This window comes from Oncorhynchus nerka, linkage group LG25 (assembly GCF_034236695.1).
Source record: "Oncorhynchus nerka isolate Pitt River linkage group LG25, Oner_Uvic_2.0, whole genome shotgun sequence".
Lineage (NCBI taxonomy): Eukaryota > Metazoa > Chordata > Actinopteri > Salmoniformes > Salmonidae > Oncorhynchus > Oncorhynchus nerka.
Window position 1 is genome coordinate 28,471,942 of NC_088420.1, and position 71,662 is coordinate 28,543,603.

General features: G+C 43.4%; 3 protein-coding genes and 1 long non-coding RNA gene across 6 annotated transcripts; 2 read left to right on the forward strand and 2 right to left on the reverse strand.

The window, feature by feature from the left end:
- The first annotated feature begins 15,757 nt into the window (after positions 1-15,757).
- LOC115108898 (hyaluronan synthase 3-like) lies at positions 15,758-22,729 on the forward strand. Its single transcript, XM_029633460.2, has 4 exons — positions 15,758-15,778; positions 16,187-16,831; positions 17,614-17,715; positions 17,843-22,729. The coding sequence occupies exons 2-4, from the start codon at positions 16,187-16,189 to the stop codon at positions 18,770-18,772; spliced, it is 1,677 nt and encodes a 558-aa protein (XP_029489320.1). The 5' UTR covers positions 15,758-15,778; the 3' UTR covers positions 18,773-22,729.
- Positions 22,527-24,145, reverse strand: LOC115109346 (uncharacterized). Its single transcript, XR_003860510.2, has 2 exons — positions 24,059-24,145; positions 22,527-23,672 (listed from the first exon to the last, which is right to left on the reverse strand). It is a non-coding gene; the product is annotated as an uncharacterized LOC115109346 (long non-coding RNA).
- A 58-nt stretch (positions 24,146-24,203) lies between these two features.
- On the forward strand, positions 24,204-32,852 carry LOC115109344 (U3 small nucleolar RNA-associated protein 4 homolog). 2 transcript variants are annotated; one of them, XM_029634146.2, is made up of 17 exons: positions 24,204-24,306; positions 24,696-24,864; positions 25,080-25,268; positions 25,376-25,460; positions 25,609-25,698; positions 25,822-26,033; positions 26,264-26,435; positions 26,541-26,632; positions 26,799-26,895; positions 27,067-27,131; positions 27,328-27,450; positions 27,872-28,028; positions 28,190-28,296; positions 28,412-28,507; positions 28,675-28,860; positions 29,095-29,205; positions 32,511-32,852. In XM_029634146.2, the coding sequence occupies exons 2-17, from the start codon at positions 24,706-24,708 to the stop codon at positions 32,625-32,627; spliced, it is 2,058 nt and encodes a 685-aa protein (XP_029490006.1). In that variant the 5' UTR covers positions 24,204-24,306; positions 24,696-24,705; the 3' UTR covers positions 32,628-32,852. The 2 variants fall into 2 exon arrangements, with proteins under 2 accessions (XP_029490006.1, XP_029490007.1); XM_029634147.2 differs by having other exon boundaries at positions 26,339-26,435.
- Positions 32,853-32,957: 105 nt separating this feature from the next.
- LOC115109345 (WAP four-disulfide core domain protein 1) lies at positions 32,958-44,361 on the reverse strand. 2 transcript variants are annotated; one of them, XM_029634151.2, is made up of 8 exons: positions 43,832-43,917; positions 39,941-40,115; positions 34,861-35,059; positions 34,632-34,715; positions 34,391-34,531; positions 34,258-34,308; positions 34,101-34,166; positions 32,958-33,981 (listed from the first exon to the last, which is right to left on the reverse strand). In XM_029634151.2, exons 2-7 carry the CDS (start codon positions 40,022-40,024, stop codon positions 34,102-34,104), a joined length of 624 nt encoding a protein of 207 aa, XP_029490011.1. In that variant the 5' UTR covers positions 40,025-40,115; positions 43,832-43,917; the 3' UTR covers positions 32,958-33,981; position 34,101. The 2 variants fall into 2 exon arrangements, with proteins under 2 accessions (XP_029490011.1, XP_029490010.1); XM_029634150.2 differs by lacking the exon at positions 39,941-40,115 and having other exon boundaries at positions 43,832-44,361.
- Positions 44,362-71,662: the final 27,301 nt, after the last annotated feature.

Consider the following 71,662-nt stretch of genomic DNA (forward strand, 5'->3'; position numbering starts at 1 on the left):
GTTATCTGGGGAAATTCCATGTTCAACTTGGATAACATGCTCTGTCCAAACAGATAGTAAAAGAGCAGAATACAAAGATCAGCTAACTGTTGTGGCTGTCTAGGACCTGGACTGGACACAGATGTGTTGCTAAGGGTCAACACAGTCTGGACCGAGGGCCAGTTAACTTTCACCCTCTTGATTGATAGATTGGTCATTGATTGGGATTGGATTTAGCAACCCCAGTTGGTTTTCTTCAAACAATGTCATGGTCATTCAAGAATGGGTCATGGTCCTTGCAGTGTAACCTATAGGTGGAAGAACGTTTACACTTAACCTTCTAATCTGCAATTGCTTTTTTCAACACAACGTTTCCCATTGTTACAGCCCCAGTGCAGTCATAAACATGAGGTTTCTGAGTTTTATTTACATTTCTACACTGTGGTTGGAATAATACTGTGAACTTGTGAAAATTATGATAAGTCCCTTTTAGTGTAAGAGCTGTTTGAAAAGACCACCTGAAAATTCTGCCTGTTTTGGTGGGATGGAGTTTTGGCCTGCCTTGTGACATCCCCAGGTGGTAAATTACTTAGGATGTGTTCATAAATTCACTCTGGAGTGCCAGAGTGCGCACAAAGTGTGCTCTGGGCGTTCGCACATTCAGAGTGTTGTCAGATTGTCCATTGGTAAAATGTTTCACTCTCGGAGAGTTCAGAGAGCACACAATGGATGCTCTGGCAGAGGAATAGGGTTGATCTGCTAGCTACTTCCAGATTCACTGTAAAACTCACACTGGCAGAGGTGGTTAGGCTGTTTTCATATTATCTAGACTAGAGTGTTGGTGACTAACTGTGCTGCTCGAAATAATGGAAAAAAAATTGGCAAAGTTTATGGACACCAGTCATATTGAACGGGTGTTGCGCGTTTGTAAATGTATCAATTATTCTGTGCTCTGGCACACTCAGACGAGAGTGCTCTGAAATCGGAGTAGATACCAAGACTGAATTTATGAACGCACCCTTAATAGACTTTTAAGAGTTTCAAACCTCTCTGCCAATCACAACTAGTTCAGTTTCACCTCCCCACTCAGACCCCTCCCAGAGAGTCTTGGCAAAATTATTTCTTAAAAAATTGCTCTTTGCTAACAAACATTTTTTGTGTCTTTTTGACCATTTTAATTGACAACAATCACATTAAGGTACTTAATTGTTACCCAGAAATTATTTGATTTAAAAAAAATGTAAACGGCTGTATTGGACCTTTTTAAGTTTCTCAGGCTTTTCTCAAGATCCTGTCATTTTGTTCATTGCTGTAGCTGTGTGCAGCTGCTGTGATGGTAATGACACACAGAGTCCATGTGAAATGTCAGGTAGGTAGACCAGACATGACCTCAAACCTGGTGTTAGAGGAGAAACGGCTGATGGCTGAAGACCTGTGTCTTCCTTCTGCTCCCAGGAGCAGTGGTCACCTACCTACACCACTCATTATGGTTCTATGAGATTACTCCTGTTCAGTTTTGCATACATCCCTCTAATATGTCTCTCTCGTGCCTTTCTCTCTCTCCTTATTTGTCTCTCTTTCCCCTATCGTTCTCCCTTGTTTCTCTTCTGTCTTTCCCAGGTCCTGAGGGATGTTCTGCTGGACCTGTACCGGGCCTTGAAGTGGGTGGTGCGGTCAGACACTGTCACAGTTCTCCATGCTCAGCTGGCTCTGGAGGAACTCGATGATGTCATGGGGAGGTTCATCTTCCCTGCGCAGAAGCTGGAAAAGAGGGTGGTTTTACAATGAGATTTCATGAACATGAACACAGCACACACACCAACCAACTAGTATTAGATCATCAAGGGGACCTTGGAAGTGTCTAGGAGTAAGGGATTGTTCAAACTGGGCACGACATTCCAGCTTTTGTTCAGCTATTATTTGATAGCTGAACTGTGAGTGAAACATGACATTCTCAGCAAATTGGGCTCATCTCTTTCACCGTCTGTCTGAAGTGGTGACTGTTCACTTGGTCATTTTGTCAGTGTTTGCAGTACATGGAATTACCCCCAGCCAGCCTGTGTCATACTGTCTTTGTGACCAGAGGGGAAATTAAGAGTATTTTCAAACAATGACAGATCTAGGCCTTCGGCAGAGGCACCAAACTTTCCTTCTGGAAACAATACCTGCTTGTGCCTAGGAATCTTATAAACAGCATATTATTAGAGGTCAAAATGAGGTCAAAATGATTAGCTGATAACATGTGTGCCTCTGAATAAAATCCCATCACAGTGAAATAACATGAAGGGATATGAGTTTATTTTTGGTATGAACTAATGCATGTTCTGTTGTTTTTAGCAGTGTTCTTTGCAGTGACCTCAGGCTATTGTAGTTTGTTTTCTAGGCAGATATCCAATGGAGTCCCAGCTAGGGCTGTTGCGATGACCGTATTACCTCCACACCGGGGGTCACGACTCCACACCGGGGGTCACGAGTCATGAAGGCAGTTAAATTCCACGTGGCAGTTTAGTCACTGCTCTGATGCTGCTTCTGGTCTTTAGTAGCCTACCAAACTTGCTAACTGCCTGGTACTCAGCACTCTATTGTCCCTCTAATCACTCTGACATCAATGCAAATGTATTCGAAAACCTTATCAAAGACTTTATTAGAGCCCATGAGCTCATGTTGCGCAACATTTCTATAGGCTATGAAATTGCGGGAGAAAAACAAAGTGATGGCCGCTAATAAAAAGATGAAGATCCCATCAGCTTTCTACAGGCCTATGATATTTATTTCTCAACTTTCCTTATATTAAGCACATTGCTTATATTTACAGCAGGAGTATAGCCTACGTGGTTGGCATGAAAATAAACCACAGGCCTTAGAGTCCATTCACTATTTAAGTGCATAGATGACATGTATTTTTTTCCGCTGCACCTGTTTCGATACAGGTTGCTAGGTACTATATAAACAGAGTAAAAACCCACAGACCATTATAAACTCAAACCAAGTTTATTCACCCACTGGTTCACACAGCTGCATAAGACAGAACTGACCTCGGCCCAAATTGCTCACTTCTCCCCAACTCACAGCTGTTCTATTGACTTGTACCAGACTATACATTTTCTTGTTATTATTTTTTGCTAAAAATGTGGGGCTCAATGAGGGGCTCTGCCCCACCTGCCCTGAATGACGGGTCAACACTGGCCATTTGGCATAGCCATATCAGGACCTAACATAAGGACAACTCAGAGTATCAGAGTATTTTATTATTTTCTTCTGAAATAGACGTTTTCTTCATATCATGATTCTTTAGACCTATATAAAATAAATAATGGATTTATTGTGAAGATGTAGAGGCTATATTACATGGATTTATTAGACTTTTTAAAATGGCTAGTAGGCTATGTATGGAAACCAGGTGATGCTAAATGTGTTAATGTTAAGTAATTACAGTGAAACCGACAGTTATTTGCTTGACAATCACCGGCTGACAAAATTTTGTGATCGCCGCAGCCCTAGTCCCAGCTGAAAATAGCTCTGAAGCAGGGATTCAGAGCCACAAGGGACTAACCATGAATTCACCAGCACAGCACTTTTAGCTTCCAGAAACTATCGCATAGGGAAGTAAAGTCACAATGTACTAACACTTTCATGATCATACTCAATGTCAGTTATTGTTGAACAATTTGCTAGTCATGCAATGCTTGCAGTTGTAAGTTCATTAAATTGAGGGCTAAACAGCAAATACTTTGGATATTGGCATGACATGGAGATTAATGTTTTTTTAATCTTTCATGTTTACACTTACAGTCATATTGTCGTGAGGAATTTCATCAAAGGGCAAAGTTGATCAAAATCAGATTTAGAAACCATAAAAATATACCTTATGGAACTGCGGGGATTGTGAAGAAAAAAAACACAGGCACAGACACACATGCACACAGTCACTCACACAGGCACAGACACACAGACACACAGTCACTCACACAGACACAGACACACATGCACACAGTCACTCACACAGACACAGACACAGACACACATGCACACAGTCACTCACACAGACACAGACACACAGTCACTCACACAGACACAGGCACAGACACACATGCACACAGTCACTCACACAGACACAGACACACATGCACACAGTCACTCACACAGACACAGGCACAGACACACATGCACATAAGACATAAACTCTACACACACGTACATGTGTTTGCATTGTAAATATGTGATAGTGGAGTAGTGGCCTAAGGGAACAAACTAAATGTTTTGGGTAAAGTGTAATGAAATGTATTGTCATGTAATGTTTGAAATGGTACAGTTGGAAATTTACATACACCTTAGCCAAATACATTTAAACTCAGTTTATCACAATTCCTGACATTTAATCCTAGTAAAAAATCCCTGTTTTAGGTCAGTTAGGATCACCACTTTATTTTAAGAATGTGAAATGTCAGAATAATAGTAGAGACAATGATTTCTTTCAGCTTTTATTTATTTCATCACGTTCCCAATGGGTTAGAGGTTTACATACACTCAATTAGTATTTGGTAGCATTGCCTTTAAATTGTTTAACTTGGGTCAAACGTTTTTGGTAGCCTTCCACAAGCTTCCCACAATAAGTTGGGTGAATTTTGGCCCATTCCTCCTGACAGAGCTGGTGTAACGGAGTCAGGTTTGAAGGCCTCCTTGCTCGCACACACTTTTTCAGTTCTTCAAATTTTCTATGGGATTGAGGTTAGGGCTTTGTGATGGCCACTCCAATACCTTGACTTTGTTGTCCTTAAGCCATTTTGCCACAAGTTTGGAAGTATGCTTGGGGTCATTGTCCATTTGGAAGACCCATTTGCGACCAAGCTTTAACTTCCTGACTGATGTCTTGAGATGTTGCTTCAATATATCCACATAATTTTCCTCCCTCCTCATGATGCCATCTATTTTGTGAAGTGCACCAGTCCCTCCTGCAGCAAAGCACCCCCACAACATGATGCTCCCACCCCCGTGCTTCATGGTTGGGATGGTGTTCTTCGGCTTGCAAGCCTCCCCCATTTTCCTTCAAACATAACGATGGTCATTATGTCCAAACAGTTCTATTTTTGTTTCATCAGACCAGAGGACATTTCTCCAAAAAGTATGGTCTTTGTCCTCATGTGCAGTTGCAAACCATAGTCTGGCTTTTTTATGGCAGTTTTGGAGCAGTGGCTTCTTCCTTGCTGAGCAGCCTTTCAGGTTATGTCAATATAGGACTCGTTTTACTGTGGATATAGATACATTTGTAACTCTGTCCTCCAGCATCTTCACAAGGTCCTTTGCTGTTGTTCTGGGATTGATTTGCACTTTTCGCACCAAAGTATTTTATTCTCTAGGAGACAGAACGCGTCTCCTTCCTGAGCGGTATGACGGCTGCGTGGTCCCAAGGTGTTTATATTTGCGTACTATTGTTTGTACAGATGAACGTGGTACCTTCAGGCGTTTGGAAATTGCTCCGAAGGAGGAACCAATTTTTTTCTGAGGTCTTGGCTGATTTCTTTTGATTTTCCCATGATGTCAAGCAGAGGCACTGAGTTTGAAGGTAGGCCTTGAAATACATCCACAGGTACACCTCCAATTGACTCAAATTATGTCAATTAGCCTATCAGAAGCTTCTAAAGCCATGACATCATTTTCGGGAATTTTCAAAGCTGTTTAAAGGCACAGTCAACTTACTGTCGGTAAACATCTGACCTACTGGAATTGTGATACAGTGAATTATAAATTAAATAATCTGTCTGTAAACAATTGTTGGAAAAATTACTTGCGTCATGCACAAAGTATATGTCCTAACCGACTTGCCAAAACTATAGTTTGTTAACAAGAAATTTGTGGAGTGGTTGAAAAATGAGTTTTAATGACTTCAACCTAAGTGTATGTAAACTTCCGACTTCAACTGTATATAACTGCCTTAATGTTGCTGGACTGCAGGAAGCTGCCTTAGCAGCAGCTAATGGGGATTCTTAATATATACAAATTCAAAATTGGAGAATTAGTACTATAATGAATTTGCATAACAGGGGATACAGTACCTTTATAAGAAACGTGAGGTTCAGGTGAGTTACATTAGTGAACCCGGACACAGAAATTGCGGAAATGGTGTGTGTGCCAGCCTGCCAGGAACTGTGTCTCCTCAGCTTGACTGCCAAGGACATTCTTACAGTGAGAGAGCTGCTCGGATACTGTGATGCTATGCTCTGTTTCATCTTGGCTCACCACGTGACAGTTACCAACAATAACTGAAACCCACAGCCAGCAAAGTAGATGTCCTAACCGACTTGCCAACACTATAGTTTGCTATCCATGAAATTGCTATCCATGAAATGGCTATTAATGTGTATGCTTGTGTGTGTATATATGTGTGTATATTCAGTGCATTCGGAAAGTATTCAGACCCCTTCCCTTTTCCCACATTTTATTACGTTACAGCCTTATTCTAAAATTGATTAAATCCATTTTTCCCTCATCAATCTACACACAATACCCAGTAGTGACAAAGCGATAACAGGTTTCTAGAAAATACACGCTAATTTATACTTTCATAAGTATCCAGACATTTTGCTATGATACTCAAAATTGAGCTTGGGTGCATTCTGTTTCCATTTATCATCCTTGAGATGTTTTTACAACTTGATTGGAGTCCACCTTTGATAAATTCAATTAATTGGATATGCGTTTGGAAAGGTACACATCTGTCTATATAAGGTCCCACAGTTGTCAGCGCAAATACCAAGCCATGAGGTCGAAGGAATTGTCCATAGAGCTCTGGGACAGAATTATGTTGAGGCAAATATCTGGGGAAAGGTACCAAAACATTTCTGCAGTATTGAAGGTCCCCAAGAACACAGTGGCCTCCATCATTCTTGGAATCAATTTGGAACCATCAAGCGTAAAGGGTCTGAATAGTTACATGTATGTAAATGTGATATTAGCTAACATTTCTAAAATCTGCTTTTGCTTTGTCATGATGTAATATTGTGTGTAGATTGATGAGGGGGAAAACGATGTAATCCATTTTAGAATAAGGCTGTAATGTAACAAAATGTGGAAAAAGTGAAGGGGTCTGAATGTTACAAATGTACTGTATGTATATATACAGTACCAGTCAAAAGTTTGGACACACCTACTCATTCTAGTTAATTTTTTATTTTTACTCTTTACTGCGTTGTAGAATAATAGTGCAGACATCAAAAGTAGCCACCCACAGCTTTGCACACGCTTGACATTCTCTCAACCGGCTTCACTTGGAATGCTTTTCCAACTGTCTTGAAGGAGTTCCCACATATGCTGAGCACTTGTTGGCTGCTTTTTCTTCCCTCTGCAGTCCAACTCATCCCAAACCATCTCAATTGGGTTGAGGTTGGGTGATTGTGGAGGCCAGGTCATCTGATGCAGTACTCCATCACTCTCCTTCTTGATCAAATAGCCCTTACACAGCCTGGAGGTGTGTTGGGTCATTGTCCTGTTGAAAAACAAATGATAGTCCCACTAAGCTCAAACCAAATGGGATGGTGTATCGTTGCAGAATGCTGTGATAGCCATGCTGGTTAAGTGTTCCTTGAATTCTAAATTAATCACTGACAGTGTCACCAGCAAAGCACCACCACATCATCACACCTCCTCCTCCACGCTTCAAGGTGGGAGCCACACATAGCGGAGATCATTCGTTCACCTACTCTGCGTCTTGGCCCAATCAAGTCTCTTCTTCTTATTGGTGTCCTTTAGTGGTGGTTTCTTTGCAGCAATTCAACCATGAAGGCCTGATTCACACAGCCTCCTCTGAACAGTTGATGTTGAGATGTGTCTGTTACTGTGTTATTTCATAGTTTTGATGTCTACATTATTATTCTACAATGTAGAAAATAGTAAAAATAAAGAAATGCCCTCGAATTAGTAGGTGTGTCCAAACCTTTGAGTAATACTGTTTATAAATATATAAATTATATGTGTGTATTATATGGTAATTGGTAACTTGTTGTTCAGGGTATGACTTGAGTAGTGTATTTGATTACAGCATGTATTGATTGTGTGTCAGAGCTTGCTGCAGTTTCTTTCTTTCCCGACACTCTACCAGCCTGTGTTGGACCTGAAGGCTGTCGGCAGCACCGGGAGAGGAGGGGTGGGTAAGTAAATAAGCCCATAAAGGATGCTTTGAGCCAGGCAGTGTGGAGGAGAGAAGAGGGGGTCTGTCTGAACAGTCCTGAGTCTTGTTGGAAGCTGGCTGCACTGCAGTGAGCTGGGACAGGGAGGGGGAGAGGACAGGAGAGGAGGGTGAGCTAGTGAGAGGGTAGAGGGGTCTTGAAGAGGAAAAGCAACGTCAGTCTGGGCAGCTATGCACCGAGCCAGGACAGTGTGACAGAGGAGAGGGGAGCAGGGATTTGGGCTGTGCTGCAGAGGGATGCAGAGAGGAGCTGCCACTGCAGTAGGAGAGAGAGACTGAGACAGAGAGGGGGACTGAAGGACGGGCACCAGCCAGGAGGCTACAGAGATCCATTCTTAGACATCCAACCTCTACCACATCGTGGCCTGGCTGCTTGCCCATGGGAGAAACCTGTGAGCAGGCATGGACTCCAGACCAGATGGGCAAGATTCTGCCAGGACCAGGGATGGGATCAGATCATCTGCTATCCTCCTGTACATTTCTCCCTGCCTAACACCCTCAACTGCTGGCTGAGATACTGGGATCTGAGGGCCTTCATGCCCCAGGACAGTCCGGGTAGATAGAGGAGAGGGAGAGGAGGTGGATCAGGGGAGACAGAGGATAAGGAGGAGTCGGTAGCTGTAGTTTTTTGATGAGGGACTCCTAAATTAAGTGAGTTGGAATAAAGATGTAGTGTGAGTGGGAAGCAGAACAAGGAGTGAGCTGTGCTGCAGAGTGTGGTGGAGTGGAGTGGGGCAGACCGGGAGCTGGGTGGACTGACGGACACACTGCCTGAGCTGCAAGGGTAACTCCAGAGGGGAGACGGAGCCCGAGTTGTACTCTGGGTCAGGAAGGTACGGGACAATATATACTGTGTTTTATATGTGTATGTGTGCGAGAGAACATAAAATCATTCTAAAGCATGTCTTGTGTGTAGTGTTATGTGGAGCAAATTCGTTTCCTCTCTGTGCCAATGGCCAAAACAGGATATTGGTAGTAACATTTGGCTAAAACAAACCTTCTCAGAATATATTCATGGTTATTGTATGTGAGTAGTAGAAATAGAGGGAGTATGTGGTGGGGTGAGAGTAAATCACATTCTGTTCATGGATAGATGAATGTGTCTATGTGAGTGTTGTGTGTCGGCTTGTGTCAGGTTAGTACGTTAAGTGTGTGGTATAGGCTTCTGTATTTCATGGCAGAGCACAGTGGTTGGTTCCCTGAGGCTAGTGCAATGTTAGAAAGACAGACCGACAGGAACTAACGCCTCAGAATTCCATTTGAAAATGTGACCTGTGCAAGGAAAACGTTGCCTGTTTGACATTCCATGGGATCACTGGTTGACTCCAAATTTGAAGGCCCTGTTGGGTTTTGTCAGCAGACTAAAACAGGCCTTAGGGGAAGTGGTGCTACTCTAGCTGCTCATACATTCTATTTGACTAACAGTCAGCCCCAGAGTGTACAGTTACCAGCAACCTCAGTCTGCCAGAGAAGGGCTTTAGCTCTGCAACCACACACCTCTTTGTATTGGGGAATGAGAAAGATGGTCGGGGCTGTTTTTCATGATACGAGCTAGGCCCCTTTGTTCCAGTGAAGATACGTTTTTTTATTTTACCCCTTTTTTCTTCCTAATTTCGTGATATCTAATTGGTAGTTACAGTCTTGTCCTATCGCTGCAACTCCCGTACGGACTCGGGAGAGGTGAAGGTCGAGACCCATGCGTCCTCTGAAACACAACCTCGCCAAGCCGCACTGCTTCTTGACACAATGCTCACTTAACCTGGAAGCCAGCCGCACCAATGTGTCAGAGGATACAACGTACAACTGGCGACCGTGTCAGCGTGAATGCGCCCGGTCCGGAGGAGTCGCTAGAGCGCCATGGGAAAAGGACGACCCGGCCGGCCAAACCCTCTCCTAACCCGGACGTCACTGGGCCAATTGTGCGCCACCTCATGGGTCTCCCAGTCGCGGCCGACTGCGACACAGCCTGTGATTGAACCAGAATTTGTTGTGACGCAGTTAGCACCGAGATGCAGTGCCTTAGACCGATACGCCACTCGGGAGGCCCGTGAAGAGAAAGCTTAACGCTACAGCATACAATGACATTCTAGACGATTCTGTGCTTCCAACTTTGTGGCAACAGTTTGGGGAAGGCCCTTTCCTGTTTCAGCATGACAATGTCCCCGTGCACAAAGCCCACACAGAAGGTCCACACAGAATATTTGTTGAGATGGGTGTGAAAGAACTTGACTGGTCTGTATAGAGCCCTGACCTCAACCCCACCGAACACCTTTGGGTGTTCCTAATGCTCTTGTGGCTGAATGGAAGCAAGTCCCCACAGCAATGTTCCAACATCTAGTGGAAAACCTTCCCAGAAGAGTGGAGGCTGTTATGACAGCAAAGGGGGGACCAACTCCGTATTAATGCCAATGATTTTGGAATGAGATTTTCTACGAGTAGGTGTCCACATACCTTTGGCCATGTAGTATATGTTGTGAGATTGAAAGAGAGCCCTCTAATGGGGAGTAGATGTGAATTGTTATACTGAAGATTACATAATATAATATTCTTAGTCCTGGTGACAATGTTTATATAGACATACTGTAAGCAGCTGATTATTTTTTGCATGGGAAGCAGAAAGATCTCTGGCCCACTGAGTTTATCATTGTAATTTGCAGACACTGTGCCCTGGCTCCAGAGCTTTGATTCACAGGTTTGGTGGAAAACTATGACTCTTTAAAGAAAGGCTGTGGAAGTTACAGTTAGATTGATAAATTATCAAGTTTAAACCCAGCCAGCAGGAGACTCCACACACTTGCCCCATCGCTCTCTCCCTTCACACGGTCATCCACTCCCCCTCCTTTCCTCTTTGGTTTCTCACCCCTCCCTTCCTCCCTCCCTCCTTCCCTTCTTCTGTAGTCACTGTAAAAGTGCCTGTCCCACAGCCAAAATGCTCATTCAGTCTGCACCAGCCTGCCATTACACCTGAGAATACAGTCCATTCAGTCTGCTGGAGGGAGGCATTACACCTGAGAATACCTGCCTGGGACCCACCTGGGAATAGCTACCTGTGCCTGAGCTTGGATCTCGCCTGAAAATACCTGCCAGCCTTTCCTCTGTGAATGCTGACCTGCAGCTCGCCCGAGAGCCGCTGAATTGCAAAGCAGATTCTTAATGTGAATGGGAAATCCAAGCCAGAGGAGATACATGTTCTACACCAGGATATGTATGTTTAAGTAGCAGGGACAAAGCCTTGATCATGAGATGATCCTCCTGGTGTGAGCCAGCTATCACCTCTACCACCACAGTGAGTACTGGGCTTTGACCATTCACTACCATGGAGACTGACTACAGTATTGTTCAGATACAGCCTTAAGTGGTGATGAAGGGTTACAGTCTGTGTTGGTTAGTGCATTGTATAGTAGTGGAATGGTCTCTCTCTCTCTCTCTTTCTTTTTGGGGAGATGTTAATTAGAGGGTTTAGTGCAGAAAGGTATGGTGGTTATAGAATTGATTTTGTGATTGTTTTGGCGATGTGACATTTCAGAGGCTGGAATTCTATGGGTTTCTGCATCAATGATCAATGACACTGTTCATCGTCATGATGCCTTAAAAACAGCAACAACTAACGTTACTCTTCGTTTGATTTATTTATTGTTTATTCATTGGCTGTGCAGTTCAACTTGGAAGTCCTAGTTTCTACCTGAAACATGATATTTAGTCCATAGTGTTTCACATGGAGCCCCCTCTCTATTATTTTCTAATCCTGGCTGCTAACAGCCCCCCAATGAATGTGGCTCTCTAATTAGGGTCAAACAGACCCTGTCCCTGTCTGTCTGCTTGCCTGTCATCTTCTCTATGCCCAGGGGGCATTTAGAGCATGCTGGCTGCCTCGCCCCTCATATTGCCCCCCCTGGTCCATGGATCATAGACTGGCCTTCAGAGGGGAATAGTTATGTGTTGTCAGTTGACACTGAATTAATCTGCACTCACTTTCCTAAAACAATTCTAGATACAATACCATGCATGGTGGAATACATTTGGAATAATGTGATATCCTGGAAATTGAGTTTGGGTAGTGTACTACTTATTCTGGTGGAGTACCATATTTACCCTAATTACAAGTTGCTGAAATAAAATAAAATCTACATGTTATTCGTCACATACACAGTTTACAGTAGGTATAAAAGGTGCAGTGAAATGCTTATGTGCTAGCTCCCTCAATACAGTACATTAATCAATATAAATAATCATAAAAGAGTCAAGTCAAAAATAACAAGTATTAGGAGAGGTAGTATGCATAGTAATGATGGACTTTATTTACACTGTATTTACAAATATAAAGTGGGTAGTGACTTGGTCATGCAGTAGAATAAATAATATATACATCAGGGTTCACTGTGTTTGTGTGTTACAAGTTCCTTAGTGTATTATTACATTGAAAGCGGGTCTCATAGAAACATGATGAGAGAATGTACTGTATGTGTGACAGGGCCAGGATGTAAATCCACTTGGTGAGTAGTTATTTACATTTCTGCCAGTGTTTTCCAAAGAAGTGTATGTTATGATATGAGGGCTGTGAATGAGGGCCATCTTTCTCCAGCCGAACCGAGAGGGGTGCACAGGGAGGTAATTTAATCAATGAAAGGGGGGGAATTGTTCTCCATTCTGGCCACTCCTGAGTGTCTGCCAAGTCCTGCCTCGCCTTTAATTAACGTCATTAACCTGGGAGGAGAGAGAGAGTCTGACTGAGTCTGAAGACTGCTGGAGATGCCAGACAGAAGTTACTCTATCCAGTTGTTTCTGTCTGTCAGGAAAATGAAGGCCAACTGATGAACTAGGCATCATTTCCAGAGATTGTTTAAAGGTTGTAAATGGCTATGCTGTTTCTCCGTGTTTATCCTACATTTTTTAGGTGAGGTCTTTCACATTCTTTCATTTGGAAAAATGTGGGTAATTGCTTGAATCTTAATCTTTACTTTTTGACGTAGCCAAAAATCCCATTATTTAGTGTTATGAAGAGTGGATAGCCTAGTTAGTGTATGTTTCAGAAGAGTACTGGTCGTTAAGGGTGTGACAGAAAAGACAGGAAATTACAATTACATTTACCGAAATAAGGGGGCAAATAAACATGTCTAATATGTAAACCTGTGAACTCATCATCTGCCTGTAGTTCCTAGGAGCTTATCAGGGCAAAGCCTGTGTGAGCTATCCCTGTTCTCTATCACTGTATGCTTATCAGGGCAAAGCCTGTGTGAGCTATCCCTGTTCTCTATCACTGTATGCTTATCAGGGCAAGCCTGTGTGAGCTATCCCTTTTCTCTATCACTGTATGCTTATCAGGGCTGTGTGAGCTATCCCTGGGTGTTCTCTATCACTGTATGCTTATCAGGGCAAAGCCTGTGTGAGCAATCCCTGTTCTCTATCACTGTATGCTTATCAGGGCAAGCCTGTGTGAGCTATCCCTGTTCTCTATCACTGTATGCTTATCAGGGCAAAGCCTGTGTGAGCTATCCCTGTTCTCTATCACTGTATGCTTATCAGGGCAAGCCTGTGTGAGCTATCCCTGGGTGTTCTCTATCACTGTATGCTTATCAGGGCAAAGCCTGTGTGAGCTATCCCTGTTCTCTATCACTGTATGCTTATCAGGGCAAAGCCTGTGTGAGCTATCCCTGTTCTCTATCACTGTATGCTTATCAGGGCAAGCCTGTGTGAGCTATCCCTGGGTGTTCTCTATCACTGTATGCTTATCAGGGCTGTGTGAGCTATCCCTGTTCTCTATCACTGTATGCTTATCAGGGCAAGCCTGTGTGAGCTATCCCTGTTCTCTATCACTGTATGCTTATCAGGGCAAAGCCTGTGTGAGCTATCCCTGTTCTCTATCACTGTATGCTTATCAGGGCAAGCCTGTGTGAGCTATCCCTGGGTGTTCTCTATCACTGTATGCTTATCAGGGCAAAGCCTGTGTGAGCTATCCCTGTTCTCTATCACTGTATGCTTATCAGGGCAAAGCCTGTGTGAGCTATCCCTGTTCTCTATCACTGTATGCTTATCAGGGCAAAGCCTGTGTGAGCTATCCCTGTTCTCTATCACTGTATGCTTATCAGGGCAAGCCTGTGTGAGCTATCCCTGGGTGTTCTCTATCACTGTATGCTTATCAGGGCAAAGCCTGTGTGAGCTATCCCTGTTCTCTATCACTGTATGCTTATCAGGGCAAAGCCTGTGTGAGCTATCCCTGTTCTCTATCACTGTATGCTTATCAGGGCAAAGCATGTGTGAGCTATCCCTGTTCTCTATCACTGTATGCTTATCAGGGCAAGCCTGTGTGAGCTATCCCTGTTCTCTATCACTGTATGCTTATCAGGGCAAAGCCTGTGTGAGCTATCCCTGTTCTCTATCACTGTATGCTTATCAGGGCAAAGCCTGTGTGAGCTATCCCTGTTCTCTATCACTGTATGCTTATCAGGGCAAGCCTGTGTGAGCTATCCCTGTTCTCTATCACTGTATGCTTATCAGGGCAAAGCCTGTGTGAGCTATCCCTGTTCTCTATCACTGTATGCTTATCAGGGCAAAGCCTGTGTGAGCAATCCCTGTTCTCTATCACTGTATGCTTATCAGGGCAAGCCTGTGTGAGCTATCCCTGTTCTCTATCACTGTATGCTTATCAGGGCAAGCCTGTGTGAGCTATCCCTGTTCTCTATCACTGTATGCTTATCAGGGCAAGCATGTGTGAGCTATCCCTGGGTGTTCTCTATCACTGTATACTTATCAGGGCAAAGCCTGTGTGAGCTATCCCTGTTCTCTATCACTGTATGCTTATCAGGGCAAGCCTGTGTGAGCTATCCCTGTTCTCTATCACTGTATGCTTATCAGGGCAAGCCTGTGTGAGCTATCCCTATTCTCTATCACTGTATGCTTATCAGGGCAAGCCTGTGTGAGCTATCCCTGTTCTCTATCACTGTATGCTTATCAGGGCAAAGCCTGTGTGAGCTATCCCTGTTCTCTATCACTGTATGCTTATCAGGGCAAAGCCTGTGTGAGCTATCCCTGTTCTCTATCACTGTATGCTTATCAGGGCAAGCCTGTGTGAGCTATCCCTGTTCTCTATCACTGTATGCTTATCAGGGCAAAGCCTGTGTGAGCTATCCCTGTTCTCTATCACTGTATGCTTATCAGGGCAAGCCTGTGTGAGCTATCCCTGTTCTCTATCACTGTATGCTTATCAGGGCAAGCCTGTGTGAGCTATCCCTGTTCTCTATCACTGTATGCTTATCAGGGCCAAGCCTGTGTGAGCTATCCCTGTTCTCTATCACTGTATGCTTATCAGGGCAAGCCTGTGTGAGCTATCCCTGTTCTCTATCACTGTATACTTATCAGGGCAAAGCCTGTGTGAGCTATCCCTGTTCTCTATCACTGTATGCTTATCAGGGCAAGCCTGTGTGAGCTATCCCTGTTCTCTATCACTGTATGCTTATCAGGGCAGGCCTGTGTGAGCTATCCCTGTTCTCTATCACTGTATGCTTATCAGGGCAAAGCCTGTGTGAGCTATCCCTGTTCTCTATCACTGTATGCTTATCAGGGCAAGCCTGTGTGAGCTATCCCTGGGTGTTCTCTATCACTGTATGCTTATCAGGGCAAGCCTGTGTGAGCTATCCCTGGGTGTTCTCTATCACTGTATGCTTATCAGGGCAAGCCTGTGTGAGCTATCCCTGGGTGTTCTCTATCACTGTATGCTTATCAGGGCAAGCCTGTGTGAGCTATCCCTGTTCTCTATCACTGTATACACAACTACTGATGTGGGCAATATACAATCAATTCACCACTAATCAAACCCAACCACATGTATTTATACATTCAAGGCCTGGCTAAAAATGTTATTTGATAAATTCATATAAGGCATCTCAAAGTGTATTACCTGCTTTGGATTTTCTTAAACACATGTGGTTTCTTGTCTGCCTCCATCCAAACCCAGCCTGAGCTCTGTCTGTCCTCCAACATTTCTGTCTGTCCCCATTCTGACTCCTTCCCCTCTCCTTTCCCCCGCAGATGCCCTCTCGCTGTAGGACTGTGCTGCATATCGTAACCACCACCCTCTTCGCCACGGTGGTCCTGTTTGGGATCCTGCTGGCCTATGTGACTGGCTATCAGTTCATCCACACAGAGCAGCACCACCTGTCCTTCGGCCTGTACGGAGCCATCCTGTCCCTGCATCTTTTCCTCCAGAGCCTGTTTGCCTTCCTGGAGCACAGACACATGCGCAGCCCCGCCCGGCCCCAGCACCTGCGGCGCTCTGTGGCCCTGTGCATCGCAGCCTACCAGGAGGACCCAGACTACCTGAGGAAGTGCCTCTGCAGCGTGCGCCGCATCTCCTTCCCCAGCCTGAAGGTGGTGCTGGTGGTGGACGGGAACAGACCGGAGGACCACTACATGATGGACATCTTCCAGGAGGTGATGGGTGGAGTGGACCAGGCTGGCAGCGTGGTGTGGAAGGGGAACTACCACAGTGACGGGGGTGGAGGGGTGGGCAGAGGGGGGACTGGAGCAGCGTCCCTGCATGCGCAGGAGGCTGCACGTGTGGCCAGGCTAGTGAGAGGCTGTCGCTACTCCTGTATCATGCAGGAGTGGGGAGGGAAGAGAGAGGTGATGTACACAGCCTTCAAAGCCCTGGGAGACTCTGTGGACTATATGCAGGTAAGTCTCTTTGTGTTTAAATTTTGCATCTCTCAACGGGTCCTCTGTTCTGCTTGATATAAATAGGTAACCTTATCTCCTTGTGACTGAGTCTCCACAGACTTTGGCACAAGGCCTTGTATCGATGCTCTTCCATTACAGAGCAATATCTCAAAGCTGCGAAAACACACACACGCGCTCGCACACACACACATACGCACACAGAGGTAATCCCATTACTCAAAGGCCAGTCACGAACAGCATTTCCCCCCCTCCCAAGTGAGTTTTATACACTCTCAAGTGTTACATATTATAGCAACTGATTGAAATGTCTGCATTTCTCCTGGGCTTGCATTCTGTATACATAGAGCAATAATACAGTATATTACTGCATTGCCAGGGTCAAAGTTCAGTTGTTCAGCTGGATCTCTTCTGTATACTTCTTGAACACCTGTGTGCTGTCAGGAGTCTCTAATTTCTTTCAGCTAACTTGAGTGGCACCTGATGAAACACAGGGGCCCTGGATCACCTGCTGTGTCCCTAAGCCTTCATTCTTGGGTCTTTTGCAATCATTTATAAACACTTAACCACTCATTTATTAATGTAGACCACATCAGTGTGTATTGCACACATATCATCCCTACAGCAATCGTAGTAAGATCAATAGATCAATGATTGTGTGATGGGATAAGCAAATTAGATTAATCCACTGTCAAAGCCAATCCCATTACCACCAACTTGGCTCCATGTCAGTTATATTATAAGGATGGAAATAATACACCTGTGTATGTGTGGCTTTGCAGGTGTGTGATTCAGACACAGTTCTGGATCCAGCGTGCACCATAGAGATGCTGAAGATTCTAGAAGAGGATGCAAAGGTCGGCGGAGTAGGTGGAGATGTTCAGGTGAGAGACTTCTTTCTCTAAGAAGACCCTTCACATTGTTGTTATTGTCATCCTTTCTAAATGTATTTACTAGTTCTACTGAATCACCAGTAACAGTTTCTCCTCACTTGTCTCTGTTTCCCTTCAGATCCTGAATAAGTATGACTCGTGGCTCTCCTTCCTGAGCAGTGTTCGTTACTGGATGGCCTTCAACGTGGAGCGGGCCTGCCAGTCCTACTTTGGCTGTGTGCAGTGTATCAGTGGTCCCCTGGGCATGTACCGTAACTCCCTGCTGCAGCAGTTCCTAGAGCCCTGGTATCACCAGACCTTCCTGGGCAGCAAGTGCAGCTTTGGTGACGACCGCCACCTCACCAACCGCGTGCTGAGCTTCGGTTACAAGACCAAGTTCACGGCCCGCTCCAAGTGCCAGACTGAAACGCCAACGCGCTACCTCCGCTGGCTCAACCAGCAGACCCGCTGGAGCAAGTCCTACTTCAGAGAGTGGCTGTACAACGCCCTCTGGTTCCACAAGCACAGCCTTTGGATGACATACGAGTCTGTGGTGACGGGTTTCTTCCCCTTCTTCCTTGTTGCCACAGTGATCCACCTGTTCTACCGCGGGCGCCTGTGGAACATCCTTCTCTTCCTGTTGACAGTGCAACTGGTTGGCATGGTGAAGGCCACCTACGCCTGCTTCCTGAGGGGCAGTCTGGTCATGATCTTCATGTCACTCTACTCCCTCCTCTACATGTCCAGCCTGCTACCAGCCAAGATCTTTGCCCTGCTCACTATCAATAAGGCTGGCTGGGGCACGTCAGGGCGGAGGAAGATTGTGGTGAACTTCATAGGGGCAGTGCCCGTCACAGTGTGGGGGGTTGTGCTGCTGGGTGGGGTTGCCTACACCATCTACTGTGAGACCCAGGAGCCCTTCAGTGAAACCGAGAAAGCGCTTCTCATCGCTGGGGTCATCCTGTACGCCTGCTACTGGCTCATTCTGCTGGTTCTCTACCTAGCGATAGTGGCCAAGCGCTGCAACAAGAGGGAGGAGCAGTACCACCTGCCGTACGCAGAGGCATAAGACATGGATCCTTGTTCAGTCCCTTGTGGTGCTGCTTGAACAACTGAGCCAGTCTGTGGCCCCACCACTCTGTCTCCATGGTGCTAAACCTCTGGGACCTATGGGGCATGAATGTGTTGTAGAATGACAATGGACGGACAGTTCTCAAATTAACCTGGGAGACTTGGTTAAGTAGATTACAAACCTTTTCTACAGCACAGAGTCCTCTACCAGTGGCCATGGTGCTTACACTGGATATAAAGCACATTAACACACATCCCGTTTGGCCATGGGGGGACAAGGTGTGGCCAGGATATACCAGAGATCATAAGAGTTATGACACGGTGTGTGTCAGTATGTACAATGTTGATATGTAACTTGATGCACTGAGCTGAGGGCCTTCTCTGCCTCAATCAGGAGACACAATGATCTACAGTTGTATTTTTGTAATACAAAAATTGATAGACAATCTAACATTTATACAAACATAACTTACAAATACATTTGGTGCTGATGCACAGGCCCAGGATAAACTTTTAGCTCGTAAGCTAATGGCTTGCAAGAGTATTGACACTCAATTGGATGAGTCAGTGAGTTTCAGTGGCCATTTTGTTCTATGGGTGCCAAATTGTATTCACATTATACTGCAGTGTTCATTACAGGATGTACTTTTCCAAGTGAAGATAATCCTACATTAATTCCATCATATAGACTATGACCAAAGAGCACTTGTTTTTTGACATGTCGTACCATTAATACAACACAAGTACTAACTCCATTGCTGTTATTAGTTGTAAATCCATAATGAGAAAATAAAAACATGATCCCATTTTATCAAGGTCAGGTGGTATTAGTGTAGGTGCTACCATGTCTAAGTTGACATGTGTTTTTTGTTGTTGGAGAATGGAGATAATGTCGTGGAAGTTTCCACTTGTGTGCTATTTAAGTTGTGTTCATATGATTTTATTAAATGAGGATTGCATAACTTGAAACTTGAACGTGCAAACAAGACACATAAAACAACGTTTGTTTACAGACTTGCTCAGCCTCTATCTACCAATGGTGCAGTAGGTCAATTTGATGGTACAGTACATTTCCAGAGGTGATATAGATGTTCAAGTACAAACTTTGTGGGCCACCAGGAATATGTGTTCAGTGTTGTCTTGGCTATGAATTAGAGTTTGCTGTTGTTGGGGCTAAAAACTGCAACCTCCACATCAGTTTCACAAGGCACAAAATTGCTTGCAATTCCTTCAAGTATTGGTGGCCATGAATTGTGACCACATTCTTTTTGAGTTTTTTTATACTGAAATTGGGGTTAAACAGATAAAGAGCCCCCACAAAAATGTAGTACTTTGAAGTTATTTCCTGAGTGCAATGCCAACATAAAGTTAACACCAACATAAAGTGTCTTAATAGGGCGTTGGGCCACCACAAGCCAGAACAGCTTCAATGCACCTTGGCATAGTTTCTACAATTGTCTGGAACTCTATTGGAGGGATATGACACCATTCTTCCACGAGAAATTCCATAATTTGGTGTTTTGTTGATGGTGGTGGAAAACGCTGTCTCAGGCGCAGCTCCAGAATCTCCCATAAGTGTTCAATTGAGTTGAGATCTGGTGACTGAGATGGCCATGGCATACGGCTTACATCGTTTTCATGCACAACCACTCATACCCTGTCAATGGGGGGCATTGTCATCCTATGGGGGCCAGTGGTGGAAAAAGTACCCAACTGTCATACTTGAGTAAAAGTAAAGATACTTAATAGAAAATGACTCAAGTAAAAGTGAGTCACCCAGTAAAATACTACTTGAGTAAAAGTCTAAAAGTATTTAGATTTATATATACTTTAGTATCAAAAGTAAATGTAATCGCTAAAATATACTTAAGTATCAAAAGAAAAAGTAGAAGTATAAATCATTTCAAATTCCTTATATTAAGCAAACCAGACGGCACCATTGTCTTGTTTTTATTTATTTATGGTTAGCCAGGGGCACACTCCAACATGTAGACATCATTTACAAAGGAAACGTGTGTTTAATGAGTCCGCCAGATCAGAGGCAGTAGGGATGACCAGCGATGTTCTCTTGATTATTGCATGAATTGGACTATTTTCCTTTCCTTCTTAAGTACTTTACACCACTGATGGCATAGCCATGGTAGCCAAAATATTAGCTTGCCCTGCATGATGGCCCTAAGCATGATGGGATGTTAATTGTTAATTAACTCAGGAACCACACCTGCGTGGAAGCACCTGCTTTCAATATACTTTGCATCCCTCATTTACACAAATGTTTCATTCAGTTACTTGTGGTCATTAATGGGGTTGGTTTTAGGCAGTACATTGGAAAACATGTTGGAGTCACAAGGCCATTAAGAGACGCCAGCCAGAGAGATTGTGTGTCGTGTGGGGTGGGGTGGGGTGGCCAGGCACAGAGGGGGAAATGTTGTACTGTGTGGCTGGATGAATTGGTCCCTTCAGCCAACATGGAGCAAAAATGGTGGACATCTATGGTTACACTTATATGTGCATGCCAAGAAGGGACCTCCCCCTTTCCCCTAAACACACACATAAACAGCCACTAGGAGGCTAGGGATGCTTGCAACCCCTTTGGTCCTCTTTAAGGAATAAGTCGTGAATGCTGGAACACTGAACTTAGTGTTTAGAATTGTGTACAGACAAACTCATCTCTATTATTCATCTGTCTTAACATGTAGATGTGGCCTACCTTTCCCTTTCTACTCCTGAGGGTGTATGTCAGGTGACTGTGTAATAAGACTCTATGCACATGTATGATGTGTGTAAACTAGCAGCACCATATCAGCAAGTAAAATGATGAGTATGTGTACATTTATTTGGCGAATAAAGGTGATTTTGATTCTTCTGATTTTGACATATTTGGATTATGTGAAGAAATGAGAGGCAAGGACACCATAGAGACGACTGTGACAGTGTTGTCTGACATTCGTTTGTGTGGAGATGTCAAATACAATCTTTGTTATAGCCTATCTATCAGGCTGAACATCTGCTTTCAGTCTACAATATTGTCAGCAATTGTTGATTTCCTTGATACAGCCTGCCACTGTTTGACAACAAATCAATCGGTCTCATAATGCTGAGTGACTGTAGATGTCCAGCCATATGATGTAAGCATATCTGACATGAAAAAACCCAGTCTTATAATTGTTTTGAATATAATTATGTAACTATTCAATACGTCTGTGACTGAAAATCTATGCCAGACTTTTCTAAGGTGTCTCAATGCCGCAGAACAACTGTTGAGCCTATCGAACAAACCATGGTATCTCAGCTCATACAACATTCAATGTTACATAAAGGCAATGTTTCACAGTATATTGCAAAGTAATATATTTTGTGTATTGTATATATTCAAAGATATTTTGAAGATGTACAAGAATTATGGGTTTAAGAATAGACCTATATTTAAAAGAAACTATTGGATTTGTACATTTCCTGAAACAATAGCGTTTTACATGATTTTTACAATGTGATGTAGTTAGCACAATGATCTGTTATTCAGTGTAGTTTGGTCTCTAGTGTTCAACATTGCCACACTTGTCATTTTGTAGTTTCATGGATGAGAAATCACTCATATCACCATTATCCCTATTATGATTTAGGGATGATGCTTCATGTAGATTTAGAACAGGCAGTTATAACTGTCATGTAAAAGTAGTAAACCAAGATAGCATTTCTAATACAGTAGTAGGGTACAAAGAAAATCAGAATCATGCACCAGCATATGGCTATTGAAACATAAAATACACATTTTATTGGTATGTAATAGCTGAAAATAAAGTATTGTAACCACCTATGTATTTCATTATGTTTAAATATAGAAGGCAAGACATGTTGTTGGAAAAAGGTTTTGTATTTCAAATCAAAACAGTTATTTTTCCGACTTGTACAGCAGTTGAAAAAAAATGTATTTTTTATCTGAATAAAAAAAAGATTCTCATTCGACTGTTGTGGTGATTTCTTCCCCATCTGAAAGTAATCACTGTACAAATGTCATGTCAAGACATGACTAAATCCTGTCATCTGATAAGTGCAATAATAAAGACATTTTAATAATACACCACAGCGTTAAGCAAATTCCAGCAGTGTAAAACCACTGACATAACAAAACAAATATGCACACAGCCTAGTTTCAGATGTCCCATAACCTCAAGCCAGAGGAGTGTGTCCCAAGTACAGTCTTGCAATGGGTGCTCCATTCTTGTGGGTCTGGCGTCATTAAGAGTGCAGCATGTCCTTTGCTCCCATAGAGGTGACCAGGGTCAAGGTCGTTAGGCACAAAACGGAAGAAAACAGACTGCAACAGGCACAAAACGGAAGAAAACAGACTGCAACAGGGACTATCTGAACTTGTCCATTTTTTTCCAGTTAAAAGTGTTTTGCGACAGTGAGCCCTATAATGTATATGACCAAGCACTTCACTACAGTTTCTTGGCCACATTAGTGATGATGGGCTTTGGGCGAGTATTGAAGATGAGCTTCTTCTGGATGAGGACGGAAATAGAGTAGGTGGTGGGGTTCTGCTGGTTGATTTCCATGGGAACCTTCTCCCGCTGTGGGAGGCCAGAGTGTTTCATCAGGACAGCGAAGGGCTTCTCCAGTTTGACCACCTTCCCATAGAGGATGTGGTGTCCCACAATGAGCACAGGTACACCCTGGGGAGGGGACACAGGTGAGCACAGTAAAGACAAGACACTCTGAGTGGAAAGAGGTAACAGAAGAGTGTACTAGCACTGCATTATAGTGCCATGTTGTCAAGTGCCTCTGGTGTAGAGCAGATCTCCCATCAGGTTCCCAGCCAATCCAGAGTTCTGCCTGGACATCATTACCCCTGGAGTTCAACCAGCAGCCACTCAGTAGGACCAGGTCCATCCACACTGGACAGGGATGGATAGGGGAGTAGAAACAGATGCTCTCACCAAATACATAGACATCAAACATTGTCACTAAACATGATGAAGTCCTGTTTGTTTTAAGATGAAACATTTTTATGTAATTCATTTCATTATTCTTTTGGCCAAATTTCATATACACAAATGTAAATTTACAAACAAAAAACACATTTTCTTACCCTACAAAAATAAATTGAACTGTATTTTAAGACAACAGGTTAAATACTCTACTAACAAAAAAGCTGTTAGAATTATAAGTGTATGTAAGTTATGTCCCTTAAGGTCCTTGTGTAATTGTAATGTGATATTGCACCCCCTAGGTCGATTGTCCATTGTATATAATCTATATATACTTGTGTTCCCTCATGTACCTTCTGTATTGATTTGTTGTTAATAAAAAAATAAAAAATATATTTAAAAACGTCCTGTTTGTTTTCATGTTTTCCCGCCCCGAAGATGGTACATCTTCATCCGGCGCACATTCGCGTCACTTGCATGTAGTGGTTTTCGTTTCCAGTTCAAAGGTGTCCAACGTGGTGTCTGCTGTAATTCGACGTGTGGACATAGGAATTAATGTTTGGTAAAACTGAAGAAAACACTAAAGAAAGGGACGATAAAAGTAAGCGTTTTCTTTAACTGTTTTTATGTGCATTGTAAATTGTTACATGTCAACAATATAATGATTTGCGCATAGGCAAGCGGTGTTCTTTCAGTGTTAAACGAGCAGCTAGCTTACTAGCCAAATTGTATGCTAGCTAACGTAACGTTAGCTATCCAAGTAACGTAGCTAGTTATTTAGCTAACTAACGAGAACTAATTAGCGTGCTATTTTTTAGTTGCTAGATAGCCATTTTGTTGCTTACATGTTTCAAATTATGACTTGCATCACATTATGACAGTTTAGTCGGTAGGTAGCTAGCCTCGTGCCGTTTGTTAACTGCATAACAATAATGACTTCCATGCAAAACTCTTAATCCTCTTAATTTTAGCATCTAACTGTTTTCTTAGATTAGCGACAATGGGGGAGTTTAAAGTGCACCGGGTTCGATTTTTCGACTACATGCCAACTGCCATCAGAGCTATGGCATTCAATGCCCACACAGAGAGATTGGCCCTGGGACGAATGGATGGGAGTGTGGAGATTTTCAACTTCGCAGACCACTATTTCCAGGAAAAGGTTAGTAACACGTTTTATACATGTATGGCCTATTCAGAATGAATATAAACATTATGCTTGATCCTTAGTCTACATTATAGCACACTTAAAAGGCTTTACACCTCCCTCCTTAGGATATGGTTGATGCTTATTTTTGATTAACATTGTCGACAGAAATACACACACGGCTGGTTGTCACACTTGCCATTAATTAACACTTGTTTTGGAATCTGCAGGTTATTCCAGGGAAGGACTCCCGGTCAACCGAGGCCCTGTGTTGGGTTGGAGGACGCCTGTTCAGTGCTGGCCTAAATGGAGAGATCACAGAATATGATCTGGAAAACCTGAGACCCAAGTACTCCCTGGAGGCATACGGGGGCCCCATTTGGACCATCACCAGCAATTCTCAGGGGGCACACTTAGCAGTCAGTCACATCTCTGTAATAGTGTCCTTTCAAACATATTGGAATTTGTGTTTTTCATGCTGACTTTAGATGGAATTTAATAATGTCTTTTTTTCTAATCATGTTAGATTGGATGTGAAGATGGGACAGTGAAGTTGTTTGAGGTACTAGAAGAGAGCATTCAGTTTGAGCGCAATCTGGACAGACAGAAAGGTGAGTGGAACAGAGTATTGATTCACTTGTCTAAACATTTGTTCCTTCCTTACATTACATTTGTCATCCTTGCTGTCAATGGGGTTGCAGCTGTGTTGACAACTGGCCTCTTCTAGTGCAGCTTAAACTGTGTAATCCTGTCTTTCAGGTCGCATCATATCCCTCTCCTGGCACCCCTCTGGCACACAGATTGCTGCTGGCATGATGGACATGATCCGTGTCTTTGATGTTTCGACAGGTGAGTTAGGAACAGCCATGTGAAAATATTGTCAGGCAGTTAGTATGCTAACCACAGTGCATTTTTGATAGGTTTCCAATTTTGGACTTGTTTGATCCTGACCTCCAGTGTTTGTTGTTTCAGGTCGTGCTGTACAGAGGCTCCTGGTGGACCGGGGCTTTGGAGGCTCTAAGAGTCGGGAGACTGTAGTCTGGAGTGTAGTCTTCCTGTCAGACTGTACTATCATCAGCGGTGACTCTGCTGGGAAGGTCCAAGTCTGGGACGGACACACCGGTACGCTCGTCAAAACACACCTGGTGACCAAGTGGGATGTGCTGGCACTGTCTGTCTCCAAGGTGAGAGGGTGTTCAATGTGATGGACACTTGCCCTTTACCAATATTTTATCCCTCCTTCCAGACGGTTGCCCTCTGTTTATTAGGAGGTGCAAGAGAATGTAGATGTCTCTTTGATTGTCTGAATCCATATGTTGCAGGTGAACATGATTTGTTTGACCCAACTAATGTGAATTCGTAGGCTTGACTAGAGTGGAGCTTCCTTGTAGACTGGTTTGTGTGTGATTGACAGGATGAGAGCAGCGTGGTGGTGGGGACGTCAGAGGGTACTGTGATTCAGTTCCAGTTCATTGCTCCTACTCTGCAGCAGCAAGACAAGGAGTGGGTCAGAACCAGGACCTTCAAGAACCACACGCATGATGTCAGAGCACTGGCTGAGATCGAGACTGCCATCGTCTCTGGAGGTCAGTGCTAATGTTCAAATGGATAAGGGGGAAATGCTACTGTAGTACAACAAATGCTGCTCCATATTGACTGCATTACTAATTCTGGATACATTCTCTTCTCAGGTATGGATACCCAGCTTGTAGTGAGACCCCTCTTGGAGAAGTTTGATGAGAGGTCACATGCTTCGGCACTTCGCAAGATCCACTTTCCCCATGTGAGTACAGAACTAGTAGAAATTACTCTGGTATCAGAGCTGTTGCAAATAATGTTAATTGCATAGATTGTGAATTCAACAGAATGTTCATATTAACGTTGAACAGATTGTTATAGAATTGCACAAAAAAATCTTGATTTCATCCTGTTTGTACTGTTCTTTTCAGCGGAATCTAGTATTTTGTGCAAAGAAGGCAGGGCTACTGCTCTTCCAGTTCCCTGGCCAGCTGGAGCTGTGGAGACTGGGAGAGAGTGATGGACATGGTGAGAATCTCACTCACTCACATGGATGGAAAGAGGGAGATTGGAAAATACAGTCAATATAATGCACATTATTGTAGCAACTTTTCAAACAAAGGGGAATGATTATCACACTTGTCTAATGGGTGTAGTTATTGTGTGCTGTATTTGATAACACATCTCTCTAACTTTCAGGGAAGCCAGGAGACAGCTTGCCTCTGAAGAGGAAACCTGAGAAACTCCTCCATCTCAAGAGAAAGGTAGGCATTTCTCCTGCATACAACTGTTTATCACCTCAGTCTGTAGAACTATCCAAAATCACCTCACCTTTGGGATTTTCATTTTAACTGATCTAATGACAGTATGCATTGAATTTGAGTGGCATAGTCTGAGTTTATGTAATGCTGAAGAAACCCTCCAACTGTAGTTTTGTTTTTCTGTGATATTTGCCTTCAGGGTGAGGATCATATCTGCTGCAGTGCTCTGTCCTCCTGCGGAGGATGGCTAGCCTACTCCACCATGTCCAGTGTACGTCTCTACAGGCTGCAGACGGACAATAATGACATCAGTATAACCAAGGTATAAACAAGTCTTGATTGTGGTCTCCATTATGTTAGATACACAATCAGCCTCCTCACCTACTTTATCATTTTTGCTAAAGTGGTTTGCTGATCTGCTACATAAATCCCATTTCATTGATTGACTAATTCATAAAATCGTGTTATTCTAGTTGAATGTCATTTGAGTTTGTTGAATCTGAAAATAGATTGTGTGCTTTCACTCTCCCAAGGGACAGTCAAATTTATAATCATTCAAATAGTCCAGCTTTGACTGGGCAATAATTTCACTCTAATATTTAGACTAAGCATCCAGTAGATGGCACCATTTGTCAGTGCTTTAAAATATCAGTTTAAAATGCTAACATTGCTGGTTGAGCCCAGTCTTGTTCTCCTCATACGCTGTTCAGTAAGATAAGTATAACAAATCTGTCTCTCCCCAGGTACCCAAGCTTCCAAAGATCCTGCGCTCTGCACACCAGCTGTGTTTCTCTTCAGACTCCTCCAAACTGTTTGCTGCTTCCAGCCAATCATCAGTCCTCGTTATTGCCCTTAGCCAATCTGAGTGCAAGTATGTGCACACCCTCAAGCCTAAGTCAGGTCAGTGGATCATCAGCAATATTGGTTATCTGACCTGTCAACTGGCAAACTGCTTGCTGAAACTGCAATGTTGGTGTTCACTTAAAAACCAAAGCTTTGTGCTGGATAACCTAATTTTTGTTTTTGGTAACATGGCCTCACGTTGCTGTTTCCTTCTCCAGGATCCAGACAGCCCATTCACTTAATGACTAACAGTGTGGATGGGAAGTGGCTGGCGACAGCAAATAGTGACTGTGAGATTCACGTCTACAATGTACAGAAACTAAAGGTGATTGGGTTTTCCACTGATCCATTCAAGCTCTACAGCTGTTCTTCTGTAAGACTAAACGTATCGTAATCTGTTTCCAATGACAGCCTCACATGACCCTGTTCTTGTGTTCCAGCTCCACTGTATAGTACCTGTGTATGGTTCCTGTCCCAGTGCCATGGGGATCCACCCCACCACCAACAACCTGACCATGGTGCACGCTGACCAACAGGTAAACACCATGCCATCTCTCATACTGCCACTGCAGATATTAGTATCTCTCAAGTATACTTTTAACAGGAGTAATCTTGTTGAAACTTGTGATTTCTGCTGTAGTTTTATGATTTAGTACTCTGACACGTGTAGATATGCTGACAGTTCTTTGGTTCATGTCTATAGATATTTGAGTACTCCATAGTGGAGAAGCAGTACACAGACTGGAGCCGAAAGCTTCAGAAGCAGGGGCTTCACAACTTGTGGTTGGACCGGGACACTCCCGTCACCCACGTGACCTTCAACCCGAAAAATCCTGAACAGATCCTCCTGCACGACATGCACATGTTCTGCATCATCGACCAAAGTCTGGTAAGAAACCTGCATCACTTACAGATATCCTCCTTTTTTGTTTTTCTTTAAAGTGTTTATCCATCAATGTCCTTCTCATAATGGCCTTTAGCAGTCCTTCTCGGTTGAGCCTTTTCATCTATTAAAGGAACAGTGTTGGTTAAGTGGCCTGTTCTGTGTCATATTGACTATCATTAGAATACACCTGCTTTTACTGGCCTGTGAGGTTAACACTGTCACCCTCTTCCCTTTCAGCCCCTCCCTGACCAGAAGACCCAGTTCTACAATCAGATGACCCTCAGAAACCTATCAGAGCAGGAGAGGCCCAGTCATCTCCATGCTTTCAAAATATGTAAAACCTTCCAGGTGAGTGTCTGTTTGGCCAGGTAGAACCCAAACTGGGACAATATCAGGATTCTGTTGGATATATCTTATATACAGTAGGATTGTAACGGTACACATATTCGTACCAAACTGTTCGATGGGGGACCTTGGTTCAGTCTCTGTGAACCCAAATGAATACATACAAATAAAAACACTATGCCTATTGTTTCAACAGAATAGCCTGAAACAATTTTTCAGCTCAGATTTCAGGCTATTCTGTTGAAACAACAAGAGCCTATGCATAATCAAAATTCAAATCTTAATTGGCATGTTTCAAACTGTCCTTTTGTGAGGTGCAGCCGGGAACTAATGTAGCTCTGTACGGTGGTGGGGGTGGTAAACCAGGAGGAAGATTCTCCAGTTTGGGAACATTTAGACTTCCTAGTGGATTACAAGGATGATTGACAGAGAGTTGTGGATAAAATGTTAACAGTAGGTCTCCACGCTCAACAAGAATAGCCTATGCCGCTGCCAACACCTCAAATATGTTGACACATTTACATTGACATCGCCCCAGTCTTCCAGAGCAAGGAAACGCAAAGAAACAACACATCGTCTCCCCTCTGCATTCAAGCAGTTGATTTTGACCGTTCCAAAGAAATTACAAGATCGCTAGGTAGGCTATATTTAAGCAATTAGGCACGAGGGGTGTGGTATATGGGCAATATACCACGGGTAAAGGCTGTTCTTATGCATGACGCAACGCCGAGTGCCTGGATACAGCCCTTAGCCGTGGTATATTGGCCATATACCTCAAACCCCCGAGGTGCCTTATTGCTATTATAAACTGGTTACCAATGTAATTAGAGCAGTAAAAATACATGTTTTGTCATACTCATGGTATACAGTCTGATATACCACAGCTGTCAGCCAATCAGCATTCAGGGCTCGAACCACCCAGTTTATAATTATATATATTTTTTACAGTCTTTGGTTTATAGCCACAGATATGTGCCTCTTCTCTGTGGTTAAGAATAGGGGTTTCAGCACCTTGTAAAAGTGCTGAAGCCACGTTACCAGCTTCCCCCTTGCACCAAATTCAGCAAACGAAAGCCAATGTTTTCAAGGAATTGGCCAATGCTGTGTTGTGCTTCTCATTGACCGCCCATCACATTACTCTGGAGTGGGAGATGTACCGTGCTACAGACACGCCTCCTTTTATGAGAGTCACAAGAGCAAATCTGGCACTGAGAAGAGGCAGTGTCATAGTGTGTTTGTAACCAAGTGGGAATTTACCACATACGACTGGGAAAAATCCACTTGGAACGGCTCTCCAACTGGTAATTATAAGTAGAGAAACTCGTTTATCATGCTGAGCACCCACTTCTCCCACATGGTGACCTCTGATGTCACCTACTAAGGAAATTGCCTCGTGACAGCATTTTCGGCTGTTAAATGCAACAACAAAACACTATTTATAAAAGGCTATTTGTTTTTTGAACTCTTTAATTTGTTTACAAGCATGAAGCTGTACTTTTAGTTTATGGTTGATGCAGCTGAATCAGTGTTTCTCAGTGAGTTCAAATCACATGAATGCATCCAACTGGTATTTACGTCTTCACAACTAGTAAATTCCCACCTGGTTGAAAATTGGTGGTTTACCGATTATGATTTTTCAACGCCGATACCGATTATTGGAGGACCGAAATAAGCCGATACCGATTAATCGCACAATTTTTTTATATATATATTTGTAATAATGCCAATTACAACAATACTGAATGAACACTTTTATTTTAACTTAATATAATACATCAATAAAATCTATTTAGTCTCAAATAAATAATGAAACATGTTCAATTGGTTTAAATAATGCAAAAACAAAGTGTTGGAGAAGAAAGTAAAAGTGCAATATGTGCTATGTAAAAAGCTACCGTTTCAGTTCCTTGCTCAGAACATATGAAAGCTGGTGGTTCCTTTTTAACATGAGTCTTCAATATTCCCAGGTAAGAAGTTTTAGGTTGTAGTTATTATAGGACTATTTCTCTCTCTACCATTTGTATTTCATATACCTTTGACTATTGGTTGTTCTAATAGGTACTTTAGTATTGCCAGCCTAATCTCGGGAGTTGATAGGCTTGAAGTCATAAACAGCGCAATGCTTGAAGCATTGCGAAGAGCTGCTGACAAACGCAAGAAAGTGCTGTTACGAGCCTGCTGCTGCCTACCACCGCTCAGTCAGACTGCTCTATCAAATCATAGACTTAATATAATAACACACAGAAATATGAGCCTTAGGTCATTAATATGGTCAACCCCCGGAAACCATCATTTCGAAAACACAACGTTTATTCTTTCAGTGAAATACGGAACCGTTCCGTATTTTATCTAATGGGTGGCATCCTTAAGTCTGAACATTGCTGTTACGTTGCACAACCTTCGATGATATGTCATAATTACGCACAATTCTGGCAAATTAGTTCGCAACGAGTCAGGCGGCCCAAACTGTTGCATATACCCTGACTCTGCGTGCAATGAACACGAGAAGTGACACAATTTCCCTAGTTTAATATTGCCTGCTAACATGAATTTCTTAACTAAATATGCAGGTTAAAAAAATATATACTTCTGTGTATTGATTTTAAGAAAGGCATCGATGTTTATGGTTAGGTACACATTGGTGCAACGACAGTGCTTTTTTTCACGAATGCGCTTGTTATATTACCTGTTTGGCGAAGTAGGCTGTGATTCAATGATAAATTAACAGGCACCGCATCGATTCTATGCAACGCCGGACAAGCTAGATTAACTAGTAATGTCATCAACCATGTGTAGTTAACTAGTGATTATGTTAAGATTGATTTGTTTTTTATGAGATCCGTTTAATGCTAGCTAGCACTTTACCTTGGCTCCTGGCTGCACTCGCATAACAGGTAGTCAGCCTGCCACGCAGTCTCCTCGTGGAGTGCAAAGTAATCCACCACGATCGGTGTCCAAAAATGCTGATTACCGATTGTTATGAAAACGTGATATCGGCCCTAATTAATTGGCCTTCCGATTAATCGGTCGTTCTCTGTTACAAATGCAGCTTCAGAGTGGACACTTACAACATACCAGTCCTGTCACAACAGACAATACCAGGAATATTGTGAATGCTGAACAATGTGAATGGCATTTAATTTTCCTGCTGTACCGAAACCGAACCAGGACACCAAAACCGCAATACGTACCGAACCGTGGGTTTGGTGAACCGTTAGACCCCTAATATACAATAATGAGATGTTTAGATTCTATAAATGTGATAATGGGTCAAATCAGTTTCTTTATCCTCTGTGTTTCCTGTGTAGGACTTGCTGTCTGTGAGTCTGCTGGATGACCAGTCTCTGGTGATGGTGGAGCGCCCCCTCCTGGCCATCACATCCCAGCTACCTGCTCCCGTCAGACAGAAAAAGTTTGCCACATAAACAATAGGGAGAGGTGTGTTGTTTGTTTGTGGCTGCCCTTCGATTCTCTATCCTTCTCCCCGAAGTGGGCACACATTCATTGCATTTTAAAAGATTGCGACTGCTGTGACCAGTTGCACATTTCAGGAGCGGGGAAGGGAATTGGAGCACAGCCTGTCTCTACACCCCTGACCCATGCTTTGTAAAGACTGTTTGATACAGTAATAAATAAAATATTTACTGTAATGTACAGACTTTTGTCATTTTTCGCAAGGACAGTCGATCATGCATGGTTAGGTTTCAGTGTAAAGTTTGTCTCTGGTTTAAGTCTACAATAATGTAAATAGCAGATCATTCTTCAAACATACAGTTTATTTGTAATACCAAAGCAACATTACAGCACCAGTTTGACATTTGGATATTACTGTCTCCCTCATAGAAAATGGTTACATGTTCATACCTCTAGCTTATTAGTTGTGGAATTCAGTCGTGTAGACCAGCTTATTGTTCTGTTAGAAGATACAGCCTTAGAACCGAGCACCATTTGATGTACTAAAATCCAGATATGGATATTCCTAACCACTCACACCCGTCTTTCTGTCATACTAATGTTCATTTTTGGACCGACTGAGGGAATATACTGAATGGAATATGTCCTATTTCATGTACAGTCGATACAAACACTTTGAACAACTCCTGTGTGTTGATGATGGGGTCATACTGGTATAAGGCCCAGCTTGCTCTCCCACCATGATAGACATGCTTTGACATGTAAGCAGAGTGTATGGATTGTTTTGGTGGTTCTGGGTCTGTTCCTCGTCTGTGTGTTTATGGGATCTTCATCCTGCTGGCCTGAAGGGTGAGAGGGCCAACAGCAGCACATAGTCCTTATTTTCTCTTCTATGAGATACGTGTGTGTCTGGTTGTGGGGGGTTTCAGTGCATCTACTTTGATATTGTGTATAGAAAAAAGGCTGTTATTTTTGCGGTTTGAGACCGATCAAGAAAGGGGCTTTGTCTTGTTCATTTCTCCTTTTCAACCATAACACCATTACGTCTTGCCTATGACTAAACCAAAGCATGTTTCTCTGTGTGTGTGTGTACATCTGTCAAAGTATTGTTTAAAACCCTGCCTGCACCATTATTACAACCAAAGGAGTGTGCCAGTTTGAGAGAGGTAGGAACTGAAGGCTTGGTTTCCTCCTTTCCCCAGGCCAGACATGGGAAGTGTAAAGCACCGTAGGGTTGTCTGGTTGTTCTGTGTTCCGTTGTCAAGAGAGGTATGATATGTGGGCTCTGATAGCTGAGGTTCTGTGTTGCGGTATCTGAAGATCTGAGGAGAGACTGCTTTGAAGAGACTACCAGCTTTTTACGATCTGTCAGATACAAATGGTTATTATAGATTGTTATATTGACCTTTATCTCAGTCATAGCAAACAATATAGGCTTTATTCTGTCCTCTTATTTTCCTAAATGGCATCCCAATAACACCTACCTCATCCCATGTGTTTGTGGTGTTGTTTCTCATAGGCCACTGCATTATTAGAGCTGCTTCCAATTCCTATAGTGGAATAATGACAGGCATGTTCATGTAAAAGAGACCCTAGCAGTATAATTATGGAGTATACAGGACAGTTGATCACCACACTTACCCAAGTAATCCTTATAGTCCTTGTAGGACTTTTGCCTCATGGGACGTCCATCTAGATGAGAAATAGCACCTCTAGTTCGTGATTATGCCTGTTTTTAGAACTACATTAAATGTCTGACTGAATCGGACCTTACCAGAGTTGCCACGAGACTTGATGCACTGTCCCCGATTGGGGATGCCAGCGGCGGGGTTTCCTTGGTTGATGATGTGGCACTCATAGCCTGTGGGACAGTGCAGGGGCTCGTCACCATCCTCTGTGGTGCTGCAGGCCTCCGCTGGAGAGCAGGGGACACACAGGTCAGAGGTAAACTAAACACACACACTGATGGTGTTGCTTTCAGGTCTGTTTTAATGGTGATGTTCCAGGCTACTCACCCTGCAGTACCTCATCTGGACCGTCTAGAAGCCAGCCGTTCCCTCCCAGCCACCGAGGCTTAGGTTGAACCAGCCAGTCCAGCACTGGTCAACACAAACACACATCATTGGTAAGTTTGATCCTAATGATATCATCAGTATTTTACTGCATATCCTAGTACCAATCGTTAGAACTATGCCCACGCTATGTATGACCATGCGTGCTGTCACCTAGATCACTGGCGCTTACCTGGTGGTGGCTGCACTGACTCCAGACAGGCGTAGATGCAGCCGTTATAGCAGCAGCGCTTGTGGCGCTCACACTCTGAGTCAGAGCGGCAGCCGGGCACCTCGCAGGCCCGCTCCGGCAGCATCTGAGGTGGGGGTGGGCAGCGGTCATTCTTCTGGTGCTGCGTGGATTGGGACTGCTGATTTGGATACTCATAGTCCTTAGAGGAGAGAACAGAATTACTTTGTTTGAACAGAAATGTGCATTCTACTATCCTGAGGCTGAAACAGAGAGACCTGGTCAACACAGTTGGTGATTGCTGGAATCTTTGTGTACATACAGTAGGCCTACAAAGATGAATTGTGACGTGTGCTTGTCCTAACACCTTTGACCAGCAGGTGGCGGTAATGGATTTTTGTAACATACTTGTTGCAACATTTTCCATCAGCTTCTGTTTGTTATATTTTCTGTGTTAAGCTATCATGCCTGTTAGTAAACACCTTGACCTTCACTCTAAACACGTAGAGTGATGAAGAACTGATGGCTAAGAATTTGTTCTTAACTGCCTTGCTAGTTAAATAAATCAAATTAAAAATTAAAAGTCATGGGGTCAACATTTACATTTTTTTTACCTTTATTTAACTGGGCAATTCAGTTAAGAACAGATTCTTATTTTCAATGCTGGCCTAGGAACAGAATGTGAATGTGATACAGGAAAATATGATTATGTCAAACACACATTCTCCACCTCACCTGAACAGTGGTGGTCTGTGATTTTTCTCTAAAGGAGCTTGTGAAACACTTACATAATCAGTTCTGTAATACAGCCATGGCTGTACTTACTGCTTTGCTCGGTTCAATAAACTTGAACTATTTCCTTTCACCTATGGTGTGAACTACTTCTTGGAGGATTTCATACGTCAAACACTGTTTTATTCAGGTTTGTTATCACTGTATATGATGTGCTTATAACCATAGAGCTAAGAAGGTAGCTTTTGTGGGTCTTTCCTAATATTTTCCAAGTGCTATTCCTGCTCTGGCACAGCAACAGATCCAGTGAGGTCCGGTTTCCAGTTGCAGTTGAGCTAGCCTACTGTACAGGGCCAGCCACACAGTCTCATTCTGAGGGGCTCACTCTGACTGCCAACACTAATCAGGATGCAAATGTTCCATGTAGTCTGGCCAATGTTAACCAAAGCTCATCTTTATCATGGAGCTCCAGACCAGACACTGTAATTTCAAGTGCACATCCTGCTGCTCTCGACGTGGATGCCCTGCCGGCCCGGGTAAGGTGTCCCTGTCCCTTTCCCCCTGACAGAGAGACTGTGCCAGGGGCCCTCTGAGAGTTCCCCCCCCCCTCTCTCACTAATGAGATAATGGGCTTGCCGACTGCACGTGATCGTTAAAACTGCACTGTTTATTTGGCAGGCTAAGCGACTGCTCTTCCAAACCAACCATAAAAACGAAAGTAACTGTTTGGCGCTGGTGTTTGACACAGAATGCATGTTTGTAATAAACACACAAATAATTTGCTCTGTCAACTGCCAGCCTGGTGGGTGGGGTGCCAGGTCTTACCATGGCTCAGTGACTGGATCAACATGTAGCGTGTGGCAATACACGAGTGCACTACTTTCTTTCCTTCCATGTCAGTGTGACTGCAGTAAAAGGAACACAGTGCTGACTTGGTTAGGTTATTGATCCTGATTTTACGCTAATTGACCATGTCTTAGTAACACTTCCAGATGTTTTATGCCCTTTACAGTGATTCTCCTTCCTCAAAATGAATCTTTAGAGCTTTTTGACCTGATCAGAGCTTGATAGAGCAACAGAGTTAAATTCAGGATGAGTTATCAGGCAACATCAGTGCTCTCTTCATTCAAAGAATCCGTGCTTTTAGCAGCTGTGGTCCACATTGGCCAGATTGGATCCATCATCTGTCAGATCTTCTGACTGTCTCCTGAGGGTTTCTAGGCCGAGCTATATTAGCCTGTCCTACAGTATGTCAAAGAGAAGCCAATCACACGTCACAATGCTGTTGGGTCTACAAAAGGATTCTAATCATGTTTACAACTTTACAGGTAAAGATCACTTTCATCCTCATGTCACCCTGTATCTTTACAAATGCAGTTCAGACAACTCTAGGTTTAAAGTACAAGAGTGAGGTTGATTATCCATGTGTTTGGACAACGTGAGCTACAGTGACCATGGTTCATTATCTGCCCAGTTCCCATGGTTTCTCCTCAGATCTCAGTAGCAGAGGAAGTAGAATATCCGGTTCCTGTCTATCAGTCTGAATGCCAAGCTGCCCTACCATGTCCTGTACTGTGCCGTGCTGCATGTGTCTGTTTGATGTTCAGTCCCACATTGTTTATTTACAGTCATTGGTCTCTTCCTGCTGGGCCACAGAGATGCCGGCAGACCTGTTATATTGATTACTTCCAGGGCAGTGTTTTCAAAGCTGAGCGATTCAGCAGAGTGGGCTAAAGCCATCAGAGACCTTATTTGGCTGCAGACTGTGATGTAAACTGTAATCAGGCCATTGACGTCTGTACTGTATCTAGTCCTTAGATCAGACACATCCTGATTCCTAGAACTCCAGGAAGCACACCACTCAGCTTCTCCAGTGAAACTATGTGCAATGTGATAGTCGTACACCCCAAATAGATGTATGGATTGCACTGATTATTTAATGATAGTCATACTTAAGCATTGACCATGTTATTTAGATCCGTATCTCTTTCTTCTGTAATACAACAGCATCCATTCTCCACCCTCCTTCCCATTCTGAGATCCCCTGTGCTTAGAAAGTTTTCCAGACCAGCCTTGCTCTAGCACCAGTTCATGTTGCAAGGGTAGAGCTAAAGGGTAGAGCTGCCACGTTCAAGGTGCTCTAACCCGGAAGCTTACAAGAAATCCTGCTATGCCCTGCGACGAACCATCAAACATGCAAAGCGTCAATACAGGGCTAAGATTGAATCATACTACACCGGCTCCGACACGTCTTATCTGGCGTTCGACTTACAAACTATTACAGACTACAAAGGGAAGCAAGGCTGCGGGGCCAGACTGATTACCAGGACGGATGTGTGCTCCGGGCATGTGCTGACCAACTGGCAGGTGTCTTCACTGACATTTTCAACATGTCCCTGATTGAGTCTGCAATACCAACATGTTTCAAGCAGACCACCATAGTCCCTGTGCCCGAGAACACAAAGGCAACCTGCCTAAATGACTACAGACCCGTAGCACTCACATCCGTAGGCATGGAGTGCTTTTAAAGGTTGGTAATGGCTCACATCAACACCATTATCCCAGACACCCTAGACCCACTCCAATTTGCATACCGCCCAAACAGATCCACAGATGATGCAATCTCTATTGCACTCCACACTTCCCTTTCCCACCTGGACAAAAGGAACAATTATGTGAGAATGTTATTTATTCCCCCTCAGGAAACTAAAAAGATTTGGCATGGATCCTGAGATCCTCAATGTTCTACAGCTGCAACTGGTTGCATCACTGCCTGGTACGGCAATTGCTTGGCCTCTGATCGCAAGGCACTACAGAGGGTAGAGCGTATGGCCCACTACATCACTGGGGCTAAGCTGCCTGCCATCCAGGACCTCTACACCAGGCGGTGTCAGAGGAAGGCCCTAAAAATTGTCAAAGACCCCAGCCACCCCAGTGATAGACTGTTCTCTCTATTACCGCATGGCAAGTGGTACCGGAGTGCCAAGTCTAGGACAAAAAGGCTTCTCAACAGTTTTTACCCCCAAGCCATAAGACTCCTGAACAGGTAATCAAATGGCTACCCAGAGTATTTGCATTGTGTGCCCCCACAACCCCTCTTTTTATGCTTCTGCTACTCTCTGTTTATCATATATGCATAGTCACTTTAACTATACATTCATGTACATACTACCTCAATTGGGCCGAACAACCAGTGCTCCCGCGCATTGGCTAACCGGGCTATCTGCATTGTGTCACACCCACCACCCGCCAACCCCTCTTTCAGGCTACTGCTACTCTCTGTTCATCATATATGCATAGTCACTTTAACCATATCTACATGTACATACTACCTCAAGCAGCCTGACTAACTGGTATCTGTATGTAGCCTGTCTTTTTACTGTTTTATTTATTTACCTACCTATTGTTAATTAACCTAATACCTGTTTTGCACTATTGGTTAGAGCCTGTAAGTAAGCATTTCACTGTAAGGTCTACAGTTGTATTGTACTGTTGTATTCAGTGCACGTGACAAATAAACTTTGATTTGATTTCCTGCCATGACATTGACTGACTGGCTGAGAGGCTGACTGAGTCACTGGCTGGCTGACTGACTAACTAATTGACTGACAGCTGGTGAGTTTTGACCTTAAATGTATAAAAGGATGGAATGTAGCCAGACATGCTATTTTTTTAATAGTTAAACTGAGACATATCACCCATGCAGGTGACTGCCTGCTTCTGCACGAACTGTTTTACCATGGTGTTTTATCTTGATGGATGTTTGGACTATCACATGTTTATTATATCACCAGAGAACAGTGGGGGGTGCTTCTCCAGCTTGCTCTCAGCGGGGAGTTGATCATCCTGTGGGTGTGTACAGTAATGTCCAGACCATCCTCACATGATATCATCTGACTGGGATTAACGTTCATAACTCCTATCGAAGCCTCAGTGGGCTAAGTGTATTAACTCTGACCTACACGGAAGTTTACTCAAACCAAGTATGAAACAGTCTTGACCATCTGTGGATTTCTTCCAGACTATGTTTTTACTGTATGCCAAGGCCATATTGTGTTTTGTATTTGTTATGCATATGTGTATTTTTTTAATCCTATTTATATAGAGAGTGGTATTTACTGGCTATACTAGAGGGATTATAACCTATATTGAGTGCAGCCATCTTGGAATAGCCTAGTAAATGAATTTGGCTGACATACTGGAATGAGCAAAATTAGGATGCCTCTTCCAGTCTTGTTTGTTCTGTCGTCTCAGCACACAAACAGCCCAATCCCATGGGATTAATGTCCTTATTGCTACCATTGATATGGAGCTGTAGCAATTAGATGGTAAATATAGATGTGAGAATCACCTGGGGAGGACATAAAAGTCCTGAGAGGCTGTGGCAGATGGCCCAGAAACAGAACAGGAATGCCTCCTTGAGAATGTTGTTCATTTACAGCTCAGCGTTCAACACCACAATGCCCTCCAAGCTCGTCACTATGCTCGGGACCCTGGTAGTGAACGCCTCCCTCTGCAACTGGATCCTGGGCAATAAAGATAAAACACCAGATGTCATTTTAGATTCTGAGCTCAATTTCAATTCACATATTAGGAATGTGACCAAAATAACTTTTTACCACAGAAAGACCCAGTCATGCTTTTATTACAAGCAGTCTTGACTACTGTAATGCTCTCCTGTCATTGCTAAACTACAAAACAAACAGAATGCTGCATCACGGGTACTGACCAAGACCAGATGGAGAGCACACATTACACCGGATTTAACGTCTCTGCACTGGCTGCCTGCCTTCTTCTATTGGTTTTTAAATCAATCCACTATTGTGCACCAATACATGCCAGACATGCTTTTAAGTTATGTACCCAGTAGGTCCCTCAGGTCCTACTGGGTACCTAACTATCCAAAAGCCTAGGACCAAGAAGTATGAAGAGGCAGCCTTTAGGAGTTTTGCCCCCAGCCTCTGGAATAGCCTGGGGGCTGAAACTGGTCATATTTAAAATATCTTAATTAAAACACCTTTTTAGCTTTGCTTTTCCTTAGGGTGCTTTTTTCAGTTTTTGTTATTCTTTAGTTTTTTTATTCCCTTGTGTTTGTTGTATAGTAAATATTACTCTTTTTCTTTATTATATTTTTTTTGCGAAGCGCATTGCAATCATGCCTGAAATGTGCTATATAATTACATTTGGTTTCATGATTTGGACATCCTGACGGGCTGCCCCCAGGTGGTGAGGGTAGGCAAAAACACATCTGCCACGCTGACCCTCAACACGGGGGCACTTCAGGGGTGCATGCTTAGTCCCCTCCTGTACTCCGTTCACCCACAACTGCGTGGCGGCGCACGACTCCAACACCATCATTGTGTTTTCTGATGACACAACAGTGTTAGGCCTAATCACCGATGATGAGACAGCCTATAGGGAGGATGTCAGTGACTTGGCAGTGTGGTGTCAGGACACCAATCTTTCCCTCAATGTCAGCAAGACAAAGGAGCTGATCGTGGACTACAGGAAACGGAGGGCCGAGCATGCCACCATCCACATCGACGGGGCTGTAGTGGAGCGAGTCGAGAGCTTCAAGTTTCTCGTCCACATCACTAAGGAATTTTTTTATAAATTTGAATTTTTATAATTTTTTTATTTTATTAGGCAAGTCAGTTAAGAACAAATTCTTATTTACAATGACGGCCTACCAAAAGGCCTCCTGCAGGGGAAGGGGCTGGGATTAAAAATATAGGACAAAACACACATGACAACACAGCATGGTAGCATCACAACATGACAACAACATGGTAGCAGCACAACATGGTAGCAGCACAAAACAGGGTACAAACATTATTGGGCACGGACAACAGCACAAAGGGCAAGAAGGTAGAGACAACAATACATCACGCAAAGCAGCCACAACTGTCAGTAAGTGTCCATGATTGAGTCTTTGAATGAAGGGATTGAGATACACTCAAACTGGACTTTTTTATGTTGGAGCTCGTTCCAGTCGCGATCTGCAGCGAACTGAAAAGACGAGCGACCCGATGTGTGTGCTTTAGGGACCTTAAACAGAATGTGACTGGCAGAACGGGTGTTGTATGTGAAGGATGATGGCTGCAATATATCTCAGATATGGAGGAGTGAGGCCTAAGAGGGTTTTATAAATAAGCATCAACCAGTGGGTCTTGCAACGGGTATACAGAGATGACCAGTTTAAAGAGGAGTATACAATGCAGCGATGTGTCCTGTAAGGAGCATTGGTGGCAATCTGATAGCCGAATGGTAAAGAACATCTAGCCGCTCGAGAGCACCCTTACCTGCCAATCTATAAATTACGTCTCCGTAATTTAGCATGGGTACGATGGTCATCTGAATCAGGGTTAGTTTGGCAGCTGGGGTGAAAGAGGAGCGATTACAATAGAGGAAACCAAGTCTAGATTTAACTTTAGATTTAGCCTGCAGATTTGATATGTGCTGAGAGAAGGACATTGTACCGTCTAGCCATACTCCAAAGTATTTGTATGAGGTGACTACCTCAAGCTCTAAACCCTCAAAGGTAATAATCACATCTGTGGGGAGAGGGGCAGTCTTCTTACCAAACCACATTACCTTTGTTTTGGAGGTGTTCAGATCAAGGTTCAGGGCAGAGAAAGCTTGTTGGACACTAAGAAAGGTTGTAGAGAGTTTAACACAAAGTCCGGGGAGGGTCCAGCTGAGTATAAGACAGTATCATCAGCATAATAAATGGATAAGAGAGCTACCTACTGCCTGAGCTATGTTGTTGATGTCATTTGAGAAGAGCGTGGTTCCTAGGATTGAGCCTTGGGGTACACCCTTGGTGACGGGCAGTGGCTGAGAAAGCAGATGTTCTGCAGTGACTTTATACACCCCACTCATTGAGAGAGGTAGTTAGCAAACCAGGCCAAAGACCCCTCAGAGACACCAACACTCCTTAGCCGGCCCACAAGAATGGAATGGTCTACCATATCAAAAGCTTTGGCCAAGTCAATAAAAATAGCAGCACAACACAACATGGCTAAGAATCAAGAATCAATTAACATGGTCCACACACACCAACAGTTGTGAAAAGGCACTACAACGCCTCTTCCCCCTCAGAACCTCAACAATTTCTACAGCTGCACAATTGAGAGCATCTTCACTGGCTGCATCACCGCTTGGTACCGCAAGGCGCTACAGAGGGTAGTGCCTATGGCCCAGTACATCATTGGGGCTGAGCTCCCTAACATCCAGGACCTCTTTACCAGGCGGTGTAAAAATGGTCAAAAACGGTTCTCTCTGCTACCGCATGGCAAGTGGTACCGATGCACCAAGTCAAGGAACCAACAGGAACCTGTGAACAGCTTCTACCCCCAAGCCATAAGACTGCTAAATAGTTCATCAAATAGCTACAGAGACTATCTGCATTGACCCCCCTTTGCACTAACTCTTTTGACTCATCACAAACGCTCTTGCTACTGCTTATTATTTATCCTGTCGCCTTATCACTTTACCCCTACCTATACCCATATCACTTTACCCCTACTGTACCTTTACCCCTACCACTTTACCCCTACCTAAGCTTTTCACTGTCAGCCTACACCTTTTGTTTACAAAGCATGTGACAAATAAAATTAGATTTGATGTCCAGACACATGTCAGGATCAGAGAATATCCCCCTAGATGTGATACAAAAACAGGTGTGTGTTACTAAGCAGTGGAAGCTGTGGTTATTGTAATGTTCTCCCCATGCTAGCAGATTGTTGGCATGTTTTTGGCTGTGCTGGCCAGCTGCTCATTCTGCTTTGCTGCTCTGGAGGGAAAAAGAGAGCTCCATCCTGTGTGCCTCTACATCCCCTCTCTCTGCCTCCCATCTCTCTCTCCACTGCTGTCTCTGTCTGCTGCTCTTACTACAGAAACCCCTCTGTGACAATGGCCATGCTGTTTCTCTGTGTTCAGTCTTCTGCATGACTGTCCGTCACTCCTCCACTCCTCACACAGCCAGGACAGAGTGGGGAGGACAATACACAGGGGACTACACAGCATTCACGAAACCATGGTGCTGCTATTGCTAAAACCTCCAAACTACACCCCTCTGCCAGCCTGCTAAAACAGTGTATGTACTGTATGTCCACCAGCTTTACTTTCTCCCCCACAGACACACACACACACACACACACACACACACACACACACACACACACACACACACACACAGTATTGCTGCAGTGAAGGTACTCATATCAGGTCTAAACCCCACCTTTTGGTTAAGCCCTCTCTTTCTGATCCGCCGGGCACCTCCTGACCCACAGGACAGCACCAGCATGCAGAGCACCAACAACAGGGGCGTCCGGATGTGACAGCCAGGCATGGTCCTAACACTTCACTCCTCCTGCCCTCCTCACTCTGTTTCTTCTCTCTTCTTCTGTCACTCTGTATTCCTTACTGTATCCTTCTTCCTTGAAGTTTAGAAAATGTTCTCTCCTTTTCTTCAACACTGTGGTGTTCAGTCCAGTGCTTGGTATTCCTTATTGGGCCGGTGTTGAGGCAGTGGCTCCCGTGCTTGTGAAGCCAGCGATTACACAAGCTCTGCTATAGGACAATTATTTTTATCCGTCTGCGCAGGGGAAACTGCAGGGGAAATAAGAAGAGAGGAAAGGAAAGGAGGAGAAAGAATTAATAGAGCCACTGTGGAGGGAAAAGAAAGTGGGAGATAGTTAGGGGAGTCAAGGAGAGAAAGCCAGCTGTCTGAGCATTGGTCTGCTGGCACGGCAAGCACATGTCTGCCTTTCACTGAGAGAGGGAAGGAGAAAGCGAGCGGGAGAAGGAGGAGGGAGCTCAAAGGAGGGAGGGGAAGAGAGAGAGATTTTCAGTATACTGTAAAGGGGTTACTGAATTTAGTCAGATCTGTATTTCATATTACAGTATTAACTATGTATGCATACATTTTACATAATGACTAACTTGTGGGAATAGGAAATGCATGATATACTGTAAGAAAGTCACTGGAAGTGCCATGACTATGCATTCCTGAATAGGCTGTATGTTGAGAGGATAATGTAGGCATTCAACCAGAAAGAATAAAAGCATGTTTCGTGATCCAGAGTAGGGGCCACTCGTCTGTGAAATAGCATGTTCCCTCTCAAACTAGGACATATCCCCTCACCCTTCTCACTCCCTAAATCCCCTCTACCCCCTGGCCCCCTCATTCCCATATCCTGCATTGAAAGGGGGAAAGAATGCTAAGCCTGTACAAATCTTTGTCATTATTAGTTTTACAGGAGCAAGGCTTATGTCACAATGGGGCCCTAGCTATAGTAACACAAAAGAGAGAGAGAGCGAGAGAGTAGAGCAAGGGAGAGACATGCCTGTCTGTCCCCAGCGGAGCCTGGATGAGGTAAAAGTTGGGAAAAGTTGCTTAAAGACATGTCTACAATCACCCCTGATGATGGAATGATGTGATGTTTCCTGCCAGGAATTGGGTACTGCATTGGCTCGATAGCACAGGTAATGTGATACAGTAGCTACAGTAATAACAGCAGAAACCAAAGACTATGGAGCTATGAACTACAACTATGGTAACATAACTCAGAGAGGCATAATGCATGCACAATTTGGAGCTCAGATCAGCACGTGATGAAACTCTTTAGAGCACATGTGTCAAACTCATTCCATGGAGGGCCAAGTGTCTGCGGGTTATCGTTCCTCCCTTGTACTTGATTGATGAATTAAGGTCATTAATTAGTAAGAAACTCCCCTCAGGTCTTAATTGAAAGAAAAAAACGAAAACCAGCAGACACTATGCCCTCCATGGAATGAGTTTGACACCCCTGCTTTAGGGAATGTTTGTGTCATGTTGGTTGTTGGTATATGGCCATTATTACATCCCCATAATACAGCACGGGTGGAGTTGTTGAGTGGTGCTTATAGAACTGTTGATTATAGCCAGTCTATATACAGCTCAGTATTAGACATGGCTGTGCTCCATGCAGACAGCAACCAGTCTAATTTCTACACCGTGGGGTTAGGGGGTCACCCATCACTGTCACTGCGACCCCAGACTTCCCCACCTTCCCCACACACCCTCTCCCCCCGTGGGACAGCTGCAGCCCCCTGCGGGCCTGGATGCCTGGCACTCCCTCCCCTGGAGCCAACAGCTGCATGGAGCTACACAACACACATCCCTGTGTCCAGTCCACCCACCAGCCTAAACCCCAGTACACCAACACAACACTTTGTCATGATCCTCCCATTCTACAGCAAGGACACTGAGGAACTTGACTCAGAGAAGCTTGACACGAAGCCTGGGTGCCTCTTCACATGAAACAGGACCTGACTATGTTGTGTGTCTCTGTGTTTGTTACAACAAGCTCTCACCGAATGATTATGGTTTGGGATAGGCTTAGAACAAAAATCTAAAAAACAACTTCCTATCACTGGATTTGAACATTCAACCTTTGGGATCAGAGCTAGATGCTTACACCCATCTACCATCAGTGGTGTAAAGTAGAGGAGTAAAAATACTTTAAAGCACTACTTCAGTAGTTTTTTAGGGTATCTGTACTTCACTTTACTATTTATATTTTTGACAACTTGTCCTTTTTACTCCATACATTTGACACTCAAAAGTAGTTGTTACATTTTGAATGCTTAGCAGGACAGAAAATGGACCAATTCACACACTTATCAGGATAACATCCCTGGTCATCCCCACTGCCTCTCATCTGTCACTGTTAGACTCACTAAACACAAATGCTTTGTTTGTAAATTATGTCTGAGTGTTGGAGTGTGCCCCTGGCTATCCTTAAATTTAAAAAAACAAGAAAATTGTGCCATCTGGTTTTCTTAATATAAGGATTTGTTTTATTACTGTACTTTTACTTTTGATACTTCAGTATATTTTAGCAATTACATTTACTTTTGATACTTCAGTATATTTAAAACCAAATCATTTTAGACAAGTAGTATTTTACTGGGTGGCTTTCACTTTTACTTGAGTCATTTTCTACTTTAAGTATGACAATAGTACTTTTTCCACCACTGGCCCCCATCCCTGTCAACAACACCCTAGCAAAACAGAAACCTACTTGAAGGTAACAGCACTCACTGTTGCCCCTGGTGTCCGGTTTCCATGTCATCTCCCGACATCCTCAGACATGAACGACGAATACGGACTTGTATCACGGTGACCTGGCTGATTGTTATAAATTCTTATAGTATCTTGTTGCACACTATGATTGCAGCCTATATGTCCTTTAGGGCAGTGGGCTGTTTGAATGTAGTGTGACCATATTGGTTTTCCTAACACCAGTCTTTCTCACGCAGTGTAGAGAGATACTGCAAACAGATTCGGTCACACACACACACACACACACACACACACACACACACACACACACACACACACACACACACACACACACACGCACACACACACACACACCTACACCTGACCTGTACCTTCTATTTTCGAGTCTGGTGAGAGTTTTTATAAAATCCAAGCATCACATTCCTTTGATCTGAGGCAGTGTTCTCTGGAGATTGGGAAGTTTCTGTTAGAGGACAGAGGGCTTTCTGCACACATCACATGCTTCTTTCCAACCATGGTGGATAGCAGATTTCAGCTGCTCTAATGCAGGCCAGCTGGACAGTGGAGGCTCCTCAGAGGAGGAAAGGGAGGACCACCCTTTTTTAGATAAAACTCTACTAAATATATTCATGTTACCAAATAATTGATTAAAACACACTGCTTTGCAATGAAGGTCTACAGTAGCCTCAGTAGAACTCTGTAGGGTAGCACCATGGTATAGCTGTAGGACAGATAGCTTCTGTCCTCCTCTGCTACATTGACTTCAGTACAAAACCTAGGAGGTTCATGGTTCTCACCCCCTTCCATAGACTTACACAGTAATTATGACAACTTCAGAGGACTTCCTCCAACCCATCAGAGCTCTTGCAGCATGAACTGACATGTTGTCCACCCAATCAAAGGATCAGAGAATTAATCTAGTACTGAAAGCATAAGATACAGCTAGCTAGCACTGCAGTGAATAAAATGTGGTGAGTAGTTGACTCAAAGAGAGAGAAAGACAATAGTTGAACAATGTTTCCATTATTAAAGTGGCTAGAGTTGAGTCAGTATGTTGGCAGCAGCCACTCAATGTTAGTGATGGCTGTTTAACAGTTTGATGGCCTTGAGATAGAAGTTGAAAAATCATCACTCCCCAATCAGTCACCAATCAATCATCAATCAGAAGACACACCTCCTGTTTCCTACCCAATCACAGTTCCTTTCCCTTGGTTTAAAAACCCTGTCAGTTGTTTGCTCTGGAGCTCAATCTCTCTGTAAATGCCATATGTCTGTAGAGCTATATGGTTCACGCTCGCCTACTATGTCTCTATCGTTGGCTCTTTATGTATTGAGCTATCTTTTGTTTGAGTACCTCCATACCTCCATATCACTTTGTCCTCACCTGTGAGTATTGTTTTTGGTTATGGTGTTTGAGTGTTTGTTTGCTGGTGGGAAAAGGGGGAACCAAGACAAGTCGCCCATGGGCATACACTACCCGTGGGTAAACTTTTAAATACACTACTTAGACCTGGGCGGACCACCCACTGTATTTTTGGTTAGTTAGTTAGCTGTTGCTGAACTAGGCTAGTCTAGCTTAGGGGTGTTTTTGGATGCTTATTGTTTCTTTCCTTGGGTCCAGCTCAGCCCCTTTTCCTGCCCCCCCCCCACCCCCAATTACTGTGTTTTCTAATAAACCATGTGTTTGATGGTAATTTAGTTGTCTGTGGTTATTTCGTTCTCACTTTTTCACTTATAATTTGCATGAGTTATGTTAAGGGTCTCATTACCATCTCCCCTAGACTGTTGGGCCAAAAGGGATTTGTAACACTGTGACATCGGGTGGTGTAGGTGTCCTGGAGGGCAGGTAGTTTGCCCCTGGTGATGTGTTGTGCAGACGTCACTACCCTCTGGAGAGCCTTACAGTTATGGGCGGAGCAGTTGCCGTACCAGGCGGTGATACAGCTGCTGCGCCTTCTTCACCACACTGTCTGTGTGGGTGGACCATTTCAGTTTTTTCCCGTGATGTGTACGCCGAGGAACTTAACTTTCCACCCTCTCCACTACTGTCCCGTCGACGTGAATAGGGGGCTGCTCCCGCTGCTGTTTCCTGAAGTCCACGATCATCTCCTTTGTTTTGTTGACATTGAGTGTGAAGTTATTTTCCTGACACCACACTCCGAGGGCCCTCACCACCTCCCAGTAGGCCGTCTCGTCGTTGTTGGTAATCATGCCTACCACTATAGTGTCGTCTGCAAACTTGATGATTGAGTTGGAGGCGTGCATGGCCATGCAGTCATGGGTGAACAGGGAGTACAGGAGAGGGCTGAGAACACACCCTTGTGGGGCTCCAGTGTTGAGGATCAGCGGGTTGGAGAAGTTGTTACCTACCCTCACCACCTGGGGGGGGCGGCCCATCAGGAAGTCCAGGACACAGTTTGACAGGTCGGGGTCGAGACCTAGGGTTTCCTGGGGTAAAAATAACACATTAAAAAAACAAAATACTGCATAGTTTCCTAGGAACGCGAAGCGAGGCGGCCATCTCTGTCGGCGCCGGAATGTTTATGATGAAGGGAGGATGTTAAATCAGACCCTAGTGCATTTACCCGGGTGCATTTGCCCATCGGAGCAACATTTCATCATATAATACCATCTGGGAAAGACTGGGTTCAATGTGTGGGACATGTGTGATTGTGTGTGTATTTTGCCTGTTTGGCAAGATGTGTATGTTTTTTCACTTAATGTGTAACATCAGCCAGGTCTGGCATGCTGTGACCCTCCATGGTGTCAGTGGGGCAGCAGGGGGCAGGAAGTAGTCTCATTAATGTTCCCCCAAATTGGAGACCCAATCAGGGCCGTCCTCACTGGGTCAGAGATCAGCAATGACAAACTGGTAAACCAATCAGCTTCCATTAGTCCCTTACATTAACTATACTGTTTTCACATGGGCTTTTAAGTTGGTAATGGAAAAATGATTTGTGCACAAATCTCTTACTCTCCTCCAGATATTGGGCTACTGAGTGGCGCAGCGGTCTAAGGCACTGCATCTCAGTGCTAGAGGCGTTACTACAGACTCTGGTTTGATTCCAGGCTGTATCCCTACCGGCCATGATCCCATAGGCCGGTGCACAATTGGCCCAGTGTCATCCGGGTTAGGGTTTGGCCGGGGTAGGCCGTCATTGTAAATAAGAATTTGTTCTTAACTGACTTAAGTCGCTCTGGATAAGAGCGTCTGCTAAATGACTTAAATGTAATGTTAAATGTAAATAAAAATACAGATGCGTGGTTTATAGTATACTTTATTGTGTGCTTATGTTAAAGGTTATGTGCATACACAAGTGTTTGTCTAAGGATGTTTTAATTTCTGTGGATGTGTGTGAGTATGTGGGGATGGTATATACATGTGACTGTATGCGTGTGCGTGGGGGGTGGTCTCGGAAACACAAAAGCACTGATGAGCCTGAGTAGTGCAGCTGTTTGAAGCTGCAGACTGGCACTGGCTGAGAGAAAGGAAGGTGCAGATTAGTGAGATAGGAGGGGAGGGAGGCAGGTGTGGACAGACAAGGTGTGGCGCTCAGAGACTAAACACATCTGTTTGGCTCCTGTCTCACTGCAATCACTGCTTCAAGAGGTAGCTTGAGATTTTCCAGATAGACAAAACACTGAGAACCTGGGAGAATGTTCCAAAGCCAAGCAACTATCCTGCACCATTCCCGGAAAGTTGTGCGAAGGTTGTATGAAAAATTGCCATGGGACAACCACGCTCTCATCCAGGTTCTCGGTTGTGCTAGTTGGGAAATCTCAGGCTGCGTCTTGAAGCCGGGCTTGCAGCGAGACGGCCACTCCTTGTCTGTCCACACCTGCCCCAATCCCCTTCTATCTCACTAATTTGCACCTTTCTCTCAGCCAGTGCCGGGGTCACCCAGAACAGGCAAAATGTTCACTTCCGTTCTCAGAATGTTGAAAAAAACGTTCAGTTTTACTGCTCAGGATGAATGGGAAACCTAAAAGGTGAGTTCCAACAACTTCCAAGAAACAAAATGTGCTACCTGGGTTTGAACTTGAGCTAGAATAAATATATATTCCACTGAAACAATGATTTACGGACTGGAGTGGTTGTACAACATCATGGGTAAACTCAAATAAATCAAATAACTTGAAAGATATGCTTTCGGTTGGCCAAGAACTTGGCTTTAAAGATTGTTTTCAGTCTTTATTCACTTTGAGTCTAGGATTTTGAACTTGTACACTTTTGAGTTTTACTTTTGATTTAAATTGAATAAAATTACAATCATGTTCACTTCACACTTTCCCTCCCATTTAGAACTTTTCCCCCAAGTTCACTAATGAAAGACGCTATATCAAATGTATTTATATAGCCCTTCGTACATCAGCTGATATCTCAAAGTGCTGTACAGAAAACCAGCCTAAAACCTCAAACGGCAAGCAATGCAGGTGTAGAAGCACGGTGGCTAAGAAAAACTCCTTAGAAAAGCTGAAACCTAGAGAGGAACCAGGCTATGAGGGGTGGCCAGTCCCCTTCTGGCGGTGCCGGGTGGAGATTATAACAGAACAACCTGCTATAGCAGGTTTTAACTGCTCATCTGGGAGGCTCTTCGTGCTTGAAGCTGCTCATTATCCTAACCCCCTGCAGCTGGCCCAATCACAACTCATTAAGGTCATTTTCCCCTGATCTCCCCCAATCAGTGCCGCTCTGCCACCCCTAGGAACTAGAGGGAGCCATCCACACTGGGCTGGGGGATTATCCTGTCCCCCCTTTAACCTAGACCTCTATCTACCGTTTTCACCCTCCACCTCCCTTTCTGCCCCCCTATTTCCCTCCATCATTTCCCCCTTTTCTCTCGTCTCCCTCCTCTTACCAACTTCTCTCTGTGACTTTACTTCTGTCTGTTCCTTACTTTTCCATCAAGCCTCACTTGGACCCTCCTTTTCCTTCCGTCTCTCTCTCTGTCTCCAGCTGTCCCTCTCTCCCCTTACGCATATAGCCGGGGGCCCTTTGAACTCAGGTAGCTGCCTGGAATTCTACAAGGTGACCCCTGAAAGCAAGGTCAAAGCAAACATTTAAACCCGCCGTTAGTATAGTGACCATCTGCCCAGGTGTCCAACAGTGAGGTCAAAGTGAAGGGGGGTTGGGTTGGGGGTGTGGTAGGGACTGAGGGAGAACGTGAGGGAGGTGGATCTGGAAGTTTTTTAGGACATCAAAGGATTTCCTGTCTTCCTGCTTTATAAGAGTTTAAGTCTGAGGTCACATGTCCCACTTTCCCAACATATTATTATCTCCTGTCTCTCTGTAAAGACGTCTTGTAGGTGAGAACTTTATTTTCCTACTTTTTACTGTCCCTGCATTGTAACTTGAAGCATATGTGCTACGCTATGTCTTTCAGTGGCTGTATACACTCAAGCGAGATTCCCACAGTAATTCTCCGTATACTGTACCATTTGTTCCAGTATAGCACTGAGGGCTTGTGTATTTGAATGGAGGAAATATGATGCTCAGAAAGGTTTTAACATGTGGGACCTTAAAGAATGTTAGCCAAATATCAACATGTATTTTTTTTTACAATAAATACAATATGCTCAAACAAGTAAGAGAGATGTGGGTTTAGATCAAAAGATGAAACATCCACTTACAACAGAGAATAGGAGTTTTAGTTCCATGGGACGGAAATCCTGTGGTAATTTGTTTCTTTGATCTGGTAGTCCTCTGTAAGATAACAGGTGGGCTCTTCCCTTGGGAGCCAACCATCTTACACAGACGGGGCTCTGTGTGTGTGTGTGTGCACTCATGCATGTGTGTGCACTCATGCATGTGTGTGCGCACGTGGGTGTGTGCGCGTGTGTGTATGTGTTTGTGTGGGCCAGTGTTTATGGAACAGCTTACTTTGGCTATACCTCAGTTTATAGTTTATCATTCCAGATCTATGGAAGGTGACATGTTTATTAATGCTTATTTGTGTTATTATTTTTATCAGGCCACCTTTGTTATTGCAGGTCTGTAGAGTTTGCTTATCTTTGATGCATATTTTGCACAACACATTCCAGAGCTGAGAAAACAGACCCCTTTTTCTCTCTGGCATTCCCAATGATCAAGAACAATTTCATTTCTTACCTTTTGTGAGCAATGTTTCACAGTAGCCTACACAATCTAATTTCCCCTTATGATGGCAGTGAGTTAATGTGTTTTTAATGTGTATTTGTTCAGCTGTAGCTTTTACTACTGCAAAGGTTATTCCCTCTATTACTACTGATCCACAAAATGATTTACAACTGATAAACTCATTATATAAATCATGTGAGTTAGTGCCAGTTCCAGCAATAAATATATTCTGACATGATTCCACTGAGTTTAGCCATAGACTCTGTTTTAAAATACCTCTAAATTCCACTAGAGGGAGTAAGTGTTGGCATGATCAATCCTGTCCCAGCTATTTGAATGTGTGGGTATCAGATGCACTGCACATGTCCTTCAAAGCATTATTGTGGAGGAATTAACCTTACTTTAGTCATTATCCCATTTTATTTTTAGGAGTGAGTCAAAAGTGAATCACTGCATAGTTGTTGTGATACTTCAAGCCACCTGGAAGAGTTTAGGGGCTATTTCCTTATTAGTGCATTTAAACTCCGGGCAGAACAGAGGTGACTGCCAGTGTTGTAAGGCAGAAACAGTTTTAGAACATACATCTTGAATGTGATTGTCACTATTCTGTTGAGGTTCTTGACTGGTGAGGCCTTTCCTCTCCTGTCTCTTCAGCACTTTTGGGCTCAGGAAGTTCCTTAGGACTTAGCCCCACCTGTTTCCTCTCCATCTCATTTTTCCACCTACAGTTACACATTTTCTAGGGTTTTCTCGTTTGGGCAAAAGTCCGTCCTCCATCCTCTTTTCTCTCTGCCCTCTCTTCTCCGTGACCCGGAAATCGATAAGTGGTGGAGTGTGTCAATTCATTAGTAGGCAAACAGAAGATTGTTGTCCCCTCCTTGATAGCCACCTTTCATCAAGGATACTCGTGTATCCTACCGCAGAAGAGTTTGAAATCTGCCACACCGATGAATCAGCATTTGTTTTCTCAGAGGAGAAATACATGTATACGTTTTAAAAACAATATACTACTTACTGTTTTTTCTATAAATGTCTTTCACAACTAACATAATTTATTTGGACCACTTTACACATTTCTTTTGGGATCCACCCTGAAAACAAAATTTGCCTAATGACGCATGAGCGGAGAAAAACCGTCTCATTCCAAGCAAGCACATTTCACTCTCCTTGCTGACTCTCCTCCATTGACTTTGACCTTTTTCAAAAGGAGACGAGAGAGGGCGCAGGAGGTGAACAAATCTAACAGTTATTTTCACAATTTATGTGATCTACGTATTTTGTTCCCCTCACTCCAAGGATTGCCTACTATTTCCAGACACTAAGCTGTTTAAGAACAACACAAGCCAACCCATATCTTGCTTACAATCAACAATATTATTTATGTTAATGGCCTTTTAAATGAACTTGAAACAGAATTTGGTGATAAGATATTTTGAAACCACCCCTCTGTTCTCTCTCTCGCTCTCTCTCTCTCTCTCTCTCTCTCTCTCTCTCTCTCTCTCTCTCTCTCTCTCTCTCTCTCTCTCTCTCTCAGCAGTAGTGTTTAATCAGAGGGAAGAGTAATGGTGAGAGAGAGACTTTCTGGAAAAGCTATAGCCACAATGAAAGTCATGTTTTTACTTTGGTTTTTCCACTTGATTTAGTGTTGGATGTGCTATAAGGTAGGACACTTTCTGGCATGTCCGAGCTGTGTGGTGCCAAACCAAGCCTTGATTTGGCAGGCTATATTTACTGCTATTGTTTAGACCGAGAGGGGCAAAATGTTACCAGCCCAGTAAACAACCCCAAATGCTATGGTTATCAGAGCTATTCTGTGGGTGGTGGGGCACATCTATTGTACTGTTGGTATTCTTCCACAAGGTTGTTTTCTATTTGTTTTGGACCTGAGTTAACAGGAAAGGCATTCTTAAAAGTGATTCTTTTTACCCAATGCTGTGAGTGCAGTTGTTCACAAGGTCTGTGAAGAATCATAGTCTATTAAACATAATTTTACATTCAGACAAAGAGCTGGAGCGAAGCGTGTGTGTTAGAAGAGGAAGTCAATGGAGAGGAAACCCATCCCAGAAAAATACATTTATCATGAGACCAACAGCCCATGAAATGAACTGTAAAGCATAATTAAATATATTTGTGACCTTCTATGAATATAGTATCTCTGTATATGAATGTTAGTTAAAGCCCCAATCTACAGGATGATGACCTTTCATGGAAGATATAAAATCCCCCGGTGGTTAGCTACACAAGGGGATGTTCAGTTAAAACCAGAACATGGTTACAATAATCACACAAGGTTCATTACTCAAGGTTACATGTTCTGTAAGCGAATGCCTTTTGCAATTATAGAGACAATGTCCTAGAGAATACCCTTGAGCTAATGGCAGAGGGGCTCACCTGCGATGGGTGGCCCCAAGAGGCCCCAACTGCTACGGGTGAGCACGAAGAAGCAGAGTGCGGTCCCCAGCCGCTGCACGCCCACCACATTAGCCAGCACAGTGATGTGGATGGAGACGCTGGCTCCGAACACCAGGCCATAGGCTCCACTCAGGGAAGGAGGAGGCTAGGGGACACAGCAGCAGGACTATACCCAGCAGGATCCAGGCTGTATCACAACCGGCCGTGAATGGGAGTCCCATAGGGTGTCGCACAATCGGCCCAGCGTTGTCTGGGTTAGGGTTTGGTAGGCTGTCATTGTGAATAAGAATTTGTTCTCAACTGACTTGTCTAGTTAAATAAAGGGTAAATAAAAAATGGCTGGCTATAATTTTGCGTTTCTTTACCTTCAAATTCACATCATTGTCATGCCTCCCTTGGAGGTCTGGAGAATTTTATATTGTAAAAACTGTTTGAATGGTCCGCTGGCTCCCAGCAGCAAGATTTTGATTGGATGTTACATTTCAAGAATCAAACCCACACGCCTGTAGAAGGGGTCCTGTTTGTTATGCTAGTTTCAATTGTTGGTTTTCAAGTTCTCAGGTGTGGCTGACAGTCTGCGATGTACATTTATTTCAAACTCTGCTAGCTAGCTAACTTTACACACTGTTTAACTAAATGAATTGTTATTTTTGATTCATATAAAAAGGTGTATGCATTGTTGAGTATTTTTATGTGTGGTATGATTGCTAGTTAGCCTTGTGCAGATCTGGACAAACGATCCACCTACCACTATTATTAAAAAAGGGGGGTGCTGCAGCACCCTCAGCACCCCAACTAACCATGGTTATGCTACTATTGTCACTATGAATGGTGGATAGAGGGCAGGATAGACCATTAGACTGCTAGACTATACTGACCTGTAGCATAGTAAAAGTTAGCACATGGAAAAGGATAGTGTATAAGGGAAGTACCAAAACACCTTGATATAGATGCATGCAAGCAGATGAGGAAATTTGGCCAGGATGGAAGAAATTATATAGTAAAACCATCAGAAGAGTGAATGTAAACCATGGCAAAAAACGCACTCTCCTCCCTTGTGGCCCAATAAAAAAACACACAAGAATCCTCAAAGGAAAATCATTTGCAAACCCTCCCCTATTTTGGACCACACCTCCCCACAAGTAAATTGCGATCTGTCCCTTATCAGTCTACAGGTTAATTTGCATAATTTAGTGGAATTAAATTGGCACGTGTGTAGGCTACAGTATATTCATCATGTATCTTATTTATCACAAGCATACAACATACAGATCCTTTGAGCAGAAAATCTCAGAAAAGCTGGTGTTACGTTCGTTAGAATAAATTTCGGACCAAGGCGCAGCGTACGTAGAGTTCCACATGTTTATTAAATGAAACTCACAGAAGAAATAAAGAATAAACGATACGTGAAGCTCAAGCAGTGCTCACAGGCAACTACAAAGAAACAAGATCCCACAAAACACAGTGGGGGAAATGGCTGCCTAAATATGATCCCCAATCAGAGACAACGATAAACAGCTGTCTGATTGGGAACCATACCAGGCCAACATACTTACAATAACCTAGATAACCCACCCTAGTCACACCCCGACCTAACCATCATAGAGAATAAAAGGCTCTCTATGGTCACGGCGTGACAGTACCCCCCCCCCCAAAGGTGCGGACTCCGGCCGCAAAACCTGACTCAATAGGGGAGGGTCCGGGTGGGCATCTAACGTTGGGGGCGACTCCGGTGCGGGGCGAAGTACCCACTCCGCTCGTGGATTTGGAGCCGGGTAGAATGCCATGGGCATCGGTGTAGAGGGCCCCGGCCATGGAACTGGGTTGACCACCATGCCTGGACTGGGCACCAGTGCAGAGGAAGGCTCGTGCCATGAAGCGGGACTGGACGCCGTGCCTGGACTGGGCATCGGTGCAGAGAAGGACTCCTGCCATGGAGCGGGACTGGACGCCGTGCTCGGTCTGGGCCTCTGCGCAGAGGAAGGCTCCTGCCCTGGAGCTGGAGGTTCCGGACCGCGGACCGTCGCCGGAGGTTCCGGACCGTGGACCGTCGCCGGAGGTTCCGGACCGTGGACAACGATAAATAGATGTCTCTGATTGGGAACCATACCAGGCCAACAGACTTACAATAACCTAGATAACCCATCCTAGTCACACGCCGACCTAACCACCATATAGAATAAAAGGCTCTCTATGGTCAGGGCGTGACAGCTGGAGGAAGTAGGCTATGCATTTTGAAAAGATATGCCTAGTTATTTGACCTTAACATTTTAATACATATCATAAGGCATGTCTTACCTTGCTTCAAAGTAGCCTATTAGATCTCCTCTCTAAGTTCTAACAGATATTTCTGTCTCTATCCCATGAAACCGCTGGCATGTGAGGTGCCCTTTTGACAACAGTGTTTTCCGCTAATTGCTTTATGGAACGAACATTCGAGCATAGCCTACTGTCTGAAGAAATAGTTTATCAACGTTCTGATCTGTTGCATCAGACTCATTGCTTTGTAATGTTTATTTTTTATGTAGCCCATGCCTACTGGTTGTATGAATTTGGGATCTACACTACATGACCAAGTGTGTGGACATCTGCCCATCGAACATCTCATTCCAAAATCATGGGCATTTTTTCTGCTACAACAGCCTCAACTCTTCTGGGAAGGCATTCCACTAGATGTTGGAACATTGCTGCGGGGACTTGCTTTCATTCAGCCACAAGAGTATTAGTGAGGTTGGGCACTGATGTTGGGCGATTAAGCCTGGCTCACATTCTGCGTTCCAATTAATCCCAAATGTGTTTGATGGGGTTGAGGTCAGGGCTCTGTGCAGACCATTCAAGTTCTTCCACACCGATCTCGACAAACCATTTCTGTATGGACCTCACTTTGTGCACGGTGACTTTGTAATGCTGAAACAGGAAAGGGCCTTCCCCAAACTGTTGCCACAAAGTTGGAAGCTCAGAATTGTCTATATTGTAATTGTATGCTGGAACAAAGGGGCCTAGCCGAACCATGAAAAACATCCCCAGACCATTATTCCTCCTCCACCAAACTTTACAGTTGTCACTATGCATTCGGGCATGTGACGACCCTCCCACTCTGTCTGCCGTATTCTCTCTTTGTTCTTGTTTCCTTATTAGGATGCTGGTGGGCGGAGTTGGGAGGGTCGTCAGCTACATGGGAAACACCTGGGCCAGGTGTGTCCCAGGATAAATACACCACTTCCCATTCATGGAGGAGACTCTCTCCATGCAGACACCTTTACAGATTTTGTTGTGTATCTTGGTGGCCTTTTGGTTGTTTGCTTTAGCATCTTTCAACACCCTGCATTATCACATTCATGCATGCAAAACACTCACTTACACTACTGATTACACACACCATTGTATATTATACTTAGTTACTTATTTAATAAATATATATTTTGTTACTCCTTATCTCCATCTTGTCTCCCTTTTGTTACGGGTGTTGAGCCGGTTCGTGACAGGCAGGTAACATTCTCATGGCATCCACCACACCCAGATTAGTCAGACTGCTAGATGGTGAAGCATGATTCATCACTCTAGAGAAGGCGTTGCCACTGAGGCGAGCTTTACACCACTCCAGCTGGCACTAGGCATTGCACATGGTGATCTTAGGCTTGTGTGCTGCTGCTCGGCCATGGAAACCCATTTCATAAAGCTCCCGACGAACAGTTCTTGTGCTGATGTTTCCAGAGGCAGTTTGGAACTTATTAGTGATTGTTGTTACCGAGTACAGACGATTTTTATGCGCTTCAGAACTCAGCTGTGCCGTTCTGTAAGCTTGTTGTGGCCTACCACTTCTAGACATTTTCACTTCACAATAACAGCCGTTACAGTAGACTTGGGCGGCTCTAGCAGGGCAGAAATGTGAGGAACTGACTTGTTGGAAAGGTGGCATCCTATGACGGTGTCATGTTGAAAGCCACTGAGCCATTCAGTAAGGCCATTGCACTGCCAATGTTTGTCTATGGAGATTGCATGGCTTTGTGCTCGATTTTATACACCTGTCAGCAACGGGTATGGCTGCAATAGCCGAATCCACTAATTTGAAGGGGTGTCCACATACTTTTGTATATATAGTGTATCTTCCCACAACTGTCCCAGAGTGTGTTTGGAATTTCTTGACAAGCTGACCAATAGAATAGCTCAACTTTTCTACTATGGGTGATAGTAGATTGACATAAGCTAGTGATTTTGCTGTTCATTACCTGTCTTGTTGGCTGAGGAAAAGTAAATGTGCATTTTGAAGATGTTCGAATAACTGTCCACATCAGAATTTGGTAAGAAGGACTGCAGATCATTGCATCCTAGACTTGCTTGTTCTGTTAATATTAATTACCATAATCTAAATGTGATTTCTGTCATTCTGAGCACCGTGAGTGGATGCCCTAATCAGGTTACACACCTAATGCATATGAGTCTGGCAGATTTCTCAAATGTCAGATAAATTAAAATGTTGCCCGTCAAATGTCTGGAGCCACATTTTCCTAATGGAAACCCTGCATGTTATACAGTATGTGTAGGCCTAACTATGTTAGCAAATGATGAATACAAAACTACAGTTAAACATCACACACAATGTATAAACCTATGACAATTGGAGTAGGCCGATCCTGCTGGATGTCTGCTGGGTTCTGTAACACACCTGATTCTACATCTAACGAGTGTGCGAAAGCTGGGCTGGAATAGAAGAGTCTGCTCACCCAGTAGATCAGGACCAGTGGATCAATGTTGGCCATCACTGTATGGAGGTTGTTGTTGTTAATAGCCTACTGGATATTACTCAATCATCTATTGTTGTTTAGACTAAGATGTCTAATCTTTACACAGTAGTTAGCTTATTTGTACATTTTGAAGTGATTAAGTGTTGTTCTATGAAATGAAGTGTTTACATTTGTTTTAATTGTTAAACTATTTCTCAAATGAACTAGTGTCAATGTTGATGAATCACTTATCACAATCCTGCAATAAAGAGGGGAAGGGGTTCTGTCTCTGTTTCTACTGTATGTTGTAACCTGTACCCCCACACATTGACTCGGTACCGGTACACCCTGTATATAGCCCCGTTATTGTTATGTACATTTATTGTGTTATTTTTTGTAATTTTTACATTTTATTTAGTAAATATTTTATTAACTCTATTTCTGGAACTGAATTGTTGGCTAAGGGCTTGTAAGTAAGCATTTCATGGTAAGGTTAAGGCTACACCACGGTAAGGCTACACCTGTTGTATTCGGCGCATGTGACAAATAACATTTTATTTTATTTGATTAGATTTATTCTCAAATGAAGATTTCCTTTTTGTCTGGTTGATCTCCAATCTGTTTGGTTTGATTGTCACTCTCTCACTATATCAGCTATGTGAATACATTTTGTAACGTATCATATGGTTTGCATCGCCAATGCAGCCATAAGCCTAGAGTATGATGGCATTACTGGCGTTATGGGCATCTGTCATCTGAAGCAGAGAATAGCTAAACTCACACATTGTTTACATGTTCAGCTATATGTTCTCAATTTAATATGATACCAGTAGACAATGTACAGTTGAAGTCGGAGGTTTACATTCCCTTAGGTTGGAGTCATTAAATCTCGTTTTTCAAACACTCCACAAATCTCTTGCTAACGAACTATAGTTTTGGCAAGTCGGTTAGGACATCAACTTTGTGCATGACACAAGTAATTTTCCAACAATTGTTTACAGACAGATTATTTCACTTATAATTCACTGTATCACAATTCAAGTGGGTCAGAAGTTTACATACACTAAGTTGACTGTGCCTTTCTGTGCTAGGAAAATCCCAGAAAATTATGTCATGGCTTTAGAAGCTTCTGATAGGCTAATTGACATAATTTGAGTCAATTGGAGGTGTACCAGTGGATGTAGGCCTTTGGTCAAACTCAGTGCCTCTTTGCTAGACATCTTGGGGAAATCAAAAGAAATCAGCCAAGACCTCAGAAAAAAATTGTAGACCTCCACAAGTCTGGTTCATCCTTGGAAGCAATTTCCAAATGCCTGAAGGTACCACATTCATTTTTACAAACAATAGTTCTGTCTCCTAGAGGTGAACGTACTTTGGTGCGAAAAGTGCAGATCAATCCCAAAACAGCAGCAAAGGACCTTGTGAAGATGCTGGAGGAAACAGGTACAAAGTATCTATATCCACAGTAAAACGAGTCCAATATCGACATATCCTGAAAGGCCGCTCAGCAAGGAAGAAGCCACTGCTCCAAAACCTCCATAAAAAAGCCAGACTACAGTTTGCAACTACACATGGGGACAAAGATTGTACTTTTTGGAGAAATGTCCTCTGGTCTGTTGAAAGAAAAATATAACTGTTTGGCCATAATGACCATCGTTATGTTTGGAGGAAAAAGGGGGAGGCTTGCAAGCCGAAGAATACCATCCCAACCTTGAAGCAAGGGGGTGGCAGCATCATGTTGTGGGGGTGCTTTGCTGCAGGAGGGACTGGTGCACTTCACAAAATAGATGGCGTCATGAGGGAGGAAAATGTTGTGGTTATATTGAAGCAACATCTCAAGACACCTGTCAGGAAGTTAAAGCTTGGTCGCAAATCGGTCTTCCAAATGGGCAATGACCCCAAGCATACTTCCAAAGTTGTGGCAAAATGGATTAAGGACAACAAAGTGTTGGAGTGGCCATCACAAAGCCCTGACCTCAATCCTATAGATAATTTGTAGGCAGAACTGAAAAAGCGTGTGTGAGCATGGGGGCCTACAAACCTGACTCAGTTACACCAGCTCAGTCAGCAGGAATGGGCCAAAATTCACCCAACTTATTGTGGGAAGCCTGTGGAAGGTGACCCGAAACATTTGACCCAAGTTAAACAATTTAAAGACAATGCTACCAAATACTAATTGAGTGTATGTAAACTTCTGACCCATTGGGAATGTGATGAAATAAATAAAAGCTGAAATAAATAATTTCCTCAGAAATTGTGAAAAACTGAGTTTAAATGTATTTGGCTAAGGTGTATGTAAACTTCCGACTTCAACTGTATATGAGGCAAACCATATGCCAGATTTTGTACATGACTTTTAAGTGCTTACATATAAAATTGTTTAGTGCATATCCAACCCTTGTAATTTATGTACAATAAAAATATAAGGAGATGACAATTAGGCTACTGGAGATGAGCATTACAGGTAACATTTTATGAGGTTTATTTAATTTAAGTCACTTGAACAATGATGCTTGCAAAATAATTGCAGTTGTTCCCATACTGTAGATAGAGCAGCTATTTTCTGTCTACGTATCGTTGTCCCTGGATAAGCTAGTGACTGGGCTAACACAGCTAACATTTTAGGTCAATAATATGCTGCTTTTTTAAAAATGTTGTTGGCTTTATAATCCTGAGAATAAGTAGCTGATTTCTGCCATGGAACCTCCCCAGGCTTCCCCCCAGCTAGGGTAGCCTGGGTCACTATGAGGCTACCCTGTCTAAAGCTGTTGATTACAATCATATACTGACACCTGGTGGTCAATATCTCAAGAGACTGACAAACATAAACTGACATAAACATGTACTAGAAATAAGAATACTAGAAATAGTCAAGAAAAATCCAGAAGGTTTGGAGCCTATATTTTGTTCCACTATTGACTTGAATAATACTCGTTTAACTCATTCAGATTTCACTGAAAAGACACTCAGATTTTATTCTAAGGACCATGTTCTCACCTCTACAGTGGATGGTTGCCACAGTGATGGATGTAATCCAGGAGGTTCCTGTTGCCGTGGTCTCAACGTAGCGGTGGATCGCCACGTAGAAAACTCTGAAGGCCTTGATCACCTCAAAGGTCAGCCCAAACACCAGGAAGCAGGCAAGCATGATGAACCATCCATATCCTCCATCAGGGGGGCCCAATATAGACCACTGCTACTCCCGCACAGTCCCACTCTTCACTGGGGAGTCCATCTCTAACCTCAGGCTGACAGGCTCCTCTCAAGCAACTATGCTAAGATACAATAATAGATAAGATAATATCTAATTTGTTCTTATATCTGCTAAACCTAGCCCATCACGTTGAAACAGGTGATTGTTATGACTCCAGTTACATCTACATGACAGTGATCTCAGTGCTATTACATGGTTAACTTGACCTTAGTTTAATCACTTTATACCTCACCCATAATATATTTTCCTGTTAAAAATACTGAGAATTTTAGAAAATCTACTTTTTCTCCCATGTCTAAATATCAGTAGGGCTGAAAAGACAGTTGGCGGGGAGCTCACCTTGACTGACAGTTCTTTTAAACGCCTATGTCAAGCAATGACGCAATAAGATCATAAGAAAATATGTTCATACAAAAATAACACAAACATAAAAATTTTATGAAACATCCAATCCTGTCATATATCACATCATGGTTTCACAAATGATTTGTTAATCCAAATGTTTGGTTATTGTAATAGAATCAATATAAACAAAACACAGGCTGTATAATTTAGCTATAGCCCAAATTGAATGGTTAGCACTGTTCAATTTACATTTACATTTAAGTCATTTAGCAGACGCTCTTATCCAGAGCGACTTACAAATTGGTGCGTTCACCTTAAGACATCCAGTGGAACAGCCACTTTACAATAGTGCATCTAAATCTTTTAAGGGAGGGGGGGGTGAGAAGGATTACTTTATCCTATCCTAGGTATTCCTGAAAGAGGTGGGGTTTCAGGTGTCTCCGGAAGGTGGTGATTGACTCCGCTGTCCTGGCGTCGTGAGGGAGTTTGTTCCACCATTGGGGGGCCAGAGCAGCGAACAGTTTTGACTGGGCTGCGCGGGAACTGTACTTCCTCAGTGGTAGGGAGGCGAGCAGGCCAGAGGTGGATGAACGCAGTGCCCTTGTTTGGGTGTAGGGCCTGATCAGAGCCTGGAGGTACTGAGGTGCCGTTCCCCTCACAGCTCCGTAGGCAAGCACCATGGTCTTGTAGCGGATGCGAGCTTCAACTGGAAGCCAGTGGAGAGAGCGGAGGAGGTTGAACACCAGACGGGCTGCGGCGTTCTGGATGAGTTGTAGGGGTTTAATGGCACAGGCAGGGAGCCCAGCCAACAGCGAGTTGCAGTAATCCAGACGGGAGATGACAAGTGCCTGGATTAGGACCTGCGCCGCTTCCTGTGTGAGGCAGGGTCGTACTCTGCGGATGTTGTAGAGCATGAACCTACAGGAACGGGCCACCGCCTTGATGTTAGTTGAGAACGACAGGGTGTTGTCCAGGATCACGCCAAGGTTCTTAGCGCTCTGGGAGGAGGACACAATGGAGTTGTCAACCGTGATGGCGAGATCATGGAACGGGCAGTCCTTCCCCGGGAGGAAGAGCAGCTCCGTCTTGCCGAGGTTCAGCTTGAGGTGGTGATCCGTCATCCACACTGATATGTCTGCCAGACATGCAGAGATGCGATTCGCCACCTGGTCATCAGAAGGGGGAAAGGAGAAGATTAATTGTGTGTCGTCTGCATAGCAATGATAGGAGAGACCATGTGAGGTTATGACAGAGCCAAGTGACTTGGTGTATAGCGAGAATAGGAGAGGGCCTAGAACAGAGCCCTGGGGGACGCTAGTGGTAGGAGCGCGTGGTGAGGAGACAGATTCTCGCCACGCCACCTGGTAGGAGCGACCTGTCAGGTAGGACACAATCCAAGCGTGGGCCGCGCCGGAGATGCCCAACTCGGAGAGGGTGGAGAGGAGGATCTGATGGTTCACAGTATCGAAGGCAGCCGATAGGTCTAGAAGGATGAGAGCAGAGGAGAGAGAGTTAGCTTTCAATCAAGCTAGCGCTAGTTAATCTTGAACAATTGTACTTGAAACTGGACAAGGAGAGGTCTGCGTTTACTTAAGTATATTTATTGACTGCCAGTGCCAGACCATGCACATAAACCACGAGTCATGACTCTCCATGATGTCAAGAATTTTGTATACATCTCCCGTTTGGCATGTGTCTTCTGTTGCGGTTTGCAGCGGCACTGACAGATGTGAGATGACAACTGTTTCTGAGTTCGGAGTGGAACTTCCCCCACTTTTTTTGCTGCCTGAGGACCTACAGGTAACTGCCAAAATAAAGTGTCTTCATAGGGCATTGGACCACCACGAGCCAGAACAGCTTCGTTGCACCTTGGCATAGATTCTACGAGTGTTTGGAACTCTATTGGAGGAATTCAGCACCATTCTTTCACAAGAAATTCCAACATTTGGTGTTTTGTTGATGGAAAACGCTCCCTCAGGCACCGCTCCAGAATCTCCCAAAAGTCTAGTGACTGACACACACACACTATGCTCCTTTGAGACCCCTCTTTCAAAGTCACTGAGATCTCTTCTTCTAGCCATGGTAGCCAAAATAATTGGCAACTGGACAGTTTTATACATGACCCTATGCATGATGGGATGTTAATTGCTTAATTAACTAAGGAACCACACCTGTGTGGAAGCACTTGCTTTCAATATACTTTGTATCCCTAATTTACTCAAGTGTTTCCTTTATTTTGGCAGTTACCTGTTTCTGGACAGTAACTAGCTAATACCAGACACAGATGAATGGGGAAACCTGTACTTATATTTGCCATCCACCTGCAGTCAGATTTTGGCTAGCTATGTAAACCACACCTCTTAATTTGATGAACCATGGTTTTCACTGTTCAGGACCTTTATGGTTCAGGACCTTTATGGCAGCCCAATTATGATATTCTTTTCACTAATTGGTCTTTTGACCAATCAGATCAGCTCTTTTGCCAATATTTGGGCAAAAAAATCTGAATTATGCTGCCTGTGCAAATGCAGCCTAAGTCATCTACACTGTAATAAAGCAGATTTGTGGAGTGCTGTCATCAGGACAGCATTATTATTCCCATCTGAAATAGTTGCCAGCTTCCCTGCACTGCAGAGATATTGCCCGCACTTTATCTAAATATCTGAAATAGTTGACTGGTGCAATAGGTGTTATAAGAGAACATACACCAGTCTGAGATGGTCTCTGACCTGCCGTTACCACAGTGGTCCAGTTTTGTATATATATACACTACCGTTCAAAAGTTTGGGGTCACTTAGAAATGTCCTTGTTTTTGAAAGAAAAGCAAATCTTTTGTCCATTAAAATAACATAAAATTGATCAGAAATACAGTGTAGACATTGTTAATGTTGTAAATGACTTTTGTAGCTGGAAACGACTGAGTTAAGCTGGATAGTTTTAAGTTTCTGGTCCTACATATCACTGAAAAACTGAAATGGTCCACTCACACAGACAGTGTGGTGAAGAAGGCGCAGCAGCGCCTCTGATTCAGAGAGGTTGGGTTAAATGCAGAAGACACATTTCAGTTGATGGCATTCAGTTGTACAACTGACTAGGTATCCCCCTTTCCCCTTTCTTCAAACTCAGGAGGCTGAAGATATTTGGCTTTGCACCTAAAACCCTTCACAACTTTTACAGATGCAAAATTGAGAGCATCCTGTCGGGCTGTATCACCGCCTAGTACGGCAACTGCACCGCCCCACAACCGCAGGGCCCTCCAGAGGGTGGTGCAGTCTGCACAACGCATCACTGGGGGAACACTACCTGCCTTCCAGGACACTTACAGCACCCGATGTCACAGGATGGCCAAAAAGATTATCAAGGACAACAACCACCTGAACCACTTTCATCCAGAAGGCGAGCCCAGTACAGGTGGATCAAAGCTGGGACCAAAAGACTGAAAAACAGCTTCTATCTCAAGGCCATTAGACTGTTAAATATTCATCACTAGCACAGAGAGGCTGCTGCCTACATACAGACTTGAAATCATTGGCGACTTTAATAAATGGAACACTAGTCATTTTAATAATGTCACTTTAATAATGTTTACACATCTTGCATTACTCATCTCATATGTATATACTGTATTCTATACTATCTATTGCATCTTAGCCTATGCCGCTCTGATGTTGCTCATCCGCATATTTATATATTCTTATTCCATTCCTTTAATTAGATTTGTGTATGTTAGGTATTTATTGTGAAATTGTTAGATATTACTTGTTAGATATTGCTGCACTCTCGGAACTAGAAGCACAATCATTTCGCTACACTCGCAATAACATATGCTAAACACGTGTATGTGACCAAAACAATTTGATTTGATTTGAGTAAAGGGTCTCAATACTAATGTAAATGTGATATTACTGTTTACATTTTTTACACATTTGCAAAATTGTCTAAAAACCTATTTTTTCTTGGTGATTATGGGTTATTGTGTGTAAATTGATGAGGAAAAAAACTTTATTTAATCAATTTTAGAATAATGCTGTAATGTAACAAAATGTGGATAAAGTCAAGGGGTCTGTGTACTTTCCAAATGCACTGATCTTTGTCCCCATGTGTAGTTGCAAACCGTAGCCTGGCTTTTTTATGGCGGTTTTGGAGCAGTAGCTTCTTCCTTGCTGAGCGGCCTTTCAGGTTATGTCGATATAGGACTCATTTTACAGTGGATATAGATACTTTTGTACCCGTTTCCTCCAGAATCTTCACAAGGTTCTTTGCTGTTATTCTGGGATTGATTTGCACTTTTCGCACCAAAGTATGTTCATCTCTAGGAGACAGAACGCGTCTCCTTCCTGAGCAGTATGATGGCTGCATGGTCCCATGGTGTTTATACTTGCGTACTATTTTTTGTACAGATGAACGTGGTACCTTCAGGCATTTGTAAATTGCTCCCAAGGATGAACCAGGGGTCTTGGCTGATTTCTTTTGATTTTCCCATGATGTCAAGCAAAGATGCACTGAGTTTGAAGGTAGGCCTTGAAATACATCCACAGGTACACCTCCAATTGACTCAGATGATGTCAATTAGCCTATCAGAAGCTTCTAAAGCCATGACATCATTTTCTGGAATTTTCCAAGCTGTATTTTCCAAAGGCACAGTCAACATAGTGTATGTAAACTTCTGACCCACTGGAATTGTGATACAGTGAATTATAAGTGAGGTGAGGGCCCTCGGAGTGTGGTGTCAGGAAAATAACCTCACACTCAACGTCAACAAAACAAAGGAGATGATTGTGGACTTCAGGAAACAGCAGAGGGAGCAACCCCTATCCACATCAAAGGGACAGTAGTGGAGAGGGTAGTAAGTTTTAAGTTCCTCGGCGTACACATCACAGACAAACTGAATTGGTCCCTCCACACAGACAGCGTTGTGAAGAAGGCGCAGCAGGGCCTCTTCAACCTCAGGAGGCTGAAAAAATGTGTCTTGTCACCAAAAGCACTCACAAACTTCTACAGATGCACAATCGAGAGCATCCTGTCGGGCTGTATCACCGCCTGGTACGGCAACTGCTCCGCCCATAACCGTAAGGCCCTCCAGAGGGTAGTGAGGTCTGCACAACGCATCACCGGGGGAAAACTACCTGCCCTCCAGGACACCTACACCACCCGATGTCACAGGAAGGCCATAAAGATCATCGAGGACAACAACCACCCGAGCCACTGCCTGTTCACCCCGCTATCATCCAGAAGGCGAGGTCAGTACAGGTGCATCAAAGCAGGGACCGAGAGACTGAAAAACAGCTTCTATCTCAAGGCCATCAGACTGTTAAACTGCCACCACTAACATTGAGTGGCTGCTGCCAACATACTGACTCAACTCCAGCCACTTTAATAATGGAAATTGATGGAAAAATGTATCACTAGCCACTTTAAACAATGCCACTTAATAGAATGTTTACATACCCTACATTACTCATCTCATATGTTTATGTATATACTGTACTCTATATCATCTACTGCATCTTTATGTAATACATGTGTCACTAGCCACTTTAAACTATGCCACTTGATGTTTATATACCCTACATTACTCATCTCATATGTATATACTGTACTCTATACCATCTACTGCATCGTGCCTATGCCGTTCTGTACCATCACTCATTCATATATCTTTATGTACATACTCTTTATCCCTTTACACTTGTGTGTATAAGGTAGTAGTTGTGGAATTGTTAGGTTAGATTACTCGTTGGTTATTACTGCGTTGTCGGAACTAGAAGCACAAGCATTTCACTACACTCGCATTAACATCTGCTAACCATGTGTATGTGACAAATAACATTTGATTTGAAATAATCTGTCTGTAAACAATTGTTGGAAAAATGATTTGTGTCATGCACAATGTAGATTTCCTAACCAACTTGCCAAAACTGTAGTTCATTAACAAGAAATGTTGGGAGTGGTTGAAAAACGAGTTTTAATGAATCCAACCTAAGTGTATGTAAATTTCCGACTTCAAATGTATGTATTGGTGTCTTGTGAGGATCACGTGTCAGATCAGCTTGGCAATGATTGACAATAACCAGAAGCCACTGCTCCCAAACCGCCATAAAAAAAGCCAGAATACGGTTTGCAAATGCACAAGGGGACAAAGATCATACTTTTTGGAGAAATGTCCTCTGGTCAGATGAAAGAAAAATAGAACTGTTTGGCCATAATGACCATCATTATGTTTGGAGGAAAAAGGGGCAGGCTTGCAAGCCGAAGAACACCATCCCAACCGTGAAGCACGGGGGTGGCAGCATCATATTGTAGGGTGCTTTGCTGCAGGAGGGACTGGTGCACTTCACAAAATAGATGGCATCAATGAGGATGGAAAATTATGTGGATATATTGAAGCAACATCTCAAGACATCAATCAGGAAGTTAAAGTTTGGTCGCAAATGGGTCTTCCAAATGGACAATGACCCCAAGCATACTTCCAAAGTTGTGGCAAAATGGATTAAGGACAACAAAGTGTTAGAGTGGCCATCACAAACCCTGACCTCAATCCTACAGATAATGTGTGGGCAGAACTGAAAAAGCGTGTTTGAGCAAGGAGGCCTACAAACCTGACTCAATTACAAACCTGACTCAGTTACACCAGCTCTGTCAGGAGGAATGGGCCAAACCTCACCCAACTTACTGTGGGAAGCTTGTGGAAGGCGACCTGGAACATTTGACCCAAGTTAAACAATTTAAAGGCAATGCTACCAAATACTAATTGAGTGTATGTAAACTTCTGACCCACTGGGAATGTGATGAAAGAAATAAAAGCTTAAATAAATACTTCTCTCTACTATTATTCTGACATTTCACATTCTTAAAATAAAGTGGTGATCCTAACTGACCTAAAACAGGGACTTTTTACTAGGATTAAATGTCAGGAATTGTGAAAAACTTAGTTTAAATGTATTTGGCTAAGGTGTATGTAAACTTCAGACTTCAATTGTATGTTTATCTTTTCAATCAGAAAATAAACAGTTATTTCTAGTTCTTTTTCAAAGTTACCTGGCTAACTCATTGATCCTATTTTGTAGTACACCCCTCAGTTGCAAAGTAACCATGTATTGTACCATACATGTCATGTGTAAACACTCTACACATTTTAGTGGTTGGTTTATTATACACTGGGGGGATATTACAGTGTGTTAACGAAGAAGCACCATTTCAATTAAAGTCAGTATCACATTATAATCTAATGTGTGATTGAGAAATCCCTCTTCAAGCACATTACTATCTGGTTGTGGAGCAGAACCATATCTGACCTTAAGTCAAAACAACTACCCAACGTTCTACTCTAAGCTAAAAAGGCAATATAGGCTGAGTTACTAGGAGCACTTACTGTAGGCCTACAGTTGTGAGACCAGCTATATTTTATCACAGATTACACTCCTGAATCTTCCTAATGCTGTTGAGTCAGAGGCCTGTATGGGATCATTGGATTTCAGCTTCCCCTAGGGGTTTTACCTGTACCTCAGCAGTTGAGACTATTGTATCTAACCTGTGTTGAGCACAGCTGGTCAGCAGAGACACTGAGCTAATGTTATACGGGTGTGTTATATTTCACTATAAGTTTCACCAACTTTGAGTTGTATTTCAGACATGAAAGGTGAGATGATATGGTTTGCCATTTAATTGTGGCCTTTGAAAAGCCAACATCTGTGTTTTGTGGGTTGTGTGTGTCTTATTGTTATATGCATGTAACATAAAGTATCTGGATTTAATTGATATTTGCAGAAATCAATGAATCCTTCACACTTTGCCTTTCCCTTAATAAATCTCACTGCCACCAACCTAATCAAAATAGTGTAGAACATGTACATTCAACCCCTTGGCTTTACCTCTTTTATACAGAATACAGTAGCAGAAGTTTCCATAATAAATATTAATTGACTTAGGATGCTAAACTCCTGGGGGGATAAAGTAGATCCTCACATGACAAACAGTATGTGATAAGCAAGCAAACACAGTCTGGGCTCCATGGAATTAGCACATCATTAATGTGAAAAAAGTGGTGAGTTTATTAGGCCTGTTGCTTGTTAGTCAGATCCACATAAAGTAAAACTATGAAAACAGAAATGAATTCTCTTCACATTTCAACTGAGAACATTTTCTGCAACAACATTATTAGCCTTGAAAAGAAAGTGTTTGGTAAGATAATGTAAGAGTCAGTGATGAAA

Excerpts from the sequence above, each read along its gene's own strand:
- LOC115108898 (XM_029633460.2), top strand. The coding sequence starts at position 16,187 with ATGCCCTCTCGCTGTAGGACTGTGCTGCATATCGTAACCACCACCCTC. Across the intron at positions 16,832-17,613 it reads ACTCTGTGGACTATATGCAG|GTGTGTGATTCAGACACAGT; the intron begins GTAAGTCTCTTT and ends GTGGCTTTGCAG. Across the intron at positions 17,716-17,842 it reads GAGTAGGTGGAGATGTTCAG|ATCCTGAATAAGTATGACTC; the intron begins GTGAGAGACTTC and ends GTTTCCCTTCAG.
- LOC115109344 (XM_029634146.2), top strand. The coding sequence starts at position 24,706 with ATGGGGGAGTTTAAAGTGCACCGGGTTCGATTTTTCGACTACATGCCA. Across the intron at positions 26,436-26,540 it reads GACTGCCATCGTCTCTGGAG|GTATGGATACCCAGCTTGTA; the intron begins GTCAGTGCTAAT and ends TTCTCTTCTCAG. Across the intron at positions 28,508-28,674 it reads TGGTGCACGCTGACCAACAG|ATATTTGAGTACTCCATAGT; the intron begins GTAAACACCATG and ends TCATGTCTATAG.
- LOC115109345 (XM_029634150.2), bottom strand. The coding sequence starts at position 43,942 with ATGCCTGGCTGTCACATCCGGACGCCCCTGTTGTTGGTGCTCTGCATG. Across the intron at positions 35,060-43,831 it reads AGAGAGGGCTTAACCAAAAG|GACTATGAGTATCCAAATCA; the intron begins GTGGGGTTTAGA and ends CTCTCCTCTAAG. Across the intron at positions 34,716-34,860 it reads GTCAGTGCAGCCACCACCAG|TGCTGGACTGGCTGGTTCAA; the intron begins GTAAGCGCCAGT and ends TGTGTTGACCAG.